Here is a 62903-nt window from a genome sequence, read left to right as displayed (position 1 = left end):
TGTATAGTTGAAGATAAATGCCATCTAGCGATTATAAAGATATACTATCGACACCCCACCTTCAAGTTTTGGGTAGGTACATTGATATGAAACAAGGGGAAGCGTACGTCACGGTACACATATCTACGCTCTAAAATGACATAGCTTCAGTATTACGTCATATTTGAAGATAAAAGTCTCCCGACCGATTACAAAGGTATACTACCGATACCCCCCCCCCACCATCAAGTTTTGATGGAAGTACATCGGTTTATACCGACGGGTCTAGAACCCCTCGATACGTTTATCTACGCATTAAAAGTGTCAAAAATTTTGTTGCACCAAGCATTTTTTCCTTTAATTATGATTTATTAAATTTTTTTATCGTTTGGAAGTTGGCACATTTTTTCTTAAAGGCCTATTAAAAATATGAGAGAGAAATAAGTAAATTTTGAAGTCGAATTAAATTCCGACAAAACTGTCAGTTTAATAAAACGAACGCCTAAATATAAAAATAATGTCGCTAGGTTCTGTCTTATTAACAAATAAGAGTATCAAGGCGTTAGAAAGTTACCACTCTAAAAAAATAATTTAGTAATTATATTTTTTCCATTTGTTTTACTATCTTTCCGAGTGTATGTATCAAGACGTTAATGGAGCTGGCTTTGTAGTCGACCAGTAGATACATACAGACGATCGTTAAGCGTACCGTCTAGGTGATTTCCAAAATTCATGTTCAAGCGAGCATTTTTGCTAAAATTGGGATTTATTGGAGTTTATAAACGCTTTAAAGTGAGCACTTTTTATTACAGAAGCCTATTTAAAATATAAGTGAGAACCATTTAAAATGTTAATGACGTAAGGAACGCGGACTAATTGTTTGCGGTCATTCATTGGCTTGTTTCGATCATATGACAAGTAGGTAGGACATAACGAGGTAAGATACAGATAGTACAGAAGTTAAGTATACCGTCTCGATATATACAGGTGAAGATAGCGTTCATAATCGAGGCACTGATACGTAAAGTATCAGGGCATTAGGTAGGGGGCATGCTCTTTCAGATCCTCAGATTTAACCAGCGGTCTCCCGAGGATGAGGCCCCTTTTATGTGATGCAAAGCATCGCATTCTTTTAGAATTCGGTAAATGTGGTGAATAGTATAGGTGTTTCCTCATTTGCCCTGCAGAACCTACATCTAGAAGTTTCAAAAAAGGTTCATTTTAGCAAGCTCTGTTGGGCACTACTCCACCCTCTAATTTTGTCAAAGATACTTCTAAGAAGTAACTATAGTCCTTAAAATATAGCTTGATTAGAATGACATTTGTCAGAAAAAGTGACGACATAACTTTGTAGTAACGTCTAAGGAGTGATTTATATTGACACACGAAAAATCATTCGTATCTAACTTACCGATTGACACAAAAACTTGATTCATATCAACCTGTAGAACAAGCAGGCTTTTGCAAAGACTTGAGAACTAGAGACCATATCTAAGCATTCGACTAATCGTAAAAAAAGTTAACTGAATACAACAAAACACTACATTTAACTTTTTATAGACTATCGAAAAGGGTTTGACTCAGTTGAAAAATGGGCGGTTATTGAAGCACTCCAAAATGCCTGAGTTGATTCTAGATATATTAGATTACTAAAATTCATTTATGACAACGCTACTTTGGATGTAAGGATTGATGAGGACGTAAAAACGAATAAAATCAAAATAGAGAAAGATGTCGGACAAGGGGACACAATATCGCCAAAGCTCTTTACGCTAACTTTGGAGAATTCATTTAAAACTCTAAATTGGGAAAAAAAGGGCTTTAAGACCGATGGTATATACGTGTGTCACTTCAGATTCGCAGATGATATTAGTGGTCATAAGTAAAGACATGAATAAACTAGGCAAATGATTATGGAACTAAATAAGCTCTTTTTAAATATTTTTTCATGAAAGTTATGAATGAAAACATTTTCACATAATGTCCATATTGATTCTTAAAACCCAATTATTTTTTCTAAATCCATTTCTCATATGTTATTATGTATTTGTAGTTTGTGTTTCTATTGCTGAGTTGGGGTGAGCTTCAAACATCAAAAATGCAATACATCACAATGAGGAATTCCACTGTTTTCTAGTTTATTTATTTTCTATTAGCGTACTATTTAACTAAGCAAAAATACATATTTTTATTTTTTTGTGCGTTATTTACAAAGATATGATTGTTTAAAGTTACATTTATCAAATACCGCGCCAAATGACTGTAATCAGTGTGTCACTTTTTAGTAGTGACGTCATGAAACGGTTGGCGTTCTTACTTTCACTGACCGCGGTAAGTTGTATTTCTCCAGCCAATAACAAAACTGACCAGAATCTATGGAATATTGCTTTGATTACTTCATTTAGTTGATCGTAATTTGCTCATTTCTATGTTATGGTCGTTTTTACGAACGTTTCGATTTTTAAAAACCTAGAAAGTTGACATAATCTCTGGTTGAAATGTCAACAAATTGAAATGTTTTCTATGGTCAAAACGTTCCTAACAAGGTGCGGGGGCTTTAAAGCGGAAACCGGAAATACTACACGTAGATATGAGGAGTGATGTCATTATTTACGATTTTAAAATGAATACTATTTTTAACACTTTTTATTTATTTTTGCGTGTTTTTGAGATACTTCATCCTACTTTAAAATTTTTAAATATTCACGTGTACACGAAAACATTTTTAAAATTTAATTCCGGGTTGGGCTGGAATTCCTCATTAGTGAAAGCTTAATTACCAACTTGTGCCAGAAACCGACAATGTTATATTGTAATGAAATCAATGTTAGTGTCTTAAGTCTAAATGCTTACAATTTTAACAAATTACTTTGACGCAGTTGCACTAAAAAACGAATAACGTATGAAACATTGTCCGATTTTGTAACAATCGGTAATATTTATGTAGTAACGCAATAATTTAGAGCATAGAATATATCGATTAATAAGCACTGCACTATCCATGATGAGTAGTCTAATCCCAATGAGCGCTACAGTCGGTAATAATCGACGCTATAAAACTTTGTTACCGCGATTGATTACGGTCCTACCGATTCCAATGGATCATTAGCTTAAATGTATCGATTAAAGATGATTGCATTATTATATATTGCCGCACACAGGGAAAGCAAAGCGCTAAAGAAACGTCAAACGTACAAATTGAAACTGAAGCATTGACGTTTGACATTTGGCCACCTGACCACGATAAACTAATCTTTCCTATGCGTATTCGCATGCGCGAGTTTATTATCATATCCACTTCCATAGTGATCGGTAAATTTACTAAAGGCCTTTTGATTGCCGTCGATAAACATAAAAATTAATGATATTGGAAATGTAAGATGTTCTCGTAGTGAAATTTGAAACATTAAACATTTGGCTGGTCTTTAATAAAGTTTTTAAAGGGGTTTTTCATATTCTACAAAGTACACCGCTGTAACGGCAAACACTGCAAGAGTCTACTTAATAATATCTTAACATGCTAAAACTGACACTTCATACCACACTGTTCACAGTTATGTTTTAAATTATTTCTAAGTCATTCAAATTATAGTCTTAATCTCTTTTGGCCAATCAAACTTGTTCTTCTGGAAGATAGGGTAGTCGTGACAGAATTTCTCTTCTTTCACTCTCTGGCATTTGGCTGCCAGTTTCTAAAAGCGTCATTTTCCTTTCTAGTCTCGCGAATTCCTCTGAGCGTCTTCTTTTGTTTGCATCGAACGGGGCGTCGAACTCACATCCATCGTCTACGATTTCCATTTCGCAATCTTCCGCCTGTTCCGCTTTGTCGTCTTCTCCGCTGGACTGGCAAGAATCTGAGTTGGAATTGAAGCCTTCGTTGTTGTTTGCGTCTTCCGAATCGACTTCGACTTCCCCGCCAAGTCTGTTGGTGAAATTTTTGATGTTTTGAGCTAGGTCGTCGATATTTCCTTGGATTCTGTTGCCAAGACTGATGCCCATGTCTTTGATCTTGTCTGTTTGAGTCTTGATGAGAGATGGACGCCTTTCGTCGCTCGGCGAATGGTCGGTTTCATCGCTGTCTGAAGTGTTCATGTCGACTGAATGTAGGAAAGGCGACGAGCTTTCGTTCCCATCGAGCGGTATTTCGCAAGGTCCGTAGACTCCTTGCAGCTTGGCTTCTAAGTCTTGGGACATTTTCCTGATGGATTCTGCGTAGCGGGAAGGCCGGCGTTTTGGATTGTAAGAAGCGCGGTGGCTGGTTGAGGATTTCGATCCTCGTCTGCAGCAGAACGCGAGGAGTAAGAACGCTGGAGCCAATATGAGGGAGATCCACATCAGTGCTTGTGTTGCCTTCGGTAGAAAGTTCAAGTACAACTTGAAACGATTTGCCATACTGTCGGGTAACCCGTACATTCCCTGAAAAAATAAACATTTTATTAAAAGATTTACGGCGATATTTTTTTTACTCTTTGGAGCGTCTTTAAAACTTGAGAGATAATGGGCTTATGTTACTTTGATTTTATTTATTGCAATAGAGAGGAAAATCATTTTTGAGAAGGGAATATGGAAGTCGAGCCATTTACAGGGCTTATGACTTGTGTTGGCTGGTTTAAGTAGCCACTGAACACACTGTGTAGCATTTACCATTCTGCCTATGTTTAAACATCCACCCGGAAAATCTTTATTGATAAACGACAAAACTAATTTCTCCCTAATACCATGCGAACGAAGTCACGGGTAAAAGCTACTATCGTGTAATTTTATAATACGAAATAATTAAAAAAATATTTACATGTATATAATTTTAATTGTCCTATATCTATATAATATAATCTAGTTGATATAATTTTTATATTCTTTAATTTTATTTTAAACTAATTTATGTCTGAATATGGAAGCTATTAAAGCTTTTAATGTTTGTTTGAAGCATTTACTTTATGGAACATTATTATTTAATATATTAAAATAAAATAAAATCAGTTTGTTTTTATGTACCACTTATATTTTTTATAATTTGACAACCAACTAGTTTCGGCAATACTATGCCTTCTTCGGGGTTACAAACTAACATAACAAATTATATAAAATTTTCACAGTTAAATATTAATTGACAGTAGAGAAGATTTTTATACATTAACAATTATTCAAATAAAATTTTAAAAGATTTACCGGATGACATAAAACCAGCATTTTACACAACCAATAATATGGAAAGTATACTAAAAAACACTAAACAAAGAACTGATAAATTAGATCGATCAGGCATTTTCAAATTGATGTGCCATGACTGCAAGTCATTATATAATGCCAATATAAATAGGAAAAATATCGCGTACTTTTAAAACTACAGTTAAAGGACATATGAGATGTCTTAAAAACAATAATTGTTCTGAGTTTGCTGACCATATCCTAACAAATAGTCACTCATTCAACTTTGAAGATGGCATCGAAATTCTACATACAAACAAAAAAGGATATTCACTTGATTATTTTGAAATATTGGAGATTAGATAAAATTATCTAAAGTTATAAAACTATAAAGCTTCATTAATTATCGCACAATACATACTTGTATGTCAATAAATACTTACTTTGTTATGTTTTCCCCGTAATTCAAATATAAATACCTTAATTCCCCATTCCCTATTAACTCTTGCGTGGCTGTGATGTCACACTAGTCGACATAGGACACGAGACTTGATATATCTCTTATTTTTTAAAATGATGAATTCGTATTTTTGTAATCTTCAAATGGACATTTTCACACCGGATTTGGAAAGTGAATTTTGTACAACTATGCTGGATGTTAATACAAAAAAATATTTATCCTCGCTACGCGAAAAAAGTGTGTCCGCTAATTCAGCAACACATATGTATAAGAAAGAGCACGAAGATAGAACTCATCACAAGGAAGACAGAAACGCTGTTCTATGGCAGGTGTTAGTGTGAAAGAGACAAAAACAAAAGTAAGTAAAGTGTAAAATAGATTCAGATTTCAGCCGGTTGATAACAGTGATGAGAAACGCACGCGCGTAATCTGAGCGGCGTATTTATGATTATTAATTTATTTTACTATAACAGGGCTAAATAATATGTTTATTTGCACAAATAATGGAAAAGGGATTATTAAACAGTATGTCTCCATGTTTTTTTTTTTTTAATTTTTGAACTTTAAATTATTCCGTCTTTTACTAGTGGTAACACGATGTTACATCACCGCGCGCAAAGGGATTATTTATCACAGTCTTTTAAGAGTTAAACACTTAGCCTCGCCCTTAACCGTTGGTTTTTCCCTCAATTATGATTAATGTACATGCCATAGTTCATAAGATTATTTTCTACTTAAGTACCTTGAATTATATAACTATGTATATTGGTTACGGTTGTGAGACATGGTGCCTTACCGACAGAGATAAAAAAAGACTAGAGGCCTTCGAGATGTGGTGCTACAGAAAAATATTAGGAATTTGTTGGAGAGACCACATCACTAATGACAAGGTTCTCAACAGAATAGAAGGTAGGCACCTAATCAAAACTATCTCAGAGAGGCGAGCCCGATGGATCGGCCACATTATGCGCCATAAGGGTCTCCTGCACGACATCATAGAGGGAATGGCTGAGGGGACAAATTATAGAGGGCGCCCCCGACGGGAATATTTGGAGCAAGTGTGCGAAGATTTTAACTGTGCCTCATATATCGAGCTGAAGAGGGCTGCAGAGAATAGAGACCAACGGAGGACGAGATTGAGACTGCAAAGAAGAAGATAAGGGCATTCAATCCATCTAATCTTCACATTCGTTTGAAAATGCCCTAACAAGGCGAAAAAATTGTCACGATTTTTTTTTTTATATTTGTAAAAATAAAATAAAGTGTTCAGTAGACTCAAATCAGTGTTTGATTTCTTGTGTTATAAGTTTGAATATGGAGTTCTACAAAATAAACACCAAATCAATCAATCAAGAATATTAGGTTTAAGGTGGTTCTATTTTATAACTAACATTGAAGTCCGAGAACGGACGCAGCAGCCTCCTATAACAAGCGTCTTGAGGACGCGGCGGCGGACCTGGCTTGGACACGTGCTGCGCATGACTCAGGAGAACCTAAACCCGAGTTGCCTCTTCTTTAAACCTGCGGGCTCACGCCGTTCTGAAAGGCCATCGATGACGATATTTCGACTTTATTCGGCGGAATTAAGGGGCGCTGGATTGACGTGGGAAGAGGCAAAAATGCCGGCTGGTGATAGGGTCTCCTGGAGGCAAATGATGATGTCCACATGCGCCGCTTAGGAGCGGATGAGGAAAAGAAAAAGAAAGAGTTCTTTGGTTGGTTTTAGATAAAGGAGGTCATATACTAGCTTATATATTTTATTTTGCTGCAGTTAAAGTCTGTTTATGTCATTTTGGTTGCCTGTTCCCCATAGTTGTTGCATAACGATTAAATCTTAAAGATGAGCTAATGTTAAAATATAATATTTATATTCGTTATATCTTTGATCTTCGCAAACTTGACCACATAACCGAGTATCGCACGCAACTACACTGGCTCAGTATCAGGCATAGAAGAAACATTCACATTCTATCACTTCTTCACAGTATTTTAAATAATCCCACTTCGCCTGTTTATCTAAGAGAGCTCATCCAACCTCTTTCACAACACGGACTATCTCTTCGTTCTAGTAACGAGAGAACCCTTTTAATACCCTGTCATCGCTCTAATTTTCTTGCCTCCTCTATCACAGTAGTAGCCGCTCGATTGTGGAATAATCTACCCACTAATGTTAGAGACACCCCTTCTTTATTTACATTTAAGTCGAGATTGAAATGTCACTATCTAAATATTGAAATTGTTTATTTATCCTTCTTCTTTCCTTCCCATCCCCTCTTCTCTCTTCATAGTGTAGTGTTATTTTTTTAAATTTAATTTTTATTTTGTTAATCTTTGTTTTTAATTTTTGTATAAAATTGTAAGATTCAATATGTCCATTTATTTATAATTTTCTCAAACTGGACGGTTAAGGTAGGTAGGAAGAAATTGCCTTAAGGCAATATGCCCGCCCTTATATGTATATATATTGTATATGTTTATAAAGTGTCAAATAAATAATGTTTTTTTGTGTTATTTTCTTTGACCAACTAAATAATCGTTTTTTTTATGTAAATATTGTCTACTTTACAGTAATAGAATTCGCATTTTGCGTTATTTTATATAGCGCCTTTTTACAGAATTTATCTCAAGGGCACTGTACAGCTAGAAATTCAATGTGGAATTTCGTTCTTATTTTATCAGCCAGCCTTTCAATAGACTCATTAGGGACTGCAGCATATGGCATATTTGCCAAGGCAATTATCATAGTCTGAAGATGCCCGTACGAGAAAGCGTTAATTAGCTAAATAAACAGTAAAATGCATCACTACAACATTTGTAATATTTATTTTAAATGAGGATATGTGATGAGAATGAAAGGTGTAATACAGAGTATTTTTCTTTATGACTAACTTAGACATAGCCAGCTTAAGCTGTTTTATCTTCCTGCTTGCAGAACCAACCTGCCGATGGTAATGCCAGTAGTAAGACCAATGTCTTGACTCAACCGTATCTCTTCTGTTCCCTAGTTCGCCCGCTCCTAGAGTATTCCTCTGTTATCTGGTCTCCAAATTATGATGTTCACATCAAAAATATTGAATCAGTTCAACATCGATTTTTAAGAAAGATAGGCTGGAGGTTGGGCTTATCCAGAGACCAAAATACGTATAATGAGTTAGAAACTACCTTAAATATATCTTCTCTTCAAGACCGTCGAAATGAATCCGACCTTCTAGTCCTATTTAAAATTCTCAACTGACTCTTTGGTGCGCCTGAACTACTGAGCTCGATAAAATTAAATATCGCAACGAGAAACCTCAGACAAAACTGGCTCTTTCATACCGATAACCATAGAACTAACTATGGTTTTCATTCCCCTATGTCCAGAATTCTTAGGTCTGCCAACAAACATACCAGTCTTGATTTCTTTGATAACAAGTTGTCTTCTTTCAAAAGATCACTGAATCAAATTCAATTATTAACACCTCTCTCCCGCTTCCACTCCCACCGAGTCTACCATTTGTCTATCTACTTTCCTTTATAATAATTTTCTTTGTATAAATATGTCCTAAAAAATGCCCATTGGGCGTATATATTAATAAATAAATTTATTTAACTTGTAAAAGAACGGCACCTTTCTTCTCAGAATTTCCCCTTAGCTTTGCTAAACGCTGTATAAAACAAATACGCAGCAGCGTTGGGAGGATCATTACCGCGCTTCTTCTGCAGGCAAAATCACTAAAATGTTTTTCCCAACGCTGGCTGATGCAGCAAACTTCCGTCATCATCACCAAAGTACTTTCGAAACGACCCAAATTTTTACCGGACACGGACCTATGAGAAGTTATCTATATAGGTTTAAATTAAGGAATGATGACTATTGTCCGTGCGATGATATTTCTTCACAGAGTATAGAACATCTGTTATTTCAGTGCCCATTTTTCAGTTTGCAACGCCATAATCTTGAAGCAGAATGCAGGAAAGATGGAATATCCTTAACAGATATCCACACTGTAGTAAAAATTAGTTATCATGCGCCATTGTTCTTGAACTTTGCAACAATGGTGATTGGACTCATAAAGGTAATAAACCAAAATCAGTGATCGAACATCCCATCTCCAAGACAAACAAAAACTTTTTTTTTCCTAGTACCTTAGCCTTGTACATGACACGTAAGGCTACTAAATACAGGGGTCCAAATATATTAAAAAAAATAAAAAAAATTAGTGAAAAAAAGTTTGAAGAGGATTGCATCCTTTTTCTAATTTTGCTCGGTATTTTTATTTTACCATTTTTGTACATTTAAATTTTAGTATTGATTTTTTCGTATTATTTATTATTCTTGAAATATTTTTGTAATGAACATAAACGTATATACTATAATAAATAAATTGAAATGGACAAATATAATTATCAGTGAAGATGTAAAGTGCTATAGAACACATAAAAAATGTTTTCTTGTATTAAAAATTAGTGCTTTTATTTGTACGACGGAGTTTTCCCAAAATGTACGAAAAAGAAATATTGTTTTGATAAAGTTGACTATTTGGGTTCCCTGAATCACCTCAAAATGACTTGTACCTTTTTATCTAAATGCCAAAGAATCACACTTACAATTTCAAACCACAAAAGCGGCAATGTGAATTTGGAAAACGCCTCCAAATCGTACATGGAAGACATGTCTTCCGTCAGCGCCATGTTGATCTGGAACCTGGCCGCCACTCGCAGCGGGAGACCGGACCTCGGCTGCAGCCACACCAGCGAGCCGTGGTCCTCCACGGTCGGCATCAAGCCCTGGATCCTGTCCTGCAGGCGAGGGTCTCCGTTCAGGAAGTGAGGGTAGCTGAGGGCGATGGGGAACCCGTAGTAGCAATCTGTCACGTCGATCAGTCCGTCCGTGAGGCAACGGCCTAGAAAAGAAAAGGAAAAGATGTAAAAGATATTTACATAGAAAATTCGGCCGACAGGCGTCATTTTATAGATATTACTAGCGGACCCGATACACGTTGTCCTGCCAGAACGTTGGCTTGCCTGCTATTACCTTGGAAAAAGACTTTTTATTGATAAGCAGGTAGGTACCTAGGTACTTGTTTATAATTTAATTTCATTAAAAGTAATTCATTTTCAAATATATAATTTTTTTTGCAAATGTCAAACTCGGCTCTTTTCACCCGCAGGGGTGCACTTTATTGGTGAATGCAGTTTTTAAAAATGTATTAAATGTCAGTTAATATTAATTTAGTACGACCAAAACTCCAGTAAAAAGAAGTAAATAAGTAGAAATTATTAGAAATTTGAGTAAATAAACTGATTGAGATCCATAAACAGTGAATTTTTGTAAACATTCAAAATCAAACTTCTTTAAAAACACAAAAAAGCAACATCCTTCCATTTTTTTGTGTGTGTTGCCTGGTAGGTCGATGAAAAAAAGGTTTATGCTTCTAACTTTATTTTACAGATTCGGTTGAAAATTTTAATATCTACGAACACGCGCAGCGCAAAGATCTACATTTCGCTGAAAACCGCACGTAAATCGGTTAACATCACACATACAGAAGAATTGATATAAAGATAAAACAATAGTTTCAATAAAAAGTCGATAAAATAACATCACCTATCACTCGTCACACGGGCTGTAAGAACTGTTTTATTTAGGTGTTTTTTTAAGTACGTATATGTTTTGTATATTTTTTGGGTCATTGGAATGTGATTTGCAAAAAAATATTGTTGTCTACACAAAACTGTTTTTTTTCTGTTAGTCCTAGGTTGTTCGCAAGTTAAATTACTTGATGCTCTTGTATTTAATTTATGTAATTTGTGTATTTGTTTTGACCACATAACCGAGTATCGCACGCAACTACACTGGCTCAGTATCAGGCATAGAAGAAACATTCACATTCTATCACTTCTTCACAATATCCCACTTCGCCTGTTTATCTGAGAGAGCTCATCCAACCTCTTTTACAACACGGGCTATCTCTTCGTTCTAGTAACGAGAGAACCCTTTTAATACCCTGTCGCTCTAATTTTTTTGCCTCCTCTTTCACAGTAGTAGCCGCTCGATTGTGGAATAATCTACCCACCAATGTTTATTTATTTATTTATTAACGGACATTGTCCATGTATACAATTTATAAGGTTTAAATATTACAATAAAAGAATAGTTTAAAACATTTAAAGAAAAAAGAAAGAAGCATTGACAAACATAAGGGACATCGAGACAAGATCTGGACTATTTATTTAGTGCTCGTTTAAATCGTTGTAAACTTAAACCAAAAAAGTCCAGATCCTGTCTTGAGTTAACAATACGACAAAGGCGGGTCATTGTAGAATTTAGGCCATAGTTTGTTCTATGCTGATCGATGAACAGTACTTCATTGTTTCTCAATCTACGAGTCGGAATATTGAATTTTACTTGTCCCAGTAATGATGGAACATCGATTATACCATTTAGTATGCCGAACATATATATGAAGTCAATATTAGTTCTACGTTTTTGTAGACTAGAAATATTTAACATTGACTCTATTTCAGCATAAGAATAATTATCTCTCTCTAGTCCAAGCATCCACGCTATTTTTCGAAGCAAGCGATGTTGGACTGATTCAATGTGATTTATGCGATTGACATAGAATGGAGACCAGACCACTATTCTAGGAGGCATATTCTAGCAGAGGGCGAACAGTCGAGCAATAAAGAGTTTTGATTGTACGGACATTAGTAAAATCAGAGGATATTCTGTTAATGAAGCCAAGTAATTTCAGTGATTTATTTACTGTATTATCTATATGCTCGTTGTATGTCAGTTTATAGTCCAAAACAACTCCTAAATCTCTGATGGACTTGACTACATCAATTTTGGAGTTTTCTAATAGGTACTCGAAGGAAATTGGTTGTTTTGTTCTATGAAATGACATTATTTTGCATTTTTTAATATTTAGTTCTAATTTATTGACTTTACACCATTGGTTAAAAGAGTTAATGTCTGATTGAAGAAGAAAGCAGTCTTGTAAAGTTTGAATTATTTTGAGAATTTTGCTGTCGTCCGCGAAAAGCCAAAAACGAGAGTAAGAGAATGATTTAGCAACATCATTAATAAACAAATTGAAAAATGTTAGAGACGCCCCTTCTTTATTTACATTTAAGTCAAGATTGAAATGTCACTATCTAAATATTTAAAATGTTCCTTTATCCCTTTTCTTTCCTTCCCATCCCCTCTCCTCTCTTCATAGTATAGTGTAATTTTTTTATATATTTATATTTATTTTTGTTAATCTTTGCTTTTAATTTTTGTATAAAATTGTAAGATTCAATATGTCCATGTATTTATAATTTTCTCAAACTGAACGGTTTGGGTAGGTAGGAAGAAATAGCCTTAAGGCAATATGCCCGCCCTTATATGTATATTTATTGTGTATGTATATAAAGTGTCAAATAAATAAAATAAATATTTGTAAAAGGTACAACATGCCGTTTATTTTAATAAAATAAAAAATGAAATAGAAAAAGTACCTTTTCTGCAGAAGCATTTATTTTTCTCGTCTCTTTGTCCATTATCCAAGGCGTCCTTGTGAAAAGTATAAAGATGTCCCCACAGCCCATCAATCCAGCCTTCGCTAGTCTTTACCTAAAATGTTTAATATTTATTTACTTCTTTATTTATTTAAACGCCTTGTAGGCTTTTACATGTTTTACATATTTATTTATTTATTTTACATAAACGGCATAAATTGCCTTTAACATATATTGAACATAAATATGAAAAAAAAATACATATATAAAAACGTAACAAAAAATTATAAAATTGCATAACTAAAACAATAGTATCAAGTAGGTAAATACACATAAGCAACCAAAAACATTAACGAAATAAATACATAAATATGAAAAAACAAAAAAAGGAAAAACATTTTTAAATATAAAGAAAAGTTCAAGAATAATATTGCGAGAGAAAAAATAAATCAGACTCGTTTTATAACTATCAAGTCCAGAACCAAATATATCAGCCTTGTCCTCATACTGATTGCCATATCTATGGAGCCTGGGGATAGGCGAGTGCATGTGATAGTCGGTCCTAGAACTTGCAGAACAAAAAGGAGATCTGTGGCACGTATGTCGACCAGGTACACGGAAACACACCAACTCCAGCAAATCTGGACAGTCAATTAATGAATTGATCACCTTAAAAAGTAATATTAGGTCAATTAGGATTCTTCTATCAGAAAGTTTTAAAATATTTTCTGAAGACAACAATTGATTATAATTGAGCCAAGCCAAGCCAAGACTAATCTTGATCCCTTGGTTAAGGTACATAAATCAATATTGAGGATAATATTGCGAAAACCGTACAATCATCCGAGTGAAGGCCTTTTCAAATCCTTAGACGTCCTTGGCTTAAGGCAAATCTACATAAGGAAAATAATACTTGACATCCACAAAAATAGGAGCACTCAGGTGATTGTGAGTCACGCGCACTCAACTAGGAGTACAGTAAGAAACGATTTGGTGATTCCAATAGCACGTACAGCGGTATTCCAAAAATCATTTCTATATCACGGACCTAAACTATACAACCTGATACCGTCATTTTGGAAATTTGATAAACCATCAGTACTGAAAAGAAATTTAAAAATTTGGTTGACAGACATTGGAAGTAAGGAATCGGAGAATTTATTGAAGATAGTAATCTAAATATTATGCTATCCCATTGAATCATATATAAATTTATTGTATTTTCGCATGTGCATATATATTGTGTATGAATGTGTGTATATATATGTATGTATATGTGTGTATATATGTATGTATGTGTATATATATGTACGAAGTATGTATGCTTTATATTTATGTATTTAATTGTATTTTTACATTTAATGTAAACTAAAATTTTTTTTTTCTCTTTTCTTCTCTTTTGGGGTATAACTGTTTTTTTTTTTTATTTCTTCAATATTGTTTTTTATTTATAGGAAAAATATTCGTAAATCATATTTGCCGCAACAAATCGGTTTCTTAGAACAGGCATTTGCCCATATAGGAACCGATTGCAACATTAGGCGTATTAATATTTCTGGCTTGCCGACCCTTCATATACTGAGCCTACTCCTAGTACTGGCAGAATTTGCCAGAGTGTTTTTTGTGCCATTTTGTAACATTGTATGTATAAACTAATAAATGAATAAAATAAATGAATAAAATTAAATAAAGCAGCTGGAATATGAAGTTTGAAATTAATTTATTTTAGAAATTTCTTCATATATTTATATATAGAGAAAAGACATCTATTTTACACAAAAGTAGCAAAAAATTTATATGAAGTAAAAATAAAATAAAAATATTTAAAAACTAATATTACATATATTACAAACATACATATATTCCAGTAGAGAGAACAGAAGTTCATTTTCTCCCGCCGCCGCCGGTTATATTAAAAGAATCTTAAAATTCAAAAAATGTAGAAAAATAAAAATTAAGAATACAGATATAAGTAAATGAAAGGTATACAATGATAAACAACATAGTATTATTTAAGTATTTAAATTCGGAGATAATAAATTGGTACACTGCCTTTTAAAATTCAAAAGTGTTGTATTAACAACAACAACAACAACAAACCATCACGCCGTTTCCCCGTAGGGGTAGGCAGAGAGGATAGAACGCCATAACATCTAACAATCTTTTGTTTTACATTGAAAACGCGTCAACAAACTATTTGAAACAATCTACAATACCTAGAATATGCGACCAATATAACAATATATTTACCGAGGCTGATATTTTTTGTGACAATGTATGTAAATTTAGGTCAAAAATTATTGAAATTTTGAGAGAAGCAGACATTTAACATTATTATCATATAAATATGTTTTCATTTCGTTACTTTTACATTTATTATATTGAACATAATTTAAATTATTGTATTAAGTGTAAACAATTTTTTTGGTGTGTGCATGAGTTTCTTACTCTAATATACAAAGAAATTGGCAATATATGTGTACATACTGTTTGTTTACCTAATAAAATAAATAAATAAATAAATAACATAATACGCAAATAATATAGATATATTTAATACAACATTTAGTTATATGTTGTATTAAATAAATGTTGTATTAAATATATCTAAATGTGAGATCAGCGTGAACGGAGATATTCTGAATCAGGTAGAAGAATTTGTGTACCTAAGAAGTATGTTTACTAGGGAAAGGCCGAGAAAGACATTGAAAGGAGGGTGAGTGCCGGGAACAGGGTGAACGGTGCACTAAAATCTACTTTGGCAAACAAATGTTTATTGCAGGAGGCTAAACTAGCAGTTCACAACGGAGTTCTAGTTCCAACTCTAATGTATGGGAGCGAAGTATGGAATTGGAAAAATAATGATGAAAGTAGGTTGAATGCTGTCGAAATGCGATCCCTCAGGCGAATGTGTGGTAAAACGACGTATGATAGGTGCACAAATGTCGAGATCCGTGAAGTGTGTAAGGCTGAGACATGCATTATCGACAAAATCGAGAAAGGGGTGCTGCGTTGGTTTGGACATGTAGAGCGAATGGACAGCGAAAGAACGGCCAAAAGGATCTACGATGCGAATGTTGATGGATGCAGCAAACGAGGAAGACCGAGAAAGACATGGAACGATCAAGTCCATCAAATACTTGAAGATGGACATGTCAAAAGTAGGAATCATCGGCGTGCGTGCATGAGAATATGTATGAATGTAGAGGAAGCAAGGTCTGTATGCCAAGATAGAGTGTTATGGCGTTCTATCCTCTCTGCCTACCCCTACGGGGAATCGGCGTGATGGTTTGTTGTTGTTGTTGCGCGTTGGTGTTAACTTCATATAGAATGTGCCCTATCAGCAAGCTGGTTTCATATTTTGGTCCAACTGTTGTAGTGAAGGTGTATAGTGGGATTTGCATGTAGACATAGAAAAGTCGGTTAGTAGTTTTGTACAAATATTTACTAACATTTATACCCTAATCTTTTCAGTTTTCCAAACAATTTTTTGCTCATTTTTTTTGTCCATGCAATACGGCCAAAAGTCATTTGCTTTATGGACGTCTTTTGTGTGCAGCTAAACGTGTATTCTTGTAAACAATCTACGAGACAATGCATTATCTTGTGTGTGTATTGTTAACAAATGACGGCAAATGATCTTTAGATGGCTTAGGAATTTATACATTAGCGACATCGGTAGCCAATTCATCAATATCAAAAAGACTCGGATTATGTGCAACAGATCCTATCCTGACCCTGATCGGCCTCTGTATAATAACGGACAGAGAATTGAGAAAGTTGACAGCTTTAAATACTTGGGAGTTCACATAACTGAGGATGGAAGCATGCACAGACAGCTCGCAACCCGCCTAGGAATTGCTGGAGCAACTTTTAACATGATAATAATTAACACATTACAACAGAGATGAAGAACATTTAAGATAAGGTAATATAGAAGTCTACGCATCTTCAGGGCTTATGACCTGTCAATGGCTGGTTAAAGTGGCCACTTTACACACTGTGAAACACTGGCGCTGGGCGCGCTTTATTAATATTTTTATTTATATTTCGAGAATAATACAAATAGCGGCAATGAACTATGAGAAATATTTATTTTTTATTTTTTGTTTTTTCTGTAATAAAGTAACCGTAAAACATTATAATGGATAGTCAAATATAAATGGTAAGCTGCACATAATCGCTTCTGTACACGATAGCCCCTGGTTTATTGTGTGGTAGTCGGTGTAGGATAGAAAAAATCTACGCGAAACTCGATAAACTGTATACAGAATGTAGGATCTGAATTATCGCCAAAAATTGAGCACAATGAAATTAAATATGCCCTCAAACATGTGAAAAATAATAAAACCTCAGAGCCCTAATTACCATGGGAAGTTAACAGAGTTATCTTCGACTGTATATAAAGAAAAATCGATTTATGTGTACGAAAATAAGTATATTTGCATGAACATTTAAAGTATCTTCGTCGATAACCTGTAATTGAACATGTTTAGAAGAAAAAATAGTATGCATATTCTGCGTTTCACACAGAAAACATAATTTTACTTCGTAGATAAAATTGAAAATTAATGTTAAGTACCCATTGTAATCGGGGCCCTGGAATTCCATCGTGTTGTAACAAATCTCACTATAATTTAATTTATTTTAAGAAATATTTTTTATTTTTGTTTTATAATAAGCTTAACACCGGCACAGCCTAAAAGCCATATATGTCAAACTTGTGAAGCAAGAATTTTCAAATAACGTAATTTTAAATTAATTAATAAATAAATAAAAATAACATACAAAACAATAATAATTGGAAGCTCAGTGCACATCAGAAAAACGCGAGTTCATATCCTGGTTCAAAAGTTTAAAAAAGTGATTGATGATTTATTTCAGTCTGCGTTCGTCCATCATTTTTTAAAAGATACAGTTAAGTCGATACCCTGCTGATTTTGTTATTTGGTCTCCACGTATTTGAATATCAAAGTTCAGTTTTTTTCATATTATTTTTATTTGTTTATAGACTATTAAACTAAGCCAAAAAAAAATTACAAAATTGTATCGTGTTTTCAGCAAAGTCTATTCAGTATTTTTTGCTGATTGGTGAGTTGCCTTCCCGTAAACCGAAATTATATCACAACCTCGGAGTAATAACGCTCATAAGTAATACTATAGTTCAACAATGTTTGAGTATGTCCAAATGCTTGCAGACCGGCTGGATTTCCTCCCTAGGGAGTTATCCATATTCAAATTAATTGCAACAGAGAGGTAAAACATTATTGAGAAGGGAATATGGAAGTCTAGGCATTTACAGGGCTTATGAACTGTCAAAGGTTACAGCTCCTTTGCTTCACAAAAGTCAACAGATGGAAGAGTTGAGGAAATGTGGATGTTTAAATGATGTTTTGGCGGCCTCCGTGGTGTAGTGGTCAAGACGCTTGACTCACGCACGAAAGGTTCCGGGTTCGATTCCCGGTGAGAACACAAAGATTAAAAATATGATTTTTCTCAAGTCTGGTTGTTCTGTAATGTAATTCACCACTGTAATTGGGCCTCCTGGCCTGTTGTGGTGCAAAAAAAATTAAATGAAAAAAAAATAAACATGGGCAGAATGGTGAATGTTACACAGTGTGTAAAGTGGCCACTTAAACCAGCCAATGATAGGTCATAAGACTTGTAAACGCCTAGACTTCCATATTCTCTTGGCAAATAACAACAAGAATGCACCTTTTCCCAGAATCTTAAATAGTTATAACAAACATTTTTTTGAAATTGATATATATTTTCTAACTTTAATTAACTATAAGAAAAATGCCAAGGCTATAATTGCAGATAATAATCATTTAACTTAATCAGTACTATCTATTTAACATTTGTAATTTGTTATATACTTGTACATTTGTATTTATGTCTAAGAGGAAAAGCTGACTGAAGCTACTCCGTGGGGATCCGTAAAATGTTTTTTTTTTTAAATTATTTAAAAATTATAATAATAAATTAAATTTTGTACTTTTAGTTATTATTTTTTTTTTTTTTTTTTGCAAGTGATATGATACGGAGTGGCTTAATACAGTTACGCTTTTTTAAAAAATTTTTACATTCTATTTAGTTTTTATATAGAAAACTATAATTGGCCTAAAATTTTGGTTTATTTGTATATACTGTATTTTTTGTTGTAATGGCTGTTGTTTTCTTTAAATAAATAAATAAATAAATAAATAATGTTTTCCCTATCTTTTGCAATTAATTTGAATACTATAGTTGTTGACTCTATCATTGGTTGAAATTATCCAGATACGCACTAAAATGATCAAAATACGCTTGGATTGGAGTGCACATACGGTTCCCTATGCACCACTGGTGCGAATAGGGAACTGGTGATGATTAAATTAAGTGCCATTTGCATCATAAAATGACGCTTATATTTTTTAGAAGAAAACGAGTATTTTTTTTTGCAATTTACACAATTTCAAAGGTGTCGCATTGTGCAAATTTTGCAATTGAAAATATGTGAGGGAAAAATTCATTAATCTTGAAGCTTAACAAATACTCGAGTAATTATCTTTATGTTCAATAGAACTGCATTGCCTATTGAAGAGTAAACGTCGGTTAAATTAGATTTTAATGTATTCTACTCTGTACTGTATGTTTGTAAAATTTGTATGTCAAAGCTAGCGCGGCATAATTTCGTCGTAATAATATTTTTACAGAGTTTTTTGTGTGCTGATGATGCCGTGCTTCTTGCTAGCAACAAAGAAGACCTGCGATTCTCGGTCACAAAGATCAACGATGTGTGAAAAAATATCGATTTGCTGATGAATGATTGTTGATATTTTTTTTGCACCACAGTAAGCCAGCGCCTCGATTATTTATTCATTTATTTATTAACGGACATTGTCCATGTATACAATTTATAAGGTTTAAATATTACAATAAAAGAATAGTTTAAAACATTTCAAAAAAAAGAAAGAAGCATTGACAAACATAAGGGACATCGAGACAAAATCTGGACTATTTATTTAGTGCTTGTTTAAATCGTTGTAAACTTAAACCAAAAAAGTCCAGATCTTGAACGCTATCTTCATCTGTATATGTATAGAGACGGTTTACTTAACTTCTCTACTATCTGTATCAACCGCGATATGTTCTACCTACTTGCCATATCGACATTATATGATCGAAACGAACCAATGAATGACCGCAAAAATTATTCCGCGTTCCATACTTCATTAGCATTTAAAATAGTTCTAATTTATATAAGTTCCCACTTCAAAGCGATTATAAACTCCAAAAAATCCCAATTAAAGCAAAAAATGCTCGCTTGAACATGAATTTTAAAAGACTTTTGACACTTTCTAAGACGATATGCTTTATACCATCTGTATTTATCTACCGAGTGACTACAAAGCCGGCTCCTTTAACGTCTTGATACGTTTACTCCGGAAAAGTATATTTTTTTTATTTTTAAAGTGGAAACTTTCTTAAGTTAGATATTTTCTAGGCAGTGAGGTCATTTCAATATTCTGGCTGTCTGATTGGTGGGTCAAAGTGTCGTCATTCGGTTTTCGTGCTAGCAAGATTGCGGATCAGCAAGAGTGAAGGCGCAAGTCCCTACACAACATTTAATAGGTAAATAATACGTTTTTATTTACAGTATGAAATTAATTAGGGTCTATGAAATACTGTCGAGTGAAAAAAAATATTTTTACTCATTAGTACTTACCATAAAAAATATTGTTCAAAAATTGTTCAAAAATATAGTCCATTGCGGGGCCACGCCCCCAATACGCCCCGTTTCAGTTAAATTTTGAACTTTGTGACCGTTCGATTCGAAACAAAACATCGTTACGAGTCTTGACGTCACGATCGCCAAGGCCAAACATGTCGCGTTTTTGTAGGGTCATATTTTTTTTTGGAAGTTACGTATTTTATATTATTTTATTTGGGAAAGCACCAGTCCTACATACATATTTATAGTAAACAAACAGATATAGTGTATAAACTCAGAACTAATAATAGATTTCCACAAAGTATACAAAGTTCAGATCAGTCAGTCAATCGGCAAAACTCTTCGACTAGAAGTTGTGTCGTCACAGTCGGAATAATTGCAAAATTATAAAACTTTAAAAAACCATAGCGCTGAGATACACAAAAACATGAATTAGTTCGATAATCTATTAACAAATAAAGAGAATTTCATTTAATTATTATAGAAAATATAGACCTCATACATACAAAATACGCGATATAAAAGCTTTTTCTGCGGCCGTGAGAGCGTTCCTAATATCACCCAAGCAGCTCAATTACAAATAACTATCGACGTGTTTAAAAACATGCTTAGAATTTGAGCGATCACAATGAAAAATAATGAACATGCTTAAGTTATCGCAATCATAAGTCAACGAGTGTGTAATCTCTAAGTCAACGTATTATCATGATAATTGTAAAGATGTTCAGGACATAGAGAGGTAGAGAAGAGCCATTAATGGCAGGGCCTCTATGCTAGCAAGACGCTTTTTTAATGCAGTAACGAAGTGAAGGAAATCACCTTTACTTCGTATTTGACGTCCATGTATACAGCGGAACTACGGAACAACTATACGCAAGCAGCGTGGAATAAATTAAGGGTCACGTATAATAATGCATACAGACAATTATTCGGACTGCATAAGTACTGCAGTGCCTCTGAAATGTTTACAGCTGGACGCATAAACACCTTCGCTGCCCTACTTCGCCAAGGAGCCTGGAGCCTATGGGAACGCCTGAAAAGCTCTAATAACAAAATTCTCCAAGCCACTGCAGGGTGGATCCATTCACCGCTGTTCGAGCGATGGCGGGATATGCTAAGACCACCATAAGTGCTGCAAATATAACATTTTATTTTATGTTTATATTTATGTTTATTGTTACATTTATGTTTATTGTTATATTTATGTTTATGGTTATGTTTATAATTATGTTCATATTTATATTGTAGAATTGGCTCTGCACTATATAGCCATTTTACTGGAATAAAATAATGATCATATGCTTTATTAATAAAAAAAATAATGAGGATACCCCGAAGTCATCACGATGTTTGGAAGAGTACCAAGTGAAGGCAGCCGCAAGTGTAGTGTGTAAACATGTTACAAAAACGTATCCTGGAACTCGGAATTTAATTTGACGCAGTACGGCGAGTTCGTTCAAAACATTCCAAAGGTTTTATAGATAACCAATTTATCAAATCACCATGAAGAATACGTTTATTCCCATGTCGGTATCACCAAAAAGCCTTAAATATTCATATTTATTGTGTATGCAGACATCGGTAGAATTCCATATTTAATTTGGTAATGTATCCAAAATAAAACAAATTTATTGGATTAAAATTCTACTTTATTTTTTATAAAATATACAAAGGGTATATTGTGACGCGTTACGTCTTGTTATGACATTTTCAAACAAACTCTTTGAAACAAACAATTCATCCGGCTGGACCAAATCACTTACTAAGCAACGTCTGAATACAATTTACCAATCTTTATACTTCTTTTACCTTTACTGAAATAAATTTAAATATGAATAATTCCCTAGGGAGGAAATCCAGCCAGTCTGCAAGCATTTGGACATACTCAAACATTGTTGAAGTAATTTTATTGTTGATTTTGCATTTAAATGTCTGCCTTAAAACAGGTGTACCTATTTAGGCAGACTAGACATGATCCAGAGAAATCTATTACCTAAGTATGTAGTAGATAAATAAATGGTTATTTCTGTTAATTAACCATGATTATTATTATTTTTTTGACATAAACGGCATGGATTGCATTTAACATAATATATATCTAACATAAATATGAAAAAAAAGATACATATATAAATACATAACAAAAAAATATAAAATTTTATAACTATAAAAATAGTAACAAGTGGGTAAATACACATAAGCAACCAAAAATATTAACGAAATAAATACTTCGATATGAAAAACCAAAAAAGGGAAACGTTTTCAACAATAAATATGAAGAAGAGTTTAAGAATAATTTTGCGAGAGAAAAAAAGAAATCAGACTCGTTTTATAACTATCAAGTCCAGAACCAAATGTATCAGCCTTGTCCTCATACTAATTACCATATATGTGGAGCCTAGGGATAGGCGAGTGCATGTGATAGTTGGTCCTAGAACTTGCAGAACAAAAATGAGATCTGTGGCGGGTATGTCGACCAGGTACACGGAAACACACCAACTCTAGCAAATCAGGACAATCAATTAATGAATTGATCACTTTATAAAGTAATATTAGGTCAGTTAGGATTCTTCTATCAGAAAGTTTCATAAGATTTGCTGAAGATAACAATTGATTATAATGAAATAAAGCAGCTGGAATATGTACTTTAAAATAAATATGTTTTAGAATTTTTTTCTGGACGCGCTCTAGTAAATCAGAATGTACACTATAATGGGGCGGCCATTATTGTTATTATTATTCATTAGGTTGTAACAGAAAAAAAACAAGTATCATTTCATGAAACTATATTAATTAATAATCGATACCTTATATTTACAGTATGCATAACGTGATGGGTGAAACAGCCCTTAAGCTAGGGTTTCCTAGGACAGCGGTGCCCATATTTTAACGGCCGTAGTGAACGGTGATGCGGTGGATAACCGTCGTAACGGTGACTAGAGTGTGGTTTCCTAGGAAAACTGTGTTATCAACACCATTTAACACCGTTTCACTAGGAAACCACTCTCTAGTCGACGTTACGACGGCTGTCTACCGCATCACCGTTCACTACGGCCGTTAAAATACGGGCACCGCTGTCCTAGGAAACCCTAGCTTTAGGGTAATGCAGACTACAATTGAGGGTATTAGAAGTAATTTGCTTATGACCAGCTAATGGCAGGTCATAAACCTTGTAAATGCCTAGACTTCCATATTCCCTACTTAAAAATGTTTTCCCTCTCTGTTTTTTTTTTTAAAAAAAATAATTTAATCAGGTAATATAACAAAGATACATACTAGAAAACATACAATTTGAAAGCATTCGTCGATACAACTTTACATGCATATATTTCTTCAATTATAGAATTACACAAAATAGATTTATATATTAAGTTGTGATACATATTTTTTACTCGGATAAAGGCCTCTTCCAAACGTCTCCATTCCTTCCTATCACCCGCTTTCATCATCCACGTTTTACCGGCAATAGAGGCAATGTCGTCGCCCCATCTTTTCTGTGGCCTTCCAACACTTCTTTTGTTTGCCCACGGTCTCCACTTTATTATTCTGGGTGTCCACCTGCCATCATTTTGCCTCACCGAGTGTCCTGCCCACCGCCATTTCAATTTCGCTGCACGATCCATGATATCCACGACTCCGGTTCAGCGCCTAATTTCTTTATTTTTTACTCTGTCTCTTAGACATACACCGAGCATCTGTCTTTCCATGGATCGTTGGGTGCATTTTAATTTCTGGCTACTTTTTTGTGTTGTAGACTTTGACATGATCTATTCGAATTACTTATAAATAAATATGGCGTTCTATTATCTCAGCCTACCCCTACGGGGATCCATGATATCCACGACTCCGGTTCAGCGCCTCATTTCTTTATATTTTACTCTGTCTCTTAGACATACACCGAGCATCTGTCTTTCCATGGATCGTTGGGTGCATTTTAATTTCTGGCTACTTTTTTGTGTTGTAGACTTTGACATGATCTATTCGAATTACTTGTAAATAAATATGGCGTTCTATTATCTCAGCCTACCCCTACGGGGATCCACGATATCCACGACTCCGGTTCAGCGCCTAATTTCTTTATTTTTTTACTCTGTCTCTTTGATACACCGAGCACCTGTCTTTCTATGGATCGTTGGGTGCATTTTAATTTCTAACTACTTTTTTGTGTTGTAGACTTTGACATGATCTATTCGAATTACTAGTAAATAAATATGGCGTTCTATTATCTCAGCCTACCCCTACGGGGATGGTTTGTTGTTGTTGTTGTTGTTGTTGTTGTCGTTGTTGCTGTTTTGAGGAAACTAAGATAATTTTAAGCAAAAATCTCGCTAAGCATCATCGGTGAAATCGAACCCATGACCCATCAATAATTGTATCTATCATTAATTTATTAATAATTAGGTTGAGCGGAGTGCGGAAAATTATAATTCGTGTTGAATCTTGATTTATATCGTGAAATTTGCTGCATCATCTAAGTAACTTAACCTTAAAAGGTTTTTTTGAGATGGACGGTAGATCTCTTAACAGATCAATAGCTTTTAAGGAGGGAATTTGTCAGTTTTACACGAGAAATAATTTTTGATAATCAAATATAGGGTCAAAGGTTGCTTCTTCAACTCCTCGAGTATGCAGATGTCTGTTACCAGGGCCGCGATCACAACGGGAAGTTGAGGACGTCATACCTTCAATGACGGTATAATTCACGAGCAATTACGAAGATACACTACCGACCCCCTTGAATTTTGAGGTTGGTACATCTGTATTTTCCCAAGGGGTCTTGCACCTCACGGTTCACACATCTACGTATTAAAAGTGTCCAAAAAAATTTCGCCGAGCAGTTTATGCTTTAATTACTATAAATAAAAAATTTAAATCGTTCTGAGATGGCCAGATTATTATTAAAAAGTCTATTTGAAATTTTGAAGTCGAGTTAAATTCTGGCATAACTGACAGTTTTGAAAATGAACGGCTAGATGCAGAGATAATGTGACTAGGTTCTGCCCTATTAACATATAAGAACATCTAGCCGCAAAAACATTGCCACCATTAAAAAAAAAATAGCAATACATTTTTTCCATAGGTTTCACTATCCTTGAGATCGAGTATCGAGATGTCAAAAGCGCCAGCTTTGTAATTCCTCGGTAAATACAGACGAAAGTTTGAAAACGCGAATCTCACCTACATGATAAAGGTTTCAGCTATTTCACTTCACGAAAGTCAACAAATGGAAGAGTTGAGGAATTGTGGATGTTTTAACATGGGCGAAATGGTGAAACACAGTGTGTAAAGTGGCCACTTTAAACCAGCCAACAACAGGTCATAAACCCTGTAAATGCCTAGACTCCCATATTTCCTTCTCAAAAATGATTTCCCCCTCTGTTGCAACAAATTAAGGGTATAAATAACAATTAGTTAAAATAATAATAAAATCATAGTTTATTAACAAAAATAACAATTACTTTATCTACTACATACACACTTAGGTAATAAATTTCTCTGGATCATGTCTAGTCTGCCTGACTAGGTACAGCCTGTTTTAAGGCAGACATTTTTATGCAAAAATAAACAATAATTTAATTACCTACTAGTTAATTTACTATACAGTTATATAATTTATTAGGAATGTATTTTGAGTAAATTTTCCGATTTTTCTCGACCAAAACCCAGTAACCAATTTTTTACAAATTTGTTAAATTGAATCCGGGTCATGGTTTTTCAATCTTTAAGTATTTTTTTTTATTTATTTATTTACAATTTTAAAAAACCCGTTAGGGTAACATTAGAAATTTATTATTGTCTAGTCATTTTATGTCTCGTCTAGTCTAGTTAGTTCAGTCATCATTAAAGTCATTTTTTAATAAATAATTGCTTTTATTGAATTGACTCGTATATAACAGTGTTATCATATTGAGTACATTGTTTAGTAAATAATAATTGTTATTGAATGCATAATTAATAATAATTGCAAGTAAATCATATTGAGTACATTGACTCTGGTCGAAAATTGCAAGAATGTCAAAATCTCAAAGTCATTTTTCTCAGTATGACGCATTTAGACTTGTCTGACTCGTTTAAAATACATTTTTGGTCTTAGGAAATATGACCACATTTCTGATTATCGTAGGCAACTGAAATGGCTCAAAATTAGACAGCGGACCATCACTCCCTCTTACTTCTGTTCAATGTACTTTATAGTCCTAACGCCTCGCCTACAATCTGTATTGAATGCCGCAGCGACACTTATTTTCGGAATCTCTAAGCTCAGTCATATCATTCCACTACTTCGGGAACTACACTGGCTACGTTTTCCACGGAGGGTCGAATACGAACTCTGTTGGCTTATGTATAAGTCACTGCACAACTCTGCTCCGGAATATCTAAGGGAACTATGCATTCCAGATGAACTAGCTGACAGGCGTCTCACGCTTAGATCAGCTACGTCCACGGCGAGAGGAAAAGTTATTATACCTCTACGCAAACAGTACACTAAATTTAGTGAACGCGCATTTGCGGTCGCAGGCCCTATGGCATGGAATGCTCTCCCAGCAGAAGTGCGAGGCTGTGAAAGTGAAGTGATGTTTCGGAAAAAACTTAAAACCCACTTGTTCTCTAAATCATTTGAATAAATCCGTAGCATGTGACAACAAAATAAATTGTTTTAATTAAATTACAAATTTAAAAGCTTCAATTAAATTAATTTAACAATAGAATCACTATGTAAAGCGCCCTTGAGGTATTTCATTTCTAAAATGGCGCTATATAAGTTATCCATAATAAAAATAATCATAACGCTCCTATATACCTGCGTGAAAAATTTCAACGCTTATCAGTTCATGGTTCTCAAGGCACTCTCTTAATATCCATCCACAATTTCTCTATCTTCTCTAACTCATATAGTGTCCATGCGGCTCCATTTTGGAATCATCTCCCATCCACCATCAAATATGTTGTACATTATCTCTGTTTAAATCACGTCTAAAGAAACATCTCCTTTCTCTTCCTTAATCCCTCCCCCTTTCCTTTTTCTTCTTTCCTCTTTCCTCTTTTTTTCCTTTTTCTCATTGAGTAATAGTTTTGATTTAAGGTAATTTATAAACAAATACGTTTATATTAACATATTGCAACAGAGATGAAGAACATTTAAGTGAAGGTAATATAGAAGTCTAGGCATCTACAGGGCGTATGACCTGTCAATCGCTGGTTTTAGTGGCCAAATTACTCACTGTGTAACATTCACCATTCTGCCCATATTTGAACATCTATATTCCTTCAATTCTTTCATCTGTTGATGTTTGGGAAGCTAAAGAGCTGAAGCCTTTATTTGCGCGGGTGAGATTCATCTAATTGAATTATTTCACCTACATACTAGACTAGGCAACGCCTGAAAATGATATTTTTTCAATTTCTATACTTCTTCATGGACCAGGTGGATTTATCAACAATATTTTTAGTTTGTTAAAATTTTTGTAGACAAGGACAGGATTCAACTCCCTGGGGAGCTGTTTATATTAACATATTACAACAGGGATGAAGAACATTTAAATGAAGGTAATATAAAAGTCTAGGCATCTACAGGGCTTATGACCTGTCAATGGCTGGTTTAAGTGGCCACTTTACGCACTGTGTAACATTCACTATTCACCCCAGGGAGTTGAATCCAGTCCTTGTCTACAAAAATTTGGATAATCTCAAAATACGTTTATTTCTATTTTTATATATCTTTAGCTTTTTAATCTTTTTTTTTTCTATTGAATATGTTCTGTAACTTAATTATAAAAATAAAACTTTGATTTTATTGGTTGGTTGGAAGAAATCGCTATTTGGCAATAAGCCCGCCAGTGTACAAATAACATTATGTACAAAAAGTTAAATAAATAAAATGAGAAATTCACTTACCATAGGAGCGGCTCTACATAGGCTCTTCCTGTAAAATAGCACCTCTTGTCCTGGCTGCAGATTCCCGGGGTATTTGGCTCCGTCCGACGACATGTGGATGTTTCCACACGAGCCCTTCCAGTGGGGAAGGTTCCTGGCTCCCCGCCACGTGTCGATAAGGCCGGCCAGCTCCGGACGACCATCGCTCCCCGTGTAAACCGTCTCGAAGTCGCCTTCGAAGTCGTACATCTGACGAGAAGGAAAAATGGGGTTAGGAAGCGATCATTTTATTCCGACGCGATAAAGGGATCATGAACGAATCATAAGGACGTAACTCAGTAATAAATATTGTTTTTATTATTTATTTATTTTTATTTATTTTTATTTATTTATTCATATTTTTTTTCTTACAAACTATAATTAATAATAAAAATAATGTGACTTCACTGGGGTTACCCGTGCCGAGGACACTTAACAATGTATGCACTTTAAAAAAAAAAAGAAATATTTGCATTCTTACGATTTACCCAAATATTTAATTTTGAGGGCCATTTTCAACGAGTTGTAAATAACTCATTATTAGAAAATGGAATCAAGTTGGGGTAGAGTTGGATTCGAACCACAGACCTTTGTTCCGTGGAGTTTGTCAAAATTTTTGTAGACAAGGACTGGATTCAACTCCCTGGAGAGCTGTTAATATTAACATATTACAACAGAGATATAAAGAACATTTAAATAAAATATTTAAATAAACTATCCGCATAAATAAAGGTTTCAGCTCTTTAACTTTACAAACATCAACAGATGAAAGAATTGAAGGAATATAGATGTTCAAATATGGGCAGAATGGTGAATTTTATACTGTGTGTAAAGTGGCCACTTAAACCAGCCATTGACAGGTCATAAGCCCTGTAGATGCCTACAATTATAAAACCTTCTGTTAAATGTTCTTCATCTCTGTTGTAATATGTTTAAAGTATATTCTATTCATTAAAAAAAAGAAACTATTTAAATATTTTTTTATCCATAACTAGCTGAGCCCGGCCACGCTTCATTATGGCTTTGTCTGATAAGAATTCTTCGAGGAGTAAATAAAAATAGTCTAGCAACTATAAACTTACTGAGAAAACACATTGCTTAATTTAATATCTTAATTTGCTGTGACTTGCTGTAAAATATAAGAAAATGCAATTTTTATTTAAAAAAATTGAGGCAATCCATCGATTACTTTCCGAAATTTGCAGCCACAAACATACGTGACCAAATTTTATATGTATATACAGGATGTTCTTTGAACCCTGACACATCCGAAACCACGATGATCAGTATGAGCAAGAAGACATATGAGCATATTTGAAAAAATATTTAGAACAAAAAAAAAATTTTAAAATAAAATATTTAAAAAACAAATGGTTGCTTACTTCTGTAGGGGAGAAGTGAGGGGAGCGCGGCGCAGTATCAGACTCCCCCCTTCCCCCTCTTCGTTTCAGCCCTGCAGAAGTTAGCAAACCATTTGCTTTTTTTCATATTTTATTTTTTTAAATTTTATTTGTTCTAAAAAAATATTTAAATGTGCCAATATGTCTTCTTGCTCATACTGATCATCGTGGTTTCGGATGTGACAGGGTTTAAAGAACACCCTGTATAGATTGTAGCGAAAATAATGTTTTGTAACATTGGCGAAAATTGATAAAATAGCAGCACTGTGTAGAACTGTCATTCATTACTAACTTGTTAACTATGACAATTATGAGTCAATTATTCAAAATATACACGGTGTTTCAGGGTCAGACCGCGAAACTTCAGAGAAACATTCCTCGTGGTAAGCTTTAAAAAAAATCCTAACAATTTTTTTCCAAAAAGTCATTAATAAATTATTTATTTTTTTGATCTCAAAATGGAGTCAATCTTTAATTTCTCGCACTGGCTTCCTTTTCGCAATCCCCTACCTCTCCCCGACAAAAAAATGAGATAAAAACGTATTTGACCAACGAAGCGATACGCACCAGACGCGGACAAGGAAAGCGGCTGGGTAGGAGAGAGGTAGGGGTTTGTGGAGGGAATGCTTGTCCGAGAAATAAAGGAGACATTTTAGACTACATTTGAGATTACAAGTTTTAAATGACTTTTTGGAAAAAATTTATTAGGATTTTTTTTAAAGCTTACCATGATGAATGTTCCTCTGAAGTTTCGCGGTCTGGCCCTGAAAAACCGTGTATAGAAATGTCCCTATGCTAAAATACAATGTTCTGTAAAAAAAATCAATCCATCGGTTACTTTCCGAGATTTGCGGCCTAATACGGAATCAAAAATTTAATATACATCTATTTATTTTTTTATTTATTTATTTATTTATTTAGTATTTCACAGTTTTAAAATGTACAGAGTTTATTTGTTTCAGGTCCCGACTAGCTAGGAAATTCCTGTGTTTAGGAAGGACCTTATTTTTTTCAAGTGTTTTTTTTTATTTTTAATATCATTAAATGATGCTTAATAAATTCAAAGAATAATAATAACATTATAAAAACTCAATATTAATTAAAATTAGAAAACGTGCAAGTAATAATAATAAAAATTGAATCATAAAAATAGATTAGAAAATATGCCATTAATAGTAAATAAATGAGACACGATTATTATAAATTATAAAACATACCGATAATAATAAAAATTGAACCACAAATACACATTATAATATATAAAATGAGTAATTAAGAAATTAAACAAAAATATAAATTGGAAAACATACCGATAATAATAAAAATTAAAGAACAAAAATAAATTACAGAATATACCATTTATGATTTTAAAAAAAAAAGATACGGTTAAAATACTAGTATTAAAAAGAAAAAAAAAACATATGTAAATGTATGTACATATGTAAACTATAACTAGATAGATTTAAATAAAAAAAATTATCGAACCGAATACAAATTATTATTAGATTATTCTAGTGGCATTTTCAATATTAGCATATAATTTCAATACAGTTTCAATGGCGCGCGTGGCATGTTATATACATTGTTATATTTACTGAAAAATGCACTAGACACTAGGTTATACCTTGGCGAAGGTTAATTCACTTCCTCAGCAATAAATAACTTCAGTTAGCACGAATGCACTCCAGACTTGCAATATAATAATTGGCATTAGGAATGAATTTGTAATTAATATGATAAGCGGTAACAATTGCCTATAATATTCATTAAGAAAGCCATCTTCAAAAGAAGTGCACAAGTTTGGATTATGTCCAAGGAAAGAGATCATTGCAGGAGACTGCAGCGAGACATTGCATATATTTATTTATTATATAAATAAAACACGAGTGATACTTTAATCCACAAATTTGGAATATCCAGTGACCGGTTTCTTCGCTTTCGCGACATCTTCGAGACTGGTATCTTTATTAAAAAGTTAAATGTATTTATACAGAACAGAGGTAAGGATACATAATTCAAAGTTATATGTAAGTAAATTAAATAAAGTTAGATATTAAGGATCATTATCGACAAATTTTCTATGGGTTGACTAATGAATGGATATAATATTATTTTAATGAGTTTAAGTATTTTATTTTATTGTTGGTGTCCCATCCTTCGTGAGTGGGACACCAAACAAATTTGTGGATTAAAGTATCACTCGTGTTTTATTTATATAATAAATTACAATGAACTTCCATCAAGAATTTTCACTTACAAACTTAAATGTTTTAGATAACGCATATATTTATGTATATGAAGTACTATTAAGTTATGCATCGGACACCATTTGATATTTATTTATGTTAAGTTAGGATATAATCGAAGTAGAATCTATTTGATATTTAAATTTTATAAGTATAACTATATATTTAGAGTTGAAGAAGGTAGGGCAAGACAGGTCCCTTAACGTTGATTAATTAAAAACGAATTAAAAGTTATAAAAAATGAAAAATATTAAACTAAATAAACACGGCTTCAAATTCTATATGATTAATAAAACTAGTAACTATCATTTTTAAGTAATAACTTTTTTATAAAGTTTATATTTGAAGCACTAACTTTGTGGTTATTCACTATAATAAAATAAATAAAACAACTTTGTTTTTAACCACTAATTTTTATTTTTCACCAACCGGTTTCAAAGCAAACAAGCTTCTTTGTCAAGGTTTATATAGAAGCTTGTTTGCTTTGAAACCGGTCTATATAAACCTTGACAAAGAAGCTTGTTTGCTTTGAAACCGGTCGGTGAAAAAAAAAATAGTGGTTAAAAACAAAGTTGTTTTATTTTATTTTTTTATAATAACTTTTTTATTAACTTTGAAACCAGTAGCTCAATCACAAAAAACTATCGACGTGCTAATAAGCGACGTGATAACATTTTCTCACCATGGTTGTTTTTTGTATTCGCGATCACAATGGGACATCCGTGAACACCTAATATTAAATTATTAATATCATGGATAACTTGTATGGCACCATTTTTAGAATATAATACCTCAAGAGCGCTTTACATAGTGATTCTATAAATAAATAAATTTAATTGGAGCTTTTAAATTTGTAACTTATTTAAAACAATTTATTTTGTTATCACACGCTACGGATTTTTTCAAATGATTTATGATCTATCGAATGTCAAAATATTTACGTTTCGCTACGTATAATCCTGCTGCGCAATCACATTTTTGATTTTTACTGCTGTAAATATGGAAAATATTCCAAAACTACTATTTTTATTTATTATTTATTGTGCTATTTATTGCATTTAGCCGGCAGTTGGCAAGCGAAATATCAAGAAAAACAGTCGCCATAAGAATTGAAATTTAATTTTCACTTCTTTGTATTAGATACTCTGTATTGTATTATTTTTTACAGTAAACGCTGATTTTTCGCGAATGAACTGTATTGATTTACGAGGAAAACAAAAAACTAACCGACACGAGCGTTGACTTATAGATTACACACGCCTTGACTTCTGCCTGCGATAACTTAAGCATGTTCATTATTTCAATTTATTTCAACAGAGAGGGAAAATATTTTTGAGAAGGGAATATGGAAGTCTAGGCGTTTACAGGGCTTATGACCTGTCATTGGCTGGTTTAAGTGGCGACTTTACACACAGTGTAACATTTACCATCCTGCCCATGTTTGAACATCCACATTTCCTCAACTCTTCCACCTGTTGACTTTCGAAAGAGTTGAAACCTTTATCACGTGGGTGAGATTCATCCGGCTGAACCAAATCACCTACTAGGCAACGCCTAAAAAAATTTTCCAATTTTTATACTTCTTTTACCAGGTAGTAATTCAACAATGTTTGAGCATGTCCAAATGCTTGCAGAGTGGCTGGATTTCCTCCCTAGGGAGTTATTCATTGCCTAGACTTCCACATTCCCTTTTCAAAAATGTTTTCCCTCTCTGTTGAAATAAATTTAAACATGAATAACTATGAATAGCGATCACAATGTTCATTATTGTTCATTGTGATCGCTCAAATGCTTAGCATATTTTTAAACAAGTCGATGGTTGTTTGTGATTGAGCTACAGTTTGCCCTTTGGAGAAAAGCAAAACGGGTACCCAAGACCACAAACCCGAAATCATGAAATTGAACAAAATTTCCCGAATTAACACTTTCCCAGTAAATTATAATAACACTGCGCACTTATGGCGGCCTCCGTGGTGTAGTGGTGTAGTGGAGTAGTGGTCAAGACTACGCTTGACTCACATACGGAAGGTTCCGGGTTCGATTCCCCATTGTATTAATATTGATTGATGCACAGCAAATACTACACAAATCAGAATAACACAGCGCACTTATGGCAGCCTCCGTGGTGTAGTGGTCAAAACGCTTGACTCACACACGGAAGGTTCCGGGTTAGATTCCCGGTGATTTTTTTTTTAAATGTGGTTCTCTTCAAGCCTGGGTGTTCTGTGATGTAATTCACACTTGTAATTGGGTCTCAGGAGGCCAGGGCCTGTTGTGCAAAATTATTTCAATTAAGAATAAAATAAAATTATATTAAATTTAATCAAATCAAATCAAATCAAATCAAAGCGAATCTAATCGAATCGAATTGAATTGAGTCGAATCAAATCGATTTTATTAGAATCGAATCGAATTGAATCGAATCAAATCGAATAGAATCGAATCAAATCAAATCGAATCTAATCGAATCAAATGAATTGAATCGAATCGAATCGAATCGATGGAATCAAATCGATTCTTATTAAATCGAATCGAAACAAATCGAATTGAATCAAATTGAATTGAATCGAATTAAATCGAATTAAATTGAATCGAATTGAATGAAATCAAATTTAATCTAATCAAATCGAATCAAATCGATTCTAATTTAATCGAATCAAAACGAGTCGAATCGAATCGAATCGAATCGAATCGAATTGAATGGAATCGAATCTTATCTAATCGAATTGAATCAAATCGATTCTAATTTCATTAAATAAATCAAATTGAGTCTAATCGAATCGAATCAAATCGAAGGGAATCGAATCGATTTGAATCGAATCTAATCTGATCTATTAAAATCGAATCGAATCTAAACTTATCTAATCGAATAGAATCGGATCGAATTGAATCGAATCAAATCAAAACGATTCTAATCAAATCGAATCGAATCGAGTCAAATCAAATCAAATCAAATCAAATCGAATCGAATCTAATTGAATCGAATCTAATTGAATCGAATTGAATTGAATCGATTCGAATCGAATCGAATGGAATTAAGTCGATTCTAATTTAATCGAATCAAAACGAGTCGAATCGAATCGAATCGAATTTAATCGAATTGAATCGAATCTAATCAAATCGAATTGAATGGAATCGAATCTAATCTAATCAAATTGAATCGAATCGATTCTAATCAAATCGAATCAAATTGAGTCGAATCGAATCGATTTTATTAGAATTGAATCAAATCGAATCGAATCGAATTAAATCGAATTACATCGAATCGAATTGAATGGAATCAAATCTTATCTAATCGAATCGAATCAAATCAATTCTAATCAAATCGAATCAAATCGAATCGGATCGAATCGAATCGAATCAAATCAAAACGATTCAAATCAAATCGTATCAAATCGAGTCAAATCGAATCGAATCTAAATGAATCGAATCAAATTGAATCGAATGCTTAGCATATTTTTCAATACGTCGATGGTTGTTTGTGATTGAGCTACAGTGTGCCTTTGGAGAAAAGCAAAACGGGTACCCAAGACCACTAACCCGAATTCATGTAATTGAACAAAATTTCACGAATCAACACTTTCCCAGTAAATTATACAGTGTTCCATCCAAGCATTATATTCATATTTATATCATCAGAACAGCAAATACTACACAAATCAGAATAACACAGCGCACTTATGGCGGCCTCCGTGGTATAGTGTTCAAGACGCTTGACTCACACACGGAAGGTTCCGGGTTCGATTCCCGGTAAAAACAAAAACAAAAAATGTGATTCTCTTCAAGCCTGGGTGATCTGTGATGTAATTCACACTTGTAATTGGGTCTCCTGGCCGGTTGTGCAAAAAAAAATAATTGAAAATTAAATTAAATTATATTAAATTAAATCAAATCAAATCAAATCAAATCGAATCTAATTGAATCGAATTGAATTGAATCGATTCGAATCAAATCAAATGGAATAAAATCGATTCTAACTAAATCGAATCGAAACGAGTCGAATCGAATCGAATCGAATTAAATCAAATTGAAAAGAATCTTATTTAGATAGATAGATCGATTAGTCGAATTGAATAGAATCGAATGTAGACTTATCGAATCGAATCGAATCGATTCTAATGAAATCGAATCAAATTGAGTCGAATCAAACCGATTTTATTAGAATCGAATCGAAACGAATCGAATAGTATCAAATCGAATCCAATCAATTCTAATCAAGTCGAATAGAATTGAATCGAATTGAATCGAATCGAATCGAATATAATCAAATCGATTTAAATCTGATCAAATAAATCGAAATGAGTCGAATCGAATCGAGTCGAATTGAATCGAATCGAATCGAATATAATCAAATCGATTCAAATCTGATCAAATAAATCGAATTGAGTCGAATCAAATCGAGTCGAATTGAATCGAATCTAAATGAATCGAATCGAATCAAATTGAATGGTGAAAATATTTTTAAACACGTCCATGGTTGTTTGTGATTGAGCTTCAGTGTGCCTTTGGAGAAAAGCAAAACGGGTACTCAAGACCACAAACCCGAAATCATGTAATTGAACAAAATTTCCCGAATTAACACTTTCCCAGTAAATTATAATAACACTGCGCACTTATGGCGGCCTCCGTGGTGTAGTGGTGTAGTGGTCAAGACTACGCTTGACTCACATACGGAAGGTTCCGGGTTCGATTCCCCATTATATTAATATTTATTGATGCACAGCAAATACTACACAAATCAGAATAACACAGCGCACTTATGGCAGCCTCCGTGGTGTAGTGGTCAAAACGCTTGACTCACACACGGAAGGTTCCGGGTTCGATTCCCGGTGAATTTTTTTTTTTAAATGTGATTCTCTTCAAGCCTGGGTGTTCTGTGATGTAATTCACACTTGTAATTGGGTCTCAGGAGGCCAGGGCCTGTTGTGCAATTTTTTTTAAATCAAAAATAAAATTATATAAATTAAATCAAATCAAATCAAATCAAATCAAATCCAATCAATTCTAATCAAGTCGAATCGAATTGAATCGAATTGAATCGAATCAAATCGAATAGAATTGAATCAAATCAAATCGAATCTAATCGAATCGAATCGAATCGAATCGAATCTATGGAATCAAAATCGATGGATTCTAATTAAATCGAATCGAAACCAGTTGAATTGAATAGAATTAAATCGAATTAAATCGAATCGAATTGAATGGAATCAAATTTAATCTAATCGAATCGAATCACATCTAATCTAATCGAATCAAATCAAATCGATTCTAATTTAATCGAATCAAAACGAGTCGAATCGAATCGAATTGAATCGAATCTGCTTAATTCGATTTGATTAGAATCGATTTGATTCAATTCGATTAGATGAGATTTGATTCCATTCAATTCGTTTCGATTTGATTCGATTTAATTTGATTCAATTCGATTTGATTCGATTTGACTCGTTTCGATTCGATTTAAAAAGAATCGATTTGATTCCATCGATTCGATTCGATTCAATTCAATTCAATTCGATTCAATTCTATTCGATTCGATTCTTAAAAAATCGATTCGATTCGACTCAATTTGATTCGATTTGATTAGAATCGATTCGATTCAATTCGATTAGATTAGATTCGATTCCATTTAATTCGATTTAATTAGATTCGATTCAATTCGATTCAATTCGATTCGATTCGATTCGACTCGTTTTGATTCGATTAAATTATAATCGATTTGATTCGATTCGATTAGATTCGATTTGATTTGATTCGATTCTATTATATTTGATTCGATTCAATTCGATTCGACTTGATTAGAATTGATTGGATTTGATTTGATTTGATTTGATTTGATTTATGTATGACAGGGTTACGAATGATGAAATCAGGCGAGAGTGTAAATCTGAGACAAGTATAATTGATAAGATAAAGAAAGGGTCTCTGAGATGGTTTGGTCACGTAGAACGAATGGACGACGAGAGAATGGTAAAAGAAGTATATATGGCAAAAATGAACGGCAACGTTAGACGAGGACGACCAAGGAAGACGTGGCATGATCAGATAAACCAAAATCTTAAGTCTGGTCATGTCAAAAGCAGACAGAACCGAAGGGCATGTATGACAAGATGTATGAATGTGGAAGAGGCTAGGAGTGTATGCCAGGATAGACGTGTGTGGCGGTCCATTCTCTCTGCCTACCCCTACGGGGAAATGGCGTGATGGTAGTAGTAGTAGTAGTGATTTGATTTAATTTAATATAATTTAATTTTATTCTTAATTAAAAATTTTTTGCACAACAGGCCCTGGCCTCCTGAGACCCAATTACAAGTGTGAATTACATCACAGAACACCCAGGCTTGAAGAGAATCACATTTAAAAAAAAAAATTACCGGGAATCGAACCCGGAACCTTCCGTGTGTGAGTCAAGCGTTTTGACCACTACACCACGGAGGCTGCCATAAGTGCGCTGTGTTATTCTGATTTGTGTAGTATTTGCTGTGCATCAATCAATATTAATACAATGGGGAATCGAACCCGGAACCTTCCGTATGTGAGTCAAGCGTAGTCTTGACCACTACACCACTACACCACGGAGGCCGCCATAAGTGCGCAGTGTTATTATAATTTACTGGGAAAGTGTTAATTCGGGAAATTTTGTTCAATTACATGATTTCGGGTTTGTGGTCTTGGGTACCCGTTTTGCTTTTTTCCAAAGGCACACTACAGTTCAATCACAACAACCATCGACGTGTTTAAAAATATGCTAACCATTCGATTCGATTCGGTTCATTTAGATTCGATTAGATTAAAATTGATTCGACTCAATTTGATTAGAATCGATTTGATTCGATTCGAATAGATGAGATTTGATTCCATTCAATTCGTTTCGATTTGATTCGATTTAATCCTATTCAATTCGATTTGATTCCATCGATTCGATTCGATTCAATTCAATTCGATTCAATTCGATTCGATTCTAATAAAATCGATTAGATTCGACTCAATTTGATTCGATTTGATTAGAATCGATTCGATTCAATTCGATTAGATTAGATTCGATTCCATTCAATTCGATTTAATTAGATTCGATTCAATTTGATTCATTCGGTTCAATTCGATTCATTTCGATTCGATTCGATTCGACTCGTTTTGATTCGATTAAATTAGAATCGATTTGATTCCATTCGATTCGATTCAAATCGATTCGATTCAATTCAATTCGATTCAATTCTATTCAATTCAATTCGATTCAATTCGACTCGTTTCGATTCGATTTAATTAGAATCGATTTGATTCCATCGATTCTATTCGATTCTATTCGATTTAATTTAATTCGATTCGATTAGATTCGATTTGATTTGATTCGATTCTATTCGATTTGATTCGATTCAAATCGATTCAATTCGATTCGACTTGATTAGAATTGATTGGATTTGATTTGATTTGATTTGATTTGATTTGATAATTTTATTTTTAATTTAAAAAAAATTGCACAACAGGCCCTGGCCTCTCAGGAGAGACCCAATTACAAGTGTGAATTACATCACAGAACACCCAGGCTTGAAGAGAATCACATTTAAAAAAAAAAATTACCGGGAATCGAACCCGGAACCTTCCGTGTGTGAGTCAAGCGTTTTGACCACTACACCACGGAGGCTGCCATAAGTGCGCTGTGTTATTCTAATTTGTGTAGTATTTGCTGTGCATCAATAAATATTAATATAATTTGGGAATCGAACCCGGAACCTTCCGTATGTGAGTCAAGCGTAGTCTTGACCACTACACCACTACACCACGGAGGCCGCCATAAGTGCGCAGTGTTATTATAATTTACTGGGAAAGTGTTAATTCGGGAAATTTTGTTCAATTACATGATTTCGGGTTTGTGGTCTTGAGTACCCGTTTTGCTTTTCTCCAAAGGCACACTGAAGCTCAATCACAAACAACCATGGACGTGTTTAAAAATATTTTCACCATTCGATTTGATTCGATTCGATTCATTTAGATTCGATTCAATTCGACTCGATTTGATTCGACTCCATTCGATTTATTTGATCAGATTTAAATCGATTTGATTATATTCGATTTGATTCGATTCAATTCGACTCGATTTGATTCGACTCCATTCGATTTATTTGATCAGATTTGAATCGATTTGATTATATTCGATTCGATTCGATTCAATTCGACTCGATTCGATTCGACTCAATTCGATTTATTTGATCAGATTTAAATCGATTTGATTCTATTCGATTCGATTCGATTCAATTCGATTCAATTCTATTCGACTTGATTAGAATTGATTGGATTCGATTTGATACTATTCGATTCGTTTCGATTCGATTCTAATAAAATCGGTTTGATTCGACTCAATTTGATTCGGTTTGATTAGAATCGATTCGATTCGATTCGATAAGTCTAGATTCGATTCTATTCAATTCGATTAGATAAGAATCTTTTCAATTCGATTTAATTCGATTTGATTCGATTCGACTCGTTTCGATTCGATTTAATTAGAATCGATTTTATTCCATTCGATTCGATTCGAATCGATTCAATTCAATTCGATTCAATTAGATTCGATTTGATTTGATTTGATTTGATTTGATTTAATTTAATATAATTTTATTTTATTCTTAATTTAAAAAAATATGCACAACAGGCCCTGGCCTCCTGAGACCCAATTACAAGTGTGAATTACATCACAGAACACCTAGGCTTGAAGAGAACCACATTAAAAAAAAAAAATACCGGGAATCGAACCCGGAACCTTCCGTGTGTGAGTCAGTCAGTCCTGGGTGTTCTGTGATGTAATTCACACTTTTAATTGGGTCTCAGGAGGCCAGAGTCTGTTGTGCAAATTTTTTTTAATTAAGAATAAAATTAAATTATATTAAATTAAATCAAATCAAAACAAATCAAATCAAATCAAATCGAATCGAATCTAATCGAATCGAATTGAATTGAATCGAATCGATTTGAATCGAATCGAATGGAATCAAATCGATTCTAATTTAATCGAATCAAAACGAGTCGAATCGAATCGAATCGAAATGAATCGAATTGAACCGAATGAATCGAATCTAATCAAATCGAATTTAATCTAATCGAATTGAATCGAATCATTTCTAATCAAATCGAATCAAGTTGAGTCGAATCGAATCGATTTTATTATAATCGAATCGAATAGAATCGAATCCAATCAATTCTAATCAAGTCGAATCGAATTGAATAGAATTGAATCGAATCGTATCGAATAGAATCGAATCGAATCGAATCAAATCAAAACGATTCTAATCAAATCGAATCGAATCGAGTCAAATCGAAACGAATCACATTGAATCGAACACGTCGATGGTTAACAATATTATGTATCTTACGATGGTTGTTTGTGATTGAGCTACAGTGTGCCTTTGGAGAAAAGCAAAACGGGTACCCAAGACCACTAACCCGAATTCATGTAATTGAACAAAATTTCACGAATCAACACTTTCCCAGTAAATTATACAGTGTTCCATCCAAGCATTATATTCATATTTATATCATCAGAACAGCAAATACTACACAAATCAGAATAACACAGCGCACTTATGGCGGCCTCCGTGGTATAGTGGTCAAGACGCTTGACTCACACACGGAAGGTTCCGGGTTCGATTCCCGGTAAAAACAAAAACAAAAAATGTGATTCTCTTCAAGCCTGGGTGATCTGTGATGTAATTCACACTTGTAATTGGGTCTCCTGGCCGGTTGTGCAAAAAAAAATAATTGAAAATTAAATTAAATTATATTAAATTAAATCAAATCAAATCAAATCAAATCAAATCGAATCTAATCGAATCGAATTGAATCGTATCGAATTGAATCGAATCTAATCTAATCGAATTGAATGGAATCAAATCTAATCTAATCGAATCGAATCGAATTGATTCTAATCAAATCGAATCAAATTGAGTTAATCGAATAGATTTTATTTTAATCGAAATAAATCGAGTAGAATCGAATCGAATTCAATCAATTCTAATCAAATCGATTCGAATTGAATCGATTCTAATCAAATCGAATCGAAACGAGTCAAATTGAATCGAATCGATTCAAATTTCATTAAATCAATCGAATATAGTCGAATCGAATCGAATCAAATCGAAGGGAATCGAATCGATTAGAATCGAATCGAATCTAAAATTATCCAATCGAATCGAATCGAGTCAAATCAAATCAAATCAAATCAAATCGAATCGAATCGAAGGAAATCGAATCGATTTGAATATAATCTAATCTGATCTATTAGAATCGAATCGAATCTATTCTAATCTAATCGAATCGAATCGGATCGAATTGAATCGAATCAAATCAAAACGATTTTAATCAAATCGAATCCGTTCGAATCAAATCAAATTGAATCGATTCCCATCGAATCAAATCGAATTCAAACCAATTGAGAACATGATTTCGACATAGATTCTGATTCGGCATTCGCTATTTAAGTGAAGAGCTTTGAAAAGTTCGACTAGTTTTAGACACCCCATATGCATCAAGTATTTTCCAGAGTGTAGGTCTGTGCGGACTATCTAACTTCTTCTTCTTCACGACGTGTCACGTCGGGTCCCCCCGACATTGACGATCACTTGGGAGAAAGTTTCCCTATCCTGAGCAGTGCGAAACAGCTCCTCCACAGTTCTATGCCGAGCCGGGAGATTCTTCGCACCCCTTGTCCATTTAAGGACCACCCGGGACTCGGAGCCGTTGTTTGGTTTCTCTTCATAGTGATATCCTGGGAATTATTGACCGAAGTGGTTTCCCGTTGCCTTCTTCGGTGGAATTTTCTGTCGGGGTTACCTGCCCTTAGCTGGAGGGGTCCCGTTTTATGCCGCCGGACACTCGCCATTCATCCTCTCCCTATCTGCCATGGCACTGATGTAATGCCAGTGGCCACATTGCCCAGGGCTCTCGGGGCCAAAGAGACCACTCATGGACGCTAGGGAGTAGGGCTATTGGTTTATCTTACAAACTATAATTAACAATTAAAATAATGTGACCTCACTTGGGGTTACCCGTGCCGAGGACACTTGACAATATACTTTTTTTCAAATATTTTTATATTCAAGAATAAACAAAGATAGGTTACTTAATAAACAGAGATAATTAACACAATATTCAGACAGTTTTAAACACTTCGTATTTATGTTCATAATTAATTTATGTACATCTATATTAATAATATTAAAAAACGCACAATTAAAGAACAAAAACCTAACATAAGCTATACACTTGTGGAGAGGTTGATACAATATTGGTTAGGGCGAATGAGACAATCCATTTTACTTCTACCTAGCTCTATAATCCATTTTTTATAGCCTTTTTGAACATTTTCTCGTTACTTGTTGTTTTAATAGATAATGGAAGTAGTTTATGGATTTTAATTGAATAATACTCAAAATCCCTTTGTCCGAAAGTGATATTAGTTTGTATTTGTTTATGTTGTCGTTGTGTTGAGGATCTAGTGATTATTTATTTATTTATTTATTTTATTTATTTAATTTTACAATACGCCCAAGGGGCATTTACAAAAAATATAAAGGTAAGTACAAACATAGTGCGTAAAAATTTAAAAGATAAACAACGCTTTTTTGTATACATGTAGAAACAATAAGAAGCATACTGCCATGCAAAAATAAAAAGTAAAACTTTACATAGTAAAAAATAAAAGAAAAAATAAATGGATATAAGAAAAGTAATTGAATTAAAAAGCAAATTGTAAATAACTTGTACAGAATTTAAACAAAAAAATAATAATACATTTTCATATACTTATAACTATAAAAAAAAATGGTATCAACAAATTATTGTTATGTGAAAATAATATAATATACGGTACACAAAAATATTAATATAAAAATTATATTATTTGTATGTGATGTATTGTAGGGGTTATGTCTTTCATTTGAGTAAGGGTAATTTTTTAATCTGTAAGTGAGTATTGTTTTAGCGTATAATTGTTTTGGTGTCATAAGTTGTGATTTATGGAATATTTCTTCAGTAGATGTCTGTATCGGGATACTGAGTATTATTTTTTTTAATATTTGGATGGATTTTTGTGCAACAAATACACTATTTAAAACTGTGTCACTCGCACCACCCCAACCGATTATACCGTACTCCAAAATTGATTGGCACAATGCAAAATAAATCTTTAAAAGTTCCTGTACATTAATTATATTTCGAATTGTTTTGAATATGTACGTTAATCTTTTAAGTTTATTAGTAACATTTTCAATCTGATGTTTCCACTTTAAATTTATATCAATAATAACTCCTAAGTATTTATTGATTTATGTATTGATTATTATTATTATTAATTCTTTAAATTTTCTCTCTCTGTGGTAAATAATCCCTTTACGCGCGGTGATGTAACATCGTGTTACCACAAGTAAAAGACGGAATATTCTAAAGTTCAGACATTTGAAAAAAAAACATAGAGATATACTGTTGAATAATTCTTTTTCCATTATTTATGCAAATAAACATATAATTTACCCTTTTTATAGCAACAACAAAAAAAACATAAATACGCCACTCATATTACCCGCGTGCGTCCCTTATCACAGTCATCAACCGACTGAAGACTGAATCTGTTTTACACTTTACTTACTTTTTTTGTCTCTTTCACATTTACACCCGCCACAGAACAGCGTCTCTGTCTTCCTTTTGATAAGTTCTATCTTCGTGCTTTCTCTTATACAGATGTTTCTCTGAATTAGCGGACAATCTTTTTTCGCGTAGCAAGGATTAATATTTTTTGTGTTAACATCCAGCATAGCTATACAAATTTCACTTTCTAAATCCGGTGTGAAAATGTTCATTTGAAGATTACAAAGAATATGAGTTATTCCTTTAAAAAAAAAGAGATATATCAAGTCTTGTATCCTATGTTGACTAGTGTGACATCACAGCCACACAAGATTTAACTAGCAATGCAAAATAAATCTTTAATTAGTTCTGGGGATCAAATTTATTATTAACAATTTTGTAAAGCGGGATCTGATCGAAGATACATCTTCTGTGTTAGTGAATCAAGTTTATGAAATTTTAAAGAACCTATGTAATTTTATAGAATATGAATAAAATTTCTTACCCTGTCGATCAGGCCAACTTTGTCGAATTTGATCCACCCGGGCAGGAACCTGTTCCCGAGGGTAACCAGCGGAGTCTTGTATCCAAACATGAAGTCCTTAGCGGTCATGGCTATCAGAGGTTTCGAAGACATAGATCTCAACAGAGTGTTGACAGCGAGTCTCGTAAAGGCGTTACCAGTGGAAGCCACGTGGCCGATGCTCTGAAAAAAAGAAAAAAAACTTTTGAGATGTTGTTCTGATATTTTTGTATTATGTCCCATGTTTACAACAATTTTTTTCAAGTTTTAGTTTTTTGTGTACATTTTTTTATTTTTAAGAAATATTTGTGTTCTTATAATTTACCCAAATATTTAATTTTGAGGACCGTTTTCAACGAGTTGTAAATAACTCACTATTAGAAAATGGGAATCAAGTTGGGAGATAGAGTAGGATTCGAACCACGAACCTTTGGTCCGTGAGTCCGAGACCTAACCACAGGACCACAACCCGATAAAATGATATCGGTGGTGTTGGTGATGCATATGCCAATATATTAAACCCTCTTAAAATATTACAAAGAATAATTATTAAAGTAATTTTAAAGAAACCCTTAACATTCAATACGGAAAGTCCATTTAAAATATTTAGGGTTCATACAGTAGACACTTTTTTATAAAATAAATTCTATTATACAAATTTATAAAGAAGAAAAAATAAAATAATTTGAGATGAATAAGTCACTCAGATACCAACATAATAATTATTATATAAATATAAATTCCACACAAGTCATAGTAAAAAAAGCTTTGTCTTCAAAGGTGTAAAAAATTATAATAATCTTCCCAATGAACTAAAAACTATTAAAAATAATATATCAATAAATAAATTTAAAGTAAATCTAAAGAAATTTTTTAAACACGTGTAAAAACTACATTAAATATTAATTAGCATGAATGTATTATTGTTTTATGTTTTTCTTTATATATCCTGTTTTTATTTTATTTTACATGTACTCGTATCTTTAAAATTATATAAACTCTTATAAACAAACAACTACAACAGTGTAAAGCTAGGGTTTCCTAGGACAGCGGTGCCCGTATTTTAACGGCCGTAGTGAACGGTGATGCGGTGGATAACCGTCGTAACGGTGACTAGAGAGTGGTTTCCTAAGAAAACGGTGTTATCAACACCATTTAACACCGTTTCTCTAGAAAACCACTCTCTAGTCGACGTTACGACGGCTATCCACCGCATCACTGTTCACTACGGCCGTTAAGATACGGGCACCGCTGTCCTAGGAAACCCTAGCTTAAGTCACTTTCCAAGCACAAGAGTTAGTCTCTTTTTTAGAGAGTTACAGTGATAAAATTTACTAGATGTATAAAGTAGATCTGTATAAAATTTAAAAAAAACCATGTACCTTTTATGAAAATTATTAATTAAATAAAAATATCAGTGGCTAACTTATAAATTAATTTAAAAGATTCTAGTTGAAAAAGTTCTATGATATTTAATTGTTTGGTGTTTTTATTCTTTAGCTGGTGTTAGATAAGGGAAGTCATATACTAGCTTCAATATTTTATTTTGCTGTCGCAGTCTGGTCGTTTATTTATCATATGAAGTTTCGAACGTAAACCGGTATACAAAATAATAATATTATTAAAACTTATAGAATGTAGAACAAAAACGTTATTTATTTATTATTTATCATATTCTAAACATAAAATTAAACATTTATACAATGTTGCCTTGACTATGTAACTCGGGTTATTTACCCCGTTCTAAGCGAGTTAAAATGTATACATATATAAGAAGCAGAAATCAACACATAAAAAAATAAATAAAGGTACTAGACATAGTGAAAAACATAGTAAAATTCATAGTCAAAAGAAAACATGGTAAAAAATGTATTAAAAACGAAGTAAAAAATGTGATAAAAATATAGAAAAAAGGTATTTAAAAATTCAGTGAAATACATATCAATAAGATCATACAAAGTAAGAAACATAATAAAAGACATAGCTAAAACCAAGTAAAAAACTAAGTAAAAAATATATTTTATTTATTTTATTTTATTAACATAAACGGCAAATCTGCCTTTTACAAACATTTATAATACTACATATTTGGCTCAATATTTTTTTTTAAAACATTTATTTCCTTATACCCAAGATTTATATAAAAAAAATTGAACCCAAAAATTATACAAGATTTATATTTAAAAGATTAACCTAAAAATTATTCAGCATGTGCAGTAGAAAGTTTAAATAATAAAACATTCTACAGTAATTGCTTGCTCTTCAAAGAATTCAGAGTACTGAATATTATTCAACAGTATATATTGAGAACGGTAGTGGTTACACACATAAAGAGAGACATTTACCCAAGCGTCAACCACAAACATAATACAAGATACTCTAATAGGGATCTGATACTAAGTGAAGGGGTCAACACTGTTCTGGCATCGAGACAACACTATAACGTAGGCAAAAAGGTCCATAACCTTTTGCCAGAATCGTGGAAAGACGGGAGTGTTGTCAAGTTACGGAAGGTGTTGACCTCGCTCTTTCATGACATTGGTCGTAGGGAGTCAGAAAAGTTGATGCATGCCACGGATTGGAGAACCTTACTGGATGTCAAAAATAAAATATAAAAAATAAGGAATAATTTAAAAAATATATATTTATAGATGACAACCATGAAGTTTCGCATAAATAAATTGTCAATGTTTTTATGAATGTATGTATGTGTATGCGCATGGGTGTATGTACGTGTGTGTGTATGTACATGTGTATATATGTGTATATTTATATATATGTGTGTATATATGTGTATGTCTGTATGTATATGAATCAAAATGTGTATCCGAATAAGTTTATATTTTGTTTGTCTGTGCTCTATATTAATTTGTTAACTATTATAATATATTAAAATGTAATTGCCTAGCTTGGAACGGGGTATGTACCCTTGTTAGCTGGGCAAAGTGAACATGGAATTGTATTTAGATAAAGAGTGTGAATAAATAAATAATACAACAAGAAAATCATAAGTACTGTTTCATACAGCTAGGCAAAGTGAACAAAAAACTGTATATATTATGTATGTATTGAAAACATAGTAAAATATATACTAAAAAGAAAAACCATAAAAAAAACGTAGTAGAAGATAAACAAAAAACAATAGAAATGTTTATCGAGTATGTATTCAAAATCCAAAAATTCAATCAATAAAGAATTAAAAACATATCATAACAATCTAAATTAGAATACGCGTTGGCCATCTAACAGCCACCATCAACCCCTCAGACTCTCTGCGACCAACTTTGCTGAGGAAAGTAGTCAGTAACTGCTTTAGCTTGTAGCCCTTGCAACATTTCCATGGTTCTGGCGTTCCACAAGGATCGCACTATTTATAATTTTTATCAATGACACTGGTAAGTGGTTTAAATTTTGCTATTTTTTTTACTTTTTGCTGATGACATGAAAACATATTTAAAAATTAAATCTAACTTAGACTGTATCAAACTTCAAGAAGATCTCGATATATTAAATGTATATTGAACACAAAACTTACTAAAATTGAAAATTAACAAATGCTCTGTGCTCACATTTTCAAGGAACAACTTTAAAATCATCCATAATTATTGCCTTGACTATCAAGAACTTATTAAATTAATGAGATACGGGATCTCGGGGTTCTGCTTGACAATAAGTTAACGTTTGAGGCACATGTCAACTCAATTTTGAAAAAATCATACCAAATGTTAGGTTTCCTCTTCCGTATAGGGAGAAAATTCAATCATGCGCGCACTCTTAGAACTCTTTACTTTACATATGTTCGAAGTCAATATAAATTCGCATCTCCCACTTGGAGCCCTCAATACAAAAAATACACTAACCGAATTGAATCTATACAATCAAAATTTATATCGTATTGCAATTTTAGACGGTTGACTCAGAATACAGGTCCAGATGAATCTACAATCTTACCTAAATTCCAAACTCTCCAAACTCGCAGGAACATGGCTGACGCCATTTCTATGTCTAAAACTTTAAATAACATGATAGATTGCCCTAAGATTCTATCACTTATTAATTTTAGAGTCCCAGCAACGCAGACCAGAAACCAATCTCTATTTAAAACTTCTAAATGTTCCACTAAATCTTTAAAAAAAATATTTGTAAATAGAATCTGCAATGTGTGTAAACAGATATTAAATGGTATTAATATTAACAACATATCTTTAACATACTTTAAAATGAAATAAGGGAGGATGCACAGAAGTTGGCAGCTGACAGAAATGCCTGGAGGATTTTCATGGACACCAAATGCTCTAACTAGGGAGCGGGCATGGAATGATGATGAAAATGCATGTATGCAGTGTGTAAAGTGGCCACTTAAACCAGCCAACGACAGGTCATAAGCCCTGTAAATGCCTAGATTTCCATATTCCCTTCTCTAAAATGTTCTTCATCCATTTTGTTATTTGGTATGTTGGATTAATTGCATATTCTTCTTCTTCAGCCTGTTTCTCTCCACTAATGAATGGCGGCCTCTTCCAAACGTCTCAATTCCTTCCTCTTACCCGATTTCATCATCCATGTTTTACCGGAAATAGAGGCAATGTCGTAGACCCATCTTTTCTGTGGCCTTCCAGCACTTCTTTTGCTTGCCTATGGTCTCCACTTTATTATTCTGGGTGTCCGCCTGCCATCATTTTGTCTCGCCAAGTGTCCTGCCCACTGCCATTTTAATTTTGCTGCACGATCCATGATTTTTACGACTCCTGTTCGGCGCCTTAATTCACCATTTCTTATTCTTCTTCTTCTTATGGTTCCTCTCCCCGATGGAGGTTGGAAATCATCATTGCGATTCTTACTTTATTGGCAGCTGCTCTGAACAAGGACTGAGTGCTGCAATGGAACCAGTCGCGCAAGTTCTTACGCCGAGAGATGCGCCTTCTACCTGCACTGCGTCTCCCTTCAATCTTTCCCTGTAGAATGACTTGTAAAATTTTATATTTTTCGCCTCTCATCACATGCCCAAAGTACTCGAGTTTTCTTTTCTTTATGGTCTTCAGTACCTCTTTATCTTTTTCCATCCGTCGGAGAACATCATCGTTTCGGACTCTATCCACCCGGGAGATTTTTAATATCCTCCTGTAGCACCACATTTCAAAGGCTTCGATCTTTTTTGAAGTGTTTTGTTTGTTATTTCTTATTAATTATTTTATTTTATTTATTTATTCATATTTTTCGCTTACAAACTATAATTAATAATAAAAATTATGTGACCTCACTGGGGTTTCCCGTGCCGAGGACATTTAAAACTATACTTTTTAAATTACATTTGAGAATAGACAAAGAAGACTAACTTAAAAAACAGAGATAATTAACAAATTTTCATACAGTTTTAAAAACAAGGTATTTATATACATCTATATTATTTATATTACAAAACACACAATGAAAATAACAAAAACCAAACATAAGCCATACAGTTGTGGAGCAGTTGATTCAATATTGGAATGGGCGAATGAGATAATTTATTTTACTTCTACCTAGCTGCACTATCCATTTTTTTAAAGCCTTTTTAAACATTTTCTATGAGTGAGTATTGTTTTAGCGTATAATTGTTTTGGTGTCATAATGTCATATGTCTCGTAGACACACACTGAGCATCTGTCTTTCCATGTATCGTTGCGTGGATTTTAATTTCTGGCTACTTTTCTGTGTTTCAGACATGGTTTCAAGTCCGCATATTGTCACCGGCCATATGCATGAGTCATAGACTTGTCATTTGAGCATATATGGATTAACTGCATAGCCTAGAGAATATTTTTTCTAGCAATTAAATTGGTTATATTGACTCTTAAGGTTATAGCTCGCATTGATAGTAAATTAGTAATTTCGTAAACAACCAATTTTAAGAAGACGAAATGCCCAAAGCTCGAATATTTCGTCACCCCATTCTGGAAACTGGGTTTCGCGGACATGGGTCACTATGGCAACTCTTGCGACAGTTTTGTATGCAATCCCTAACATAGTCACGATATTAATCGCTCTCTCAGAGAATCTTCGTTGTTAAAATTACGTTTGTTACATTAAAAATTTTGTAATAAACAGCCGATGGACAATGGTATTTATTGTTTGATGAGGTGTGGTAGGGATGCCAGCAGGTTAAGTATCCTGTCGTTCGTCGGTCGAACGTTGTGATGTTTTTGCGTGGCTATGAAGTCTCGATATTATTTTTTTTATTTTTTTTATTACATCTTTTACTTTATTTTTTAATATGTTTTTTTTTTCTTTCTTTAAATATGCTTTTTGCTATACAACACACATTCATTTTTTTATTATGACTTTAAATATGTTTCTTACTATGTATTCTGTTTTTATTTCGCATTTTACTGAGTTTCAAAATATTTTTATGGACATATTTATATATTTCAATGGTTTTTACTATGTTTTCACTGCATTTATTACTTCACTGTTTTTATTCTTTTTTGATACGTTTTTTTACTACATTTTTACTATGTTTTTACTACATTTTTACTATGTTTTTACTACAACTTTACCATATTTTTATTACATTTTACTTTATTTTTACTACATTTTTTACCATGTTTTTACTCCATTTTTTACGGTGTTTTCACTTTGGCTGCATCTTTATAACTGTTTATATATATTGATTACTGTTTTTTATATTTTTTCGACTGTCTCAGAACGGGATAAATAACCCTAGTTAGACAGTCAAAGCAACTTTGCATAAATTATAATTTTGTGTGTGTGATATATTTATAATAAATAAATAAATAAATAATATATATTTACCCTAGACTAGAGGGTAAAACAGAGGATCATTGAATAGGGTATTTTCACGTTTTTTTTTATTTTGCAAAAAAATAGAAAAAAAATTACGATGGTAACTGTACCGTTTTTATTTTTTTATGTCCACGCGTTAATTTTTCAGAGCGGTTTAAAAACGTTTACTTTGAATTGGCGCCAAAACGACCATTCGGATGCCGAGTGGGCTTGTGACGTCACGCGTTACGAATTTGACTGACCGTTCAAACACATTCATACGAATTTGTATAGCCTACGTGTTGTTTTTGTTGTAATCGGTTGTTTTACACTGTTTTAACAAATTAACGCGCATAAAATGTATTTACTTATAAGAAACAAGTACTGTTTAGTTCTGATGTGCACAAACACTACGGTGAAGACGCCAAATAAAGCTTTTTTGGCCATTCCTAGTACCTAATGAAAAAATGATTGAACGCATTTGAACGTTATGAAACGAGTTGTTAAAAAAACAAACCTTACTTTTTTCCGTAGGTCTTGTTTAGTACAAAATACTAAATTTAATGATGTAGACTGTAGACTATAAAAATTGACTAAAGGTAGTACCGAAATTAGCACTTATAAAGCTTGACAGGTACTACAATACTAAAATAGTTTATTCTTTAAACGTGATTGTTTATATTTATATTGTATTTCTGTACTTATGTTACTAAGTTTAATTTGTAGAACTGTTGGTTTTCTAAATAAACAAAAAATAAAATTACTCAAAAATTGCTGAATGAAAACCTACCTTATTTATTTATGAAATGGCAACTGACCTTGAGATGCTGGACAGTCTTCACACTTGCAGGAATCTATTATTTCCTAGACTTCGTCGCAAATCAACGTCACCGAGTACGCTTTAGTTCTAACTTTATGTTCTGGGGTGACTCGACCTTTTACCATTCAAATATCACCCGTCCGTTTTACTTGAATGTAACCTGTGGCATCGTCTCCGTAATTTTTCCTATCTGATATATTTATAAATAAATCACATTTAATAAAAAAAAGGCATTAACACGCACTCGAGCAACAGAGATGTTTACAAGCAATGGTATTTTATGGGTTATGTTGTGTCAAAGTCACGTTACTTCCCTTTTGCATTAAATGTACGCGAAACAATATATTTATAGTACATGCAAATAATACAACTATTTAAATGAATACATCCTGGAAGTAAACATTATATATTTCCTTACCTTGCGGCCTTTACATTTCTATACTCGGAACTTAAAAAGTTTGTATTGGATGAGAAAAAATACCCATCATGATTATATCTATTTTGGGCAAGTTATCGGAATTTCCTTGCAAAAAACCAATTTCAGTCATAATGCTATGGATGTTTATAAATGAAAACAAAAAAACAGCAAAGAAAAAGACGAAATTTTGCTATAAAAAGCCACAAGCCGCCCGCGTCGGACGATCTCAGTGTAGGATTTGAGTGAACGTGGGATCCATAAGTCACGCGTGACGTCATCATTCTTTGGCCAGTTACGGGCCGTTTTATTTATATCAAACTTTAAACAGGAAATTATAAATGAAAACATTCGTTTCAGATTTTTATAGTAAAATGCTCGCAATCGTAAAAATATTCTTTAAATACTGAATACATTTAAAATCATATTCCCAGTTTATGAAAATACCCTATTAGAATAGTTCAGAAACGCATACATGCATCAAACTGAATCCGTCTTAACTACTAACAAATGAGTAGTTTTATATTTTAGCCATTAGGTATAATACGCAACTGCTGATTTAAATTCAACTATGCGGTGTTGTGTCGTTTGCAAGCATCAAAATGCTGCTGGGATTAAAAGATACGGTAAAATCACATTTTATGTGTAAGAAACGAATTCACAAATAATATTATTTAAGAATTTGATTATTATTCCGTCTGTCGGATTGTTAAATAAAATTATGTGGACATTTTGTTTGTATTGCCACTGTAGTTTAATTTTTTATCCGGCTTTCTATTAATAAGTCTTAGTGTAATATTAAACGGTATTAATTTATTGAAAAACAAAATGATTATTTAATTGTTTTTTTACGTTTGCCTTGTACCTGCTTTTTTTTTAAAGTCCACTTAGTCAAATATTTTTTGTCGTTAAATATAACATAACATAACACACAATTATTTTATATTTGTGTACATTGTTCACGGTCTGGAAACATTACGGAGTTACTTCACGCATGCGCACACGTGAGATGTCGGACTTGGAACAAATAACGATGTATACAAACTTGGTTCTACACGCCTTCTGGTAAATTATTGTATGATTTTATGCACAGGATAATATTTGTTGTTTCTGGATTTACTTTATGGAATAATATTTCAAATATATTTAAGATAAACTACTTTGTATATATATATATGTATACAGGGTGGCCACCCTGTATATGGTCTACACACGTTTAATGAGAACAACTACCTGACAAAACTGAACAAAAGACTCAGATAACTCAGGCGGCCTCCGTGGTGTAGTGGACAAGACGCTTGACTCACACACGGAAGGTTCCAGGTTCCCGGTGAGAGCACAAAAATTAAATGTGATTTATTTATGTAATTCACCACTGTAATTGGGCCTCCTGTCCTGTTGTGGTGCAAAAAAACATTTAAAGAAGATAATTAAATATAATTGGTGCTTCATAGAACGATTGTTTGAAATTGTTTTCCAAAAATTAGGAGTTATCGCATTTGTCGTGCAAAACGCGTAATAGAGTAAAAAAATTAACTCGATTTTTATTTTTCCAGCACAAGTTATTTACGACAAAAAGAAATGTTCTGAAATATTTGAGTAAATAATAAGAACTTCTCTTTTTTTTAAAAGAAAATAAAAAAATATAAATAACTGCCTTGGCCAGTTGCGCCGTTTTACGCTGCTTCACATTTACTGACCACAAGTTAATTTCCCGAACTTAGGTTGAATGGAACACAAGACGAGTGTTCAGTGTTGCATCTATAGTCCATAAAATGTAACATGATTAGAATGACAGTTGTTAGAAAAGGTGACGACATAACTATGTAGTAACGTCAAAAGAGTTTTTTTATATTGACAAACGAAAAATCATTTGTATATGGCGTGTTAATTAATTTTTTTATACAATGCTTGAAACATAAATCAACATTAATATATAAAATAAACTTGAAAACTAAAAGAAAACTAAAATAAACCTAATTATTAACGACGTTCTTACAAGGTTACATCATTTTGCAAAAACGTTAGAGATGGGACAAATTGATCAATGTAAATTGATCGAATAAAAGAATAATTCATTTGATGTTGTTCATGAAAAAAGTAAAAAATGTCTCATTTTTTGGTGAATAATTGTGTTAAACACACCATAATAGCCTTGTTTTTGCGTTTTTTATATAAATTTTCGGAAACAGAGTTTCATGATTGCAAATCGATTTAATCAGTGATCAGTAATTTCCCATCACTAATAAAATTAGTTTGACAGATGTCATTCTAATCAAGCTATATTTTAAGGACTATAGTGTACACAAACTCGCCTATATCAAGGATTATAATCAACATTTGCATCGTAGATCCCTTTAGCCGTTCTTTCGCTGTCCATTCGCTCTACGTGTCCAAACCAACGCAGCACCCCTTTCTTGATCCTGTCGATAACGCATGTCTCAGCCTTACAAAGTTCACGGATCAGATCGGACATTTGTGCACCTATCATACATCGTTTTACCACACGAAGAAAACGAGCACGCGCCACTGACGACGGCGAGGCGAACGCGTGGCGCTGAGGCTTTCGTGCTGGGCGCCCTGGTGCCAAGACGTAATTCTGATTCTTCCTCGAGGCGTGGTGTGCAGGCCGTAGTGAGGTTACGCAACACAACCAGAAATGCGCTGCGCGGGTGAAGTGTTATACTGATTAGCATACTCTAAAGGCAGCTGCTCGCGCTCGCTATACACACAGACCTGCCCATTGCCCATTGCCCATTGATAATGCCAACATACCTGTTCTACGGTTGGAACTTCGCTGACCTTATTTCCGACCACGAGAGGTATTGTGCATACTACACTGAGACGATATTCGTGCGTAGTGCGTATACAAAGGCTGTTTTTTTAATTCCTTTTTTTTTTTATAATATTTTATTTAATTTCTTTTTGTTTTCATTTATATTATTTATTTTGCTTCGTTTTTTTTTTTTTTTTTTTATTGTTTTTTTTTTTTTACTTTATTTTTTTTATTTTACTTCGTTTTATTTTTTTAATTTTTTTTTTTTATTTTGTGTTTTTTTATTTTTTTATTTTACTTAATTTTATTTTATATTATTTTATTTTACTTAGTTTTATTTTTAAAATAATGTTGAAATACGAACAACTCCCTGCGGAGAAAATCCAGCTAGTCTGCAAGCATTTGAACATACTCAAAACATTATTGAATTAACTACCTGGTAAAAGAAGTGCAAAAAAATGGAAAATTGTTTTCAGGCGTTGCCTAGTAGGTGAATTGGTTCAGTCGGATGAATCTCACCCCCACGATAAGGGCTTCAGCTCGTTTACTTCACAAAAGTCAACAGATGGAAGAGTTGAGAAAATGTGGATGTTCAAACATAGGCATAATGGTGAATTTTACACAGTGTGTAAAGTGACCACTTAAACCAGCCAATGACAGGTCATAAGCCCTGTAAATGCCTAGACTACCATATTCACTTCTCAAAATGTTTTCCCTCTCTGTTGCAACAAATTAAAATAACTTTAAATTAGTTTTTTTTTAAGTTTATGGAAAAAGAATTATTAGACAATGTGTCTCCATGATTTTGTTTATCTGAACTTGAGAATATTCCGTCTTTTTCTTGCGGTTACACAATGTTACATCACCGCTCGCAAAGGAATTAGTTACCACGGTTCTTTAAGAGTTAATACATAAATTAATAACAAGCACCAAAAGTGTTCCAAATAATACGCGCATAGACTTGCGAAAATAATCTCAAAAGACACATGCTTAAATTTGCAAACGATTATTTTTTACGAGTTATTGATTATTTATTAGTATTTACTAGTTTATATAAGTGTTGTAACACACTGTATCCGCGCCGAATTCCACAATGTTATATCACGCGATGATTAAAAGCCTCTAAATTGCATAAGTCAACAGGTCTATTTCGTACAAATGGGTCGAACCGATCATTTAAAAGAAATTTCACAGCAAAAGCGAGTTAAGTATGGAATTAAGAAAGAATGCGCAGTTAGAATCGGAGGTACACAGGTAGAGAGGCTTACTATGTGGGGGAATCGACTTAGAAAAAAATGACGGCATTTCGAGAACGCGACACCGAATCATTACAACACACGTCAGGTTAAATAATCTAGGGCACTAAAATACAATTAATAATCATAGATTTAAAAAAAAAATGTTCCATTAACATTGCGAATCATTGTCAAAAAAAAAAAAATGACAATTTAAATAACTTTCAACAATATTTTGAGTTTGTCCAAATTTTTGCTGACAAGGACTGAATTCAACTCCCCGGGGAGCTGTTTGAATGAACATATTACAACAGGGATTATGAGCATTTTAGAGAAGGTAATATAGAAGTCTAGGCATCTACAGGGCTTGTGACCTGTCATTGGCTGGTTAAAATGGCCACTTTACACACTGTGTAACATTCACCATTCTGCCCATATTTAAACATCTATATTCCTTCGATTCTATTATTTGTTAATGTTTGTGAAATTAAAGAGCTGAAACCTTTGTTTATGTGTGTAAGATTCATCTAATTGAATTATTTCACCTCAATACTAGGCAATGCTTGAAAATGTTATTTTTTCAATTTCTATACTTCTTCATGGACCAGGTGGATTTATCAACAATGAAAGATGACAGGTTATAAGCCCTGTAGATGCCTAGACTTCCATATTAACTTCTCTAAAATGTTTTTTATCTTTGTTGTAATATGTTAATATGAACAGCTCCCCATGGAGTTGAATTCAGTCCTTGTCTACAAAAATTTGGACAAACTCAAAATATTTTTGATAAATTCACCTGGTCCATGAAAAAGTACAGAAATGGAAAAAAAATAATTTTTCAGGCGTTGCCTAGTATTTATGTAAAATAATTTAATTAGATGAATCTCACCCGCATAAATAAAGGTTTCAGCTCTTTAACTTCAAAAAGATCAACAGATAAAAGAATTGAAAAAAAAATGTTTAAATATGGGCAGAATGGTGAATGTTACACAGTGTTTAAAGTCGCCACTTAAACCAGCCAATGACAGGTCAAAAGCCGTGTAGATGCCTAGTCTTCTATATCTCCTTCTCTAAAATTTTCTTCATCTCTGTTATAATATGTTAATATTAAGTATTAGAAAATGGGAATCAAGTTGGTGTAGAGTGGGATTTGAACCACGGACCTTTAAGCCGAGGGCCGTGGGACTTTTGGGCCTAGACACTAGCCACGGGACCACAACCCGATCTATAAATTATTATATAAATTTAATAAAATAATAACAGAGATAAAAATCATTTCACGAATGAAATATGAAGTCTAAGCATTTAAATGGCTTTTCTCCCGCCATTGGCTGGGAAACATATTTGGCTGGCATATGGTGGCATATTTAATGGGCGGGTTAAAACCCGGGTTAAAACCCGCCCATTAAATATGTTATCCAGCAAAGTACTCTGTCTATCGATGTAGAGTACTATTGTGTAGATATATAGAGAGAGTCTCCTTGTGCAGTAGTTAGCGCGCTGTTTTAGTACTGGATTAGATGCCAGTTGTCAGAAAAGGTGACGACATAACTTTGTAGTAACGTCAAAGGAGTTATTCATATTGACACACGAAAAATCATTTGTATCTGGCGCGTTACTTTATTTTTTTATACAAAGCTTGAAACATAAATTAACATTAATATAAAAAATCAGCAATATTTTGAGCAAGGACTGGATTCGACTCCCTGGGGAGCTGTTAACATTAACATATTACAACTAAGATGAAGAAAATTTATGAGAAAGCAATATAGAAGTCTAGACATCTACAGGGCTTAAGACCTGTCAATGGCTGGTTTAAGTGGCCACTTTACACACTGTATAACGTTCACCATTCTGCCTATATTTGAACATCTGTGGCCCTTTAATTCTTTCATCTGTGTAAAGTGGCCACTTAAACCAGCCACTGACAGGTCATAAGCCCTGTAGATGCCTAGACTTCTGTATTACCTTATCATAAATGTTCTTCATCTCTGTTGTAATATGTTAAAAAATCAGCTTTGAAACTAAAAGAAAACTAAAATAAACCTAATTATTAACGACGTTCTTACAAGGTTACATCATTTTGCAAAAACGTTAGAGATGGGACAAATTGATTAATGTTAATTGATTGAAAAAAAATAATTCGTTTGATGTTGTTCATGAAAAAAGTATATATGTCTTATTTTTCGGTGAATAATTGTCTTAAACACACTATAATAGGCTTGTTTTTGTGTTTTTTATATCAATTTTCGGAAACAGAGTTTCATGATTGCATGAAATAACTGATAAAATTAATTTGATCGGTGATCAGTAATTTACCATCACTAATAAAATTAGTATGACAGCTGTCATTTTATTTATTTATTTATTGACACTTTATATACATATACAATAAATATACATATAAGGGCGGGCATATTGCCTTAAGGCAATTTCTTCCTACCTACCCAAACCGTTCAGTTTGAGAAAATTATAAATACATGGACATATTGAATCTTACAATTTTATACAAAAATTAAAAGCAAAGATTAACAAAAATAAATATATGTATAAAAAAAATAAAAAAATACTGTACTATGAAGAGAGGAGAGGGGATGGGAAGGAAAGAAGAAGGATAAAGGAACAATTTAAATATTTAGATAGTGACATTTCAATCTCGACTTAAATGTAAATAAAGAAGGGGCGTCTCTAACATTAGTGGGTAGATTATTCCACAATCGAGCGGCTACTACTGTGAAAGAGGAGGCAAAAAAATTAGAGCGATGACAGAGTATTAAAAGGGTTCTCTCGTTACTAGAACGAAGAGATAGTCCGTGTTGTGAAAGAGGTTGGATGTCATTCTAATGAAGCTATATTTTAAGGACTATAGAATATGTCACCCCGCAATGGACTCTGTCCATCTATGTAGAGCACTATTAGATGGGAATAGAGAGTCCCTTGTGCAGTAGTTAGCGCTCTGTATTAGCCATTAAAATATGTCATCTCGCAATGTATCTGTAATCTGTATATCTACGTAGAGCACTATTAGTTGGAGATGTAAAGAGTCTCCTTGTGCTGTGGTAAGCATGCTGTGCAGACCACGACCATGCTGTATTTGCGTGCTACGATTATCTGCAGAATACTTCAGTAAATGTTGAAACTATCGGCTGATTGTATTACAAAATAACACTAGATAATTCCTTGAAATTATGACAGAATTTCTTTATAAGGAAAGCCGTTATATGAAGCAAGTTATCAATTATATAACATTATGTTTTGCCCCATACTGTGCTAAATTATTGCATAAAATGTTCCGCTTTTTTAATAGGTGTAGAATTGATATGCTAATCTAATAAATTATTAATATATGCCATTTTTTAGATTATTATTTTATCATAATATTTGGCTCCATTTTCAAATCAGTAGTAAATAATAACGTGCTAGTAAATAATAACGATAATGGACAAAGTGAGAAACATAGTAAAAAATGCAGTAAAAACATAGTAAAAAATGTATAAAACACATCGTAAAAAAACAAAATATTTTTTTTAAAAAGTAAAAATAGAATACACAGTAAGGAACATATTTAAAGTTATAGTAAAAAATATATATGTGTAAAGCAAAAAACATATTTATAAAAACATAGCGAAATACCGAGTCAAAAGAGAAAAAAAAATATAGTAAAAAAGTAAAGTAAAAGATCAACAACATTTTGAGTTTGTCCAAATTTTCTGTAGGCAAAGACTGGATTCAACTCCCTGGGGAGCTGTTAATTTTAACATATTACAATAGAGATGAAGAACATTTAAGAGTAGGTAATATTCGAAGTCTAGGCATCTACAGGGCTTATAACCTGTCATTGACTGGTTTAAGTGGTCACTTTACACACTGTGTAACATTCCATATTCTGCCCATATTTGAACATCTATTTTACTTCAATTCTTTCATCTGTTGATGTTTGTGAAGTAAGTAATATGTAATTTAGAAATACCTTATTCTTATGCTCAGTGGTGGGGGTCAGTGCTATGCAAGCTCCTGACGTCAATGCGACCTGTGAAGATCCATTGTGACGGGTCCCCGTAAATAGTTCTCGCCCTCCAAGCCCAGATCTTTAAAGAACATGGCTACAGTGTGGAAGACGAGAGTTTACATTTTGCTAAATCTCCCCCTCCAAGCCCAGATCCGTAATGTATCGGGCTATTAGGTAGGGGGCGAGCTCTTTAACATCCTCAGGTTTAACCAGTGGGCCCCCGAGGATGAGGCTCCTTTTATGATGTAAAGCATCACATTCACATATAATGTGTATAGGTGTTTCTGTTAACGAAAAGGCGGACTGTAAATGAAAAACGAATTTCGTTCAGTTTTGTGATAGGGAAATATTTGAAGAAAGGATAGGAACACGGAATGGATACCTACCTTTAATATGGTGTGAATGTTCTTCAATCTTAACCACTGGATCATGAAATTATAGAATTAAGAATAGTCCAGAAGGAGCGTAAAATCATATTTGAATACATCGGACTGTGTCCAAAAATCTCCCTACTGTGCCCCACTTTCACCGCGCGCATTCGTGGTGTCGCCACGTAATGTTGCAGGATGGGAAAAAAAATAATCAAAACACAAATGTAAGGTCAAAAAACCCTGAAGAAGGCATAGTATTGCCGAAACTAGTTGGTTGTCAAATCATAAAAAATGTAAGTGGTACATAAAAACAACGTGATTTTATTTTATTTTCATATATGATATAAATTAAAATTTAATGTTAACAAAACTAAATATATGAATATAGGAAAAAAAAGAATAGAAATTACACCATCAATTGTAATAGAAAATGAAAAACTCAATGAAGTCACTGAAATTAAATATTTAGGTGTAATGTTGGATTCAAAACTTACATTTCACCAAAACGCTAAGATGGTAATAAATAAGATTGCAAAAAAATATCAATTTTGGGAAGGATCAGAAGATTTATTGATAAGGACTCTTGCAAAACTATTTACAAAGCAATTATTGAACCACACGTTAACTACTGTAGTAGCATTTTATTTTTATCAAACAAAGAAAACATAGATAAACTAACTGTATTACAAAATAAAGCCTTTAGAATCATTTTGAAAAAAAAACAGGCACACGAGGGTAAAGTCGATGGTAAATGAAATGAAATTATTAACATTTAAACAAAAAATATTTTACAATACAATGATATTTGTTCATAAAATTATAAACTCTAATAAAAAACAGAATTTTGGAAAAAAATTGATCGGAACCAGCGTGAACACGATCACAATACTAGAGAAAAGAACAAAATTAGACTTCCATTTAGGAAAAAGGTAAAGTCACAAAATTCAATTTTATTTAAAGCAATTAAAAAGTATTACGAAATGGAAAAAAATATTTGTGAAGAAAAAAACATATCAAAATTTAAAATAATG

The 62903-nt window shown here is 33.3% G+C and overlaps 1 protein-coding gene and 1 pseudogene across 1 annotated transcript; one reads left to right on the top strand and one right to left on the bottom strand.

Annotated features, from left to right (window-relative positions):
• Nucleotides 1-2164: 2164 nt before the first annotated feature.
• LOC148273552 (platelet glycoprotein 4-like) lies at nt 2165-45667 on the bottom strand (the record flags this gene model as incomplete). Its single annotated transcript, XM_088238545.1, has 5 exons — nt 2165-4395; nt 10178-10473; nt 13076-13190; nt 28689-28916; nt 45467-45667. Coding segments are annotated over 5 exons (1644 nt in total), but the record flags the coding sequence as incomplete, so codon positions are not given.
• Nucleotides 36217-36798, top strand: LOC148273553 (uncharacterized; annotated as a pseudogene).
• Nucleotides 45668-62903: the final 17236 nt, after the last annotated feature.

The sequence above is a fragment of the Micrasema longulum genome, unplaced genomic scaffold (genome assembly GCF_059751315.1).
Source record: "Micrasema longulum isolate JH-2025_06_02 unplaced genomic scaffold, ASM5975131v1 h1tg001915l, whole genome shotgun sequence".
Classification (NCBI taxonomy): Eukaryota; Metazoa; Arthropoda; class Insecta; order Trichoptera; family Brachycentridae; genus Micrasema; species Micrasema longulum.
The sequence above is the reverse complement of the archived record's forward strand: the minus strand, read 5'-3'. Positions and strand labels throughout refer to the sequence as shown.